Source organism: Coregonus clupeaformis, unplaced genomic scaffold, assembly GCF_020615455.1.
Source record: "Coregonus clupeaformis isolate EN_2021a unplaced genomic scaffold, ASM2061545v1 scaf0330, whole genome shotgun sequence".
Classification (NCBI taxonomy): domain Eukaryota; kingdom Metazoa; phylum Chordata; class Actinopteri; order Salmoniformes; family Salmonidae; genus Coregonus; species Coregonus clupeaformis.
Genome location: NW_025533785.1, coordinates 19,598 through 91,686, shown reverse-complemented (window position 1 = coordinate 91,686; position 72,089 = coordinate 19,598). Strand labels below are relative to the sequence as shown.

The following is a 72,089-nucleotide window of genomic DNA, read 5'->3' as shown; positions in this document are numbered from 1 at the left end:
ATGAATTCAAATGAGAAGATGACAGATGGGTTAGGGAAAAAATTGAGAATTCACTTGGGAATTGGGGATTCCTATACCACCACCCCTCTGACCCAACTGCTCTCGGTTATACAAACACATGAGTCAGATGAGGAGGAGCAGTAAGGGAGTAGCAGTGTTTTCAGTGGTAATCCATGTTTCCCGTCAGCGCCAGGAAGTCGAGGACTGGAGATTAGCATAGGCTGGGATAGAAGTCAGCTTGTTGGCAGCAGACGCAGTTCCAGAGGAGCTGCCTGAACCTGGAACTCCAGGTGTGGGGTTGCGTGCAGGGACCACAGGTTAAGAGAGGCAGCAGCCACGCGGTGTGGGCGTTTGTAGCAGCCTGTGCGGGGGGGGGGGGGGGCGGGGATAGGCAGGCATAGTTGACAGGCTGCAACAGATGGCTGAATATTACAGAGGATTCGGGATAGAATGAACTGAAGCATCAGGAAAGGAGGGCAGGCCTCCCTCACCACCAAAAATAAATAAATATATAACTCTCCCCAACTTCCCACCTCAGAAACTATAGTTGTTTCACTGAACACCCAATAAAACTCTCCCTTTTTTAATTAAATTATTGTATGCTACAGCAGACTGTTATCAATGGCTGCAATTAAAGTACATGATGCTTCTAACCACCTAACATTAATGCCTAGGATGAGGGTTAGAAACAGCTGAATGGTAGCAGCTACCCAAACCAATCACAGGTACTCTCAGGCGCGAATAACATTTGAGCAGGCTAACCACAGTTGCTGAAAGTTACCCACAGTTGCTAAAAGTTTTTGTAGCTACCCTCTATTTAACTATTTTGTTGGAGTCAAGTGTGGTGAGTAAGCTAGCCTGGAAATGCTTCGCCTGGCTCCATAATAAATCTTACTACAATTTACCTACAGTAATAACCTACAACTACCGGTAACCTAATCAAACTACAATACTTTTACAATCTAAATACATGGTTAAACTCAGCACCCCTTATAACAAGCCAAGCTTACCTTTCATAGCATGGCAGCCAGTTTAAGCGTTGGGTAAGCTATCTTTTTTAAAAACATTGTATTCGTTACCCTGCTGGTAGTGTTGACTAGCTAGCAATGGCTGCTATGTTGACTTTGTTTTGGCAGGCGTCGCTGTGGCCAGATGTGGCTGGCTAAAGGATATTGTTTTGGTTGCTACCGTTGCTGTGTTTACTCGCCAGCTAATCCAGGAGGTAGGTTAGCTAAGCTAGCTTCGTGCTACATCCGGCACCGCCCAATTGTAACCTACAATAATTACACACAAGCAGCTACCATAACAGCCCACGATGCCTACCCTACTTAATAGCCACCACGCCCGTGCCTACCTAGTACCTAACTACAATCTAAATACATAGTTTAAATAACCAATTAAATAACCCAAGCTATGTATAAAAGCCAAACTGCCAGACTGCAATCAGTAGCCAGAAATTAAATTGCAACAGCAGCCCCCAAGCACTGCCGTTAATGTCCATGGGGTTTGAAAAGACAGCTGAAGGTGGCAGCTAGTTGGCTCAATTACAGGTACTCATAGCGTGAAATAACATTTGGAAACAGCTAACCACAGTTGTAAATTGCCCACAGTTTCTAAAGTTGCAGTTGGCTACCCTCCTAGCTAGCTAGCTTTGTTGGGTCCAGGTAGTGGTTAGAACTACGTGCTTCGCCTGGGCTCCCGCCCCGGGACCAAATCACTTACCTCCCAATATACCTACAGTAATCCTACAATAACTACGGAATGACTACCTATAATACCCAAACTACAATACCTACCTACAAACTAAATGCCGTTTAACCCTCAGCACCGCCAGCCAAAACCTCTGCTGGAAAAGCACAACCTCTCTCCCCGTCAGGAATCAGGAACTCTACCAACTAGCTATATCCATCCCTCCCCTACCTGGCCTGGGCCATTATGCCCCCTCTTATTACAGTTGATCTTTACATACCTGAGGTTGAATCATTCTTGTTTTTTCACCTCTTTCTTGTTAACACTATAGTTTTGCAATTTACCCAATATTTCACATTGTTTCCAACAATTATTTCACTTATATTCCTTATCATTCATTACACTTCACTAAGATACTGTGCCTTTAAACAAGTTGAAATCCAAAAAATTCCTTTACAAGCTTCTGATAGGCTAATTGACATCATTTGAGTCAATTGGAAGTTCCTGTGAATTAGTAGGCCTACCTTCAAACTCAATACCTCTTTGCTTCACTCATAAAAAATCAAAAAATCAGCCAACTCAGAAAAAGATTTGTAACCTCCACAAGTCTAGTTCACCCGCCAGGACCAATTTCCAAATGAACAACATAAAATAAGCAATATAAACACCGCTTGGGACCCATGGCCGTCCTTCCGTCGGGGCGCTTTTTCTCCTAGAGATGGGCGTGCTTTAGTGCGAAAGGTTCAATCCCAGAACCACCCCCCAACCTTTAATTAGATATCTTATCCACATGTCCTATCCACCTGAAAGACTCCGTCAAGCCACTGCTCCAACTCCATAAAAAAGCCAAATTCTCGGTTTACCAACTTCACATGACAAAATCATACTTTTTGGAGAAAATGTCCTCTGGTCTGATAAAACAAATATAGAACTGTTTGGCCATCATGATCATGTTATGTTTGGAGGAAAAGGGTTGCTCCTGCAAGCTAAACACCATCCAATTACGCACGGGGTCACATCATGCTGAGGGGTGCTTTGCTGCAGGAGGATTAACTTCCAAATAATGCATCATAGAAATTAACTGTGATATATTGAACAACATAATAATCCAATAATATCCATTTATAGTCTCTTTTATCCAAAGCAACTTACAGTCATGCATGCATACATTTTGTGTATGGGTGGTCCCAGGATCAACCCACTACTCCGGCGTTACAAGCGCCGTGCTCTCACCAGCTGAGCTACAGAGGACCACATCTCCAGCATCAGTCATTAAATTATATGGTCTTCCAAATGTCATGCAAAATGGCTTAAGGACAACAAAATCAAGGTATTGGTGCCATACCCCAAAGCCCTAACCTCAATCCTATAGAAAATATTCAAACTGAAAAATTGTCCGGGAGCAGGGAGGCCTACAAATGCTCAGTTACACCATAAAATTTCAGGGGGAATGGGCCAAAATTCCCCAACTTATTGTGGGGACGCTTGTGGAAGGCTACCCAAAAGCGTTTGACCCAAGTTAAACAATTTAAGAGGCAATGCTACCAAATACTAATTGAGTGTATGTAAACTTCAAAGCCCACTGGGAATCTGATGAAAGAAATAAAACTAAATAAATCACTCTACTACTATTATTCTACATGTCACATTCTTAAAATGATTTATCCTAACTACTAAGATACATTTTTACAAGGATTAAAGTGTCAGGAATTGTGAAAAACTAGTTTAAATGTATTTGGCTAGTGTATATAAACTTCCGACTTCAACTGTATGTAGTTTTATGTAGCCATTTGTAATATGCATAATCTCAGCAAAGTGAATGTTGCTCTTTTCACCTGATCTATTTTTACACAGTATCTACATTAACATTCCATATATATTTATTTATTAATGCAAAAATTAGATGGTTTAAAATATAACGTCCACATCTCCAATATCTCAATCTCTGCATTACATCCTATATTTCTCGTTTTGAATAAAAAAAACAAAATCTTTTTTTTATTATATATATATATTTTTTTTAAATAGTTTGCCCTTTTTTCTTACAAGTGCGAAAAAATCACATTTTAAAAACCTGTACATGAAGTCGACTGTTCTCTTGAGACAGACATACACTGCGGGAGCGTTCGTCATAAACCAGTTGCGTGGTTGTGGATTGCATGTGGGTCAATCGGTCTATTACATTCTATGGGGGTGAATTAACATACATGTCCAGTTGATCCTACACTGGGGAAGAGCTCATCTCCACCTCCCCAAATATCCCTTGCATATCACTGATCACGTTTACATGCACGCCAATTCCATTATTTTCAATCTCGTATTCTGTTTTTGGGGTTATATAAACACATACATCATATCCGTTTACAATATCCCAAAAATGCTTGAATCACTTTAAAACCTGGATAGATGCCTGGGATATCTGATTTTAGACAGATACGTGGCATGTAAACATCTTATCCCGTTTAGTTTTTTCTCTCCAGCTGTTTCACATATCATGGGTGTTGTGTGATGTTTTCATCTGATTGTCCAAAAAAATCACTTCAGAAAGTAGGCTACCTCCAGTTCTATCCACCATATAATTTATTTTGCTATACTCTTACTTACTTGTCCTACTGTTAGGCTACTTTCACCCCTAATTTAATACATTTCTGATTATAATTTCCGAGCATTTGGTAGGCCATATTATAATTTCTATTTGGTAAGCCATTTATTTGTCAACTATATTATATACTTCAGGTTCTCTTCTGTCATAACTTGTTGCCCTAAATACTAATCAACAGTGCTCACCAAACAATCTCTTCACATCATTAATGAATGCATTAGTAATCTATTTAACACTATTATTTATTTGTTTAGGAGGAAAAATGCAATATCTCCAAAAACAGTGGAAAGATCAGTTTACGGTTTTAAGAAATAGAAGCTGAGAAAATGTACACTTTCTTAAACTTCAATTATCTTGGTCATTTCATGTGTTTAAATACTGTCTGCATCATAACAGTTCAAAATAACATTTACCTCCTTATTTTCTTAAGGGATGCTAAAGAAAAAATCATATTTCTCCACTTCCTGAGACAAAATTAAATTTGTTCATTTTACTGCAACCATAGTTCTGCGGAGTTAATATTATATTGGCTACATTTAGAGGTTATGGCCTACATCTTCCAATTTCTCTTACTATTCCATTTAACCATATACTTATTAATGTTCTGTTTATTCATGGTTACAGGGATGTCTAGTGATATCAAGGTACATGTAACCAGCTTATCCCGAATAAACCTTAACAATATAAGCTACTATCCAGAATACGTGCGCATGTAATGTGTCACTGTCATTGAGTCCCACCCACATCTCACCATCCATTGAGTTATAGGTTGGTGGGAGAGTAAACTGATGATCAACGAGGGGTACAAAGAACCTGCAAGATACCCCCTTGGTAGAACAAACCATTAAAGTGCACATGATTTCTCAAAAACAATGGAGATTAAGAATGCTTCACCAATCACTCAGCTATGCTAAACCACACAGCGTTCAAAGCGTTCTTTGGGAGGTGAGATGTCGTTCGGGAGGGTCGGTCCCTCCTCTGCTTCGGCTTATGCTAACTCTCTTCGTACTCCCGTTTGTTTTCCTGGTACAGCTGTGCCTTGGTGTTTGCTGGTCTATTGGGATTTAGTTCGTCCCAGCAAAGACTGAAAGACAGGGAAGAGGTTCCATACCAGCAACAATGAAACATGATGCAGGTAAATTTAAAACTGTGTTTGGATCATAGACATTATGGATGGATTACACTATTGCAGGGTTCTCAACTCTAGTGAGCTACTAGCTGTGCAGGCTTTTGTTCCAGCCTTGCAGTAGCACACCTGACCCAGCTACTTATGTCCTACAGAGACATGATTAGTTAATATTTCAGCAGGTGTTTACTGCAGCTTCACAACCGTGGTCTCTAGACAAGATTATAATCCTGCGCTGTGTCATTGTCCACTGTACATGAGTTATGCATTCACTTCCTTGACTACGCAAACACACTGTCTACCTACTGTGCATATGTGGTCAGTTAACTTTGATAATGGGTTGTCCATACAACATACCTGGATAGAGGTGGGAGTTGATGAGTACATCATAGGTTGGACTCCAGCGATTCTAAAATATCAACATTCTGCCACCAGCATACACTGGGGGGATATAGGACCACAAACAATCAAACACAATATAACAAATTAGATTCCTAAAAGAAACAAACATGGCATACCATTTGATGACATCTTGAGACAATCTATGTTGGTTTGTTTGGATACTCTTCGTAACTCCACTGTAAGTTTAAATCTGCCTGTCTCAATGGATGGGAGAGTTGTACAGAGCTGCAGCCAGTAACAACACCAATGTATTTGCCATGACTGTATGGCTTCAGATGTCAGAATGCAGGCTGGCCCTACTTACCATCCTCAAACGTGTTCCCTCTGGCCTGCAATGAAAATAATGCATTCAATTACTTCTCTCAAAAACTCGATATCGTGAGGAGTTCCTGGTTGAGGTTGTCGGAGAGGGGGAGGTTGTCGGGTGAGGTCGTCGGGTGCGCTTGGCTTTATACATAGTTTGGGCTTTGTCGATAAAGCTTAAACTTAAAGCTTAAATATTATTTATTGTAGTTGGTTTTAGGTTTATTGGGTTGTTGTATTAATTATTGTAGAGTTAGTATTGTATTCAATGAGCACGGTGAAGCACACCTACTGCTACCCACTACTACTGCTGGCGGGTAGCTGCTGCACTTTAGCAACGGTATAGTTGTTTCAGGCCTGGAGTCCTGTAATTGCCCACTCTTTACAATAATTATAATTGCTACCATTCTTTTTCTCCTCATTGTCTTTTTTTTTACTTTTATTTCTACTTTTTACCTGATCTACTATAAACATAGCTGAGCCCCTAGGGCCCTAACTGGCTGTCAATTCAGTGGCTTGCTTTCACTTGGCTGCTGTAGTGCTGGGGTAATTTCTACATTTGTGTTTTGTTTTTTCATATTGTAGCCAGAAGTCGTTCGGGGATTCGGGACATGGGTGACTGTTACGTTGCTTCGCTCTCTCTTTGTTGTGTTGGTTTTTTTTAAGCTATGGCTAGCTAGTATCTAACTATTCTACTAACTAACTGGCTGAATAATTACACTCGCTCAAGTGTGCCCCCTTAGCCAACGAATCTGCTTGGCTGTTACACACTGTGGTTTGTTGTGGCCGAGTATTGGTACTAAACCGTGTTTTGAGTCCGGCATATACTGGCTGTTGCGTCTTATTAGGTCCCTGGACGAGTTTTCACGGAAGAATACTGTACCAAGTTAGCTAGCTAATAAACTAAGTTAGTCTATTCCTAGAAACATTAACCTGTAGTTTACAACAATTTATTTCTGAGGTGGAAGTTGGGAGAGTTATATTTGGGTGTTGTGGTGAGGCCCCCTCTCTCCTTTACCGATGTTTAGTTCATTTCATTCCATCTCCTTTGCATTATTTAGCCATTTTCTGTACCTTCACTATGCCTCTGCTCTATCGTTCCTCCTCTCCCACAGGCTAACAACGCCTCACACCCGTGGCTGCTGCCTCTCTATGTGGTCCATCACCACCTAGTTCGTCTCGCACCTCTCTTTCTCAACAAGCAGAGTTCATCTCCCTATCTTCCCTCCATCCCTCGACTTCTTGGCGCTGACGAACAGTGATTACCACTGAAAACACTGCTACTCCTACTGCTCTCTCCTCGTCTGACCATGTGTTCTCGCTCCGCATCTGGTCAGCGGTGTCACAGGAATCCTCATCTCTCCCACGTGACATTCTCTATTTTTCCCCTGACCCATCTGTCTATCTCCTCATTTAATTCCATGCTGTCACAGTCACTCCCATTTAAGCTTAACATCCTTGTCATTTATCGCCCTCCACTTCCCTTGGAGGTTCATCAATAGTTGACCCTTATTTTTCCTATGGCTCACTCCTCACATTCTGGGGACTTCAACCTCCCTACGTCTACCCTTTACTCTTTCTCTCTCCTCCTTCTTTCCACTCCTCTCCTCTTTTGCAGCCTCTCCCTCTCACCGTCCCCCTACTCTCAAGGCAGGCAATCCGCTTGAGCCTCATCTTTACAAGATGCTGTTCTTCTTCTACCTCACTCAACTCCCCTCCATGTCTCCGACCACTCTTTTATCCTTTTTTCTCCTCTCCTCCAACACTACTCACTACTCAGATTCCTTGCAACCTTGGCTCTCTCTCTCTCCCCCTACTCTCTCCTCTTCCATCTATCATCTCTTCCCTCTGCTCAATCCTTCTCCCTCCAATCTCCTGATTCCTCCTCCCTCCACCCTCCTCTCCTCCCTTTCTGCATCCTTTTACTCTCTTTCCCCTATCCCGTGCTCACCTCCTCCAGCTCCGTGCCTTTACTCATTGCGAGCTCACAGAACAGGGCTCCGGGCAGCCGAGGCGGAAATGGAGGGAAAACTAGAGGCTCCCTGCGACCTGGCATCTTTTCACTCCCTCCTCTCTCCATTTTCTTCATCTGTTTCTGCTGCTCCACTTTCTACCACTCTAAATTCCAAGCATCTGCCTCTAACCCTAAAGCTCTTTCCACCTTCTCCTCCCTGCTGAATCCTCCTCCCCCCTCCCCCTCCCTCCTCCCTCTCTGTGATGACTTCGTCAGCCATTTTGAAAAGAAGGTTGCACATCCGATCCTCGTTTGTTAAGTCAAATGACACTGCTGTCCTGCTCACACTCCCTACCCTATGTTTACTTCTTTCTCCCCTCTCTCTCCAAATAATCTTCCGAATTGTGCGGCCCCGCCCAGCACCTGCCCGCTTTCCCTATCCCCCTCCTCTCTCCCTCCTCCAGACCATCTCCGGTACCCTTCTCCCTTACCTCACCTCTCTGATCAACTCATCTTACTCTATTCCCTTCCGTCTTCAAAGCGAGAGTTGCACCCCTTCTCAAAACCCAACACTCGATCCCTCTATTCCACAACTACAACCATATCCCTTCTTTCTTTTCTCTCTCCAAAACTATTGTGTCTTTACCAACTCTCTTCTATCTCTCTCAGAATACCTTCTTATCCAAAGTCAGGTTTCCTGGTCATTCTGCTTTCTTCTCTGTATCACGGACTCTCTGCACCTCTAAACTAACTCTCTCTCCTCTGCTCTTGTCCTTCTGACCTGTCTGCCTGCTTTGATACTGTAACCATCAATCCTCCTCTCCCACCCTCTCCGAGCTGGGCATCTCCGGGCGGCTCACTCTTAGATTGCGTCCTACCTGACCGGTCGCTCCTACCAAGTGGCGTGGGAAGCTGTCTCCGCACCACGTGCTCTCACCACTGGTGTCCCCGGGGGCTCAGTTCTAGGCCCTCTCCTATTTCCTATACACCAAGTCCTTGGCTCTGTCATATCCTCACATGGCCTCTCCTATCATTGCTCGCAGACACCACACTATCTTCCCTTTCCTATAACCAGGTGCGAATCGATCTCTGCACTGTCTGGCAGACATATCAGTATTTCATCCCCACCTCAACTAACCTTGGCGCGCCGGCTGCTCTTCCTCCCGGAAACTCCCTTCCATGATCTCGCCATCCGGTTACATCCGTTGTGTCCTCCTCCCAGAGTCAAGGCTTGGCTACCCTGGACACACTGTTTCTCCCTAACATCAGGCGGTACCCATCCTGTAGTTCATGCTCTAAACATTCGGAGACACACTGCCTTACACGGAGGGCACAGGTCCTAATCCAGCACTTGTCATCTCCCGTCTGATTACTGCAACTCTGTTGGCTGCTCCCTGCCTGTGCCATTAAACCCCTAACTCATCCAATACGTCTTGTTCAACCTTCCCAAGTTCTCTCTCACCCCGCTCCCTCCGCACACTCCACTGGCTTCCAGGTTGAGGCTACGCATCTGCTACAAGACCATGGTGCACTTCCCTACGGAGCTGTGAGAGGAACGCACCTCCTACCTTCAGGCTCTGATCAGTCCCTACACCAAAGCGGGGGCATTGCGTTTCCTCCACCTCCTGCCTCTGCTCCCCTACTCTCCACCAGTTCCCTCTCAGCCCATCAAAACTGTTCCTGCTCTGGCACCCCAGTGGTGGAACAAGCTCCCTCCACCCGCGCCAACAGAGTCACTCACCACCTTCCCGGAGACATTTAAACCACACCTCTTTAAATACCTGGGATAGGATAAAAGTAATCCTTCTACCCCTTACCTTTTTGGTAAGGGCTTGTAAATAAGCATTTCACTGTAACCTGTTGTATTCGGCGCATGAATATTAAAATACAATTTGATTTGATTTGATTTAAACAAACTTCCGAGTTGAATCCGAGTGTCGTCTTACCACCTCGATCACTATCATAATACTTGTAAAAATGTCCATTCTTTATTCTTTCCTTATACCTATGTTTCCCTTGTAACTCAAGCTTTCTTTTAGTGCTAAATCCATGTTTTTTAATAATAGCATTTTACCGACCTCTGCCAAGGAAGCCATTGTTTGTTAAAGAGGAGAAGGAGCAGGCCGTCTTTGCCACGCAGATTTCTTATGTTTGGGCAGGGGATCATAACAATATACAGTATTTAAAAATATGGATTCCAAATCCAACCTACAACTCTTAACAATTAGGACAACACAGTGCACAGTAAAGATTCAAAATATATTTATAAAGGTATCGAGTGGTAGTGCCGCGTTTGAAGTCACTTTCTACTCCATTGAAAACAGTGGATTCGGGCAGGTTACATTACAATTTCAGCACCCAAAAAACTGTTACACAGACAAACTATCACAAGGAAGCATTATAATTGACTTTCCTTTACAAACATCAACTTGACATGTGGTGTACACTCTACTAGAAGCAGCATCATGCCTAACCTGTATGAAATATCCATATTGGGGAACTAGAATAACTTTGGGCTAGGTTACAACTGCCAACTTTGAGTGAGTCATGTAGGCCCAATATTAGTAGTTTACTGGTACATCTAATTTCAGGTCTCTCTTGAAAAAATAATTTTTTATCTCATGGAAAAACCTGTATAAACAATGGTTAAATAAAGAATATAAAAATATTTTTCCATTTACATCGGTTACTTAAACTGTGCATAATGGATTAAGCACGTAGCTGGTAGAAGAAACTATGCTTCTATAAAACTCCAGTTTTCACCCTGTTGTTTAGATAACTACCATTTTTGTTGGGCTACATCACCCCATGTACAGCAGCTGCTCACGCCCCTCAACCCTGCTCTGGTGGTGAGATACCATCACTCCCCCTCGCATTTCAGAGCAAATCATTTCGGCCCCTACGGTCCTGAGGGGTTAAAGGGGGGGTTAGCCCCCTCAGTTCAAGCCCCTCAGTTTTATTTAATTCCCTATATAAAAATTGAAAATGTTTAAAATATGCAGTTGCTCAAAAATATCTATCCCCACTTCTCTTCTTGTCAACAATCCCCTTGTGTGTGTAAAGGGGGTTATGAAAGCCACTGGGTATTTCTACTCCTTGAGTTTCCTACTGAAAAAGCTTCTCATCTCTGTGATGTATAGTATCATATATCTCCCCTCTGATTTTTTTATAAGGCGGGCCTGCTGGGTCAATTACTGTTGACTGCTTCACTCAACTCTCCCTCCCTTCCCCATTTTACAGAGTTTAGTTCAGCTTCTTACTAGCTGTAAAAGGGTTAAGTGTTATTAGCCTTAGCCTCTTTAGCTAAGCGCAAAATACAGCTAATCTGCCACGATGATATCAAAATTGGCTTCGCCAAAATACAAACAAAGTCATGACAGCAGCACAGCACTCACCCGGTTGCCGCCAACCCAGAGCGATGATGCTGCCGAGTTCCAACTAGCTCCGTGTGCCAGCCTCCCCACCCTTTCTCAGAGTGGCGCCACATAATCGGCTCCATAGCTGCCTGATGATCTTGAACGTGAGCTCCTTAGCCTAAATCCTACCCTAGCCACAGGTTCTGTACGTTAATTCATAGCAACTGGTTCATAGGAAGAGAGTGGCTGAATACTTGGATTACTGCAATGCTGCATTTTGTTTCCCATGTCGAATGTTCTTTGTTGGGTCCAATCTAACTATAGACTTCCTCAAGCTGGTTATTCTAACTGTAAGAATGAGATACCAAAAGGATTTGCTAGGCACACATCAAGCAATATTACTAAATGATTTGCTAGGCCGCGCATCAAGCATTTCGGTCTGTTCTTGGATCTGTCATTGTATTCAAGCGATTCAGCTAAACACAACCCAAACTGGTGGAGCCTGTATGCCCTTACACAGAGAGGCCATGACTTTCTAGATGTGAAAAGGTGAAACCACTGCTGATCTAACAAAAACAGATTTTGTGGAAGTGAGTTTAGTGTTGCTTGCCTGTTTTTGCAGACTAAATCGCCTGCTCTGGTTCTAATGAGGACAAATGACCCCACTTATATCCTGAATTTCTCTGGCCTCTCTCCTCTCCCATTTACTCACTAAACTGGATACTTTTCGTCCACACTACATCAGAACTCATTTTCCACTTTGACAAAACATGTTCAGTCAGCACAGAAGATGCATGCAACACCGAAACTAATATAATCCAACTGGCATTTGATGGATCTTAATTTATTGAAAATGATTGATTACTAGGAGAGTTCCACAGCATCAAGGAGGCTGCAACACTTTTGAAAATAAATTAACATTTAGCTGTGGTTTTTACAAATCTTGCTTTAGTGTGTAGGGCCTGTCCATGACTGATAGAGTGCTGGAGATTGCTGTCCATTATTCACTTCTTGGTCAAAAGCATTTGAACTTTCATGTTTATTGTGGTATAGCATATAAGCGGTATTCAATATAATTCCAATGCCTAACCCAAATGATGCCCCTGGTATAGCTACATGTTGGTATGTTTCATCATAAATATCATTCTATTATGGTTTACTTGTCCTATTATTTTTCTTGCTTATTAACGTTATTGGAAAAGTGTTTGTTAACTCTTAGCTAGGGGCATGATTTTCCATGTTTGAAGCGGTCCTGTATAGGCCTACACTACCGATCAAAAAGTTTTAGAACCTACTCATTCGGGTTTTTCTTTATTTGTGTGCAAAGCTACATCAAGCAAAGGTGCTTTTAATTCTATTATATTTTATTTTTTAACACTTTTTTTGTTACTACATGATTCCTTGTGTTATTTCATAGTTTTATTCTTCACTATTATTCTAAATGTATTTAAAAATAAAAAAAAACCTTGAATGAGTGTGTTCTACTTTATATGTTTTTATTTGGGAAACAGCTGCTGCATGGCTGCATCTCACTGTGTAGCTTTAGGCTGTGTTTTGGTTATTTGGATCTCTATTCCCTTTAGTTTACTTATTTTTTTCTTTTAACTAATTTATCATCTATATTTTTACTAGCCTACTACTTGTACCATTGTTTTGTTCTGTTCACATTCCAGTTGTTCGTATTCACAATTGCTATTCTGTTTTTTGTTTCATGCATAATAACTACTACTACTTTCAACATTTAGTTTGCATTATTTTGTAGACAGCTGTGTGTATGGCTGCATTCACATTCGGCAATTCACCTATACAACACCAATCTATCTTGTAGTATATATTCATTACCAAAACGGCCTTGCTGTTGCGTGCTGTTCATTGTGCTGATACAGCGCAGCAGAGATAGGCTACAATTTCAAAAGCACTCAATGATCTCGGAGTCTCGGCATTTAACTTTGTTTATTGTGGTATAGCATGATTATATAAGCAGATTCAATATAATTAAATCTGCAAAACTCCAAATCTAACCCCTTCGATTTCAACTCCCCCTTTGTCCTTTTCTTTCTAGGACCTCAGTCGCCCGAATTCCTTTTATTACCTACATCTCATCAAAGCCCATAAAAAGCTTCTATTACCAGGCCAACTGATAACAGCCATCACTAGCCATCTACCGGGTGATCACTCTCCACAACTAATCACATACACACACACATCTACTCACCCTACTCCCTCCCACTCCTACACCACTCACACGATGCTGTTCCATTTATAAACATTAACCACTGCCATTCCCGTTTCACACTATGTGTTTAAATGTTGTATCCCCACATGCTTATTCTAATATTTCTACTACTGTAAATTTATTTTAGTTACACTGTTTATCCCCCATATTTATTTATATACTTTATTCTCTGTAATATATCTACTGCTTACACTATCTTCTTAGTTTATTTTAAATTCCACCCGGTGTACATATGTATAGATTGCATTTTATACTCTACGGTACTATTTCTGTTCATTGATTCGTCCCACCGTTCCTGATTTCTTGACTTTTTTTTGAGCTACATTTTAAATTGTTTTACATTTACTGCATTTCTGTTGTAAGCATTTCGCTGCACCACTACAAACCCTATAAACTGCTACTACCAATTTTGATTTATTAATTACAACTTTCATACCCAAATCTAACGGCATTCTCACACCATGTGTTGTTCTCAGAGGGAGCGCACACTGATTCCAGTGGGGATCTTCTCAATCCTGTCAGATGCATGAGAAGAGATAAATCAGCTACCAAGTGACTAGGGACGGAGTGTTACATTATCAACATATTTGTAAGCAGCGCTGTATCCAGATCACTATGTAGGTTTGTCAAACAGTAAACAAGCTCAATGCCTTGACACCCCCCGCAACAAATCACCTTTTGAAATCCCTCATGAGTCGCCTTCTCGCTGGAGTGGACATCACTGAAGATTATGCACGTATCCTTTCGGGTCTATAATGTTTACATGCACTATCAACGCATATACAGTAAAGTTATGTTTTGACATGAATTTCACCCCTTCTTCCTGACAACAAAACACCTTTTCTTTGTATACCCCATTAGAGAATTAGCGGCGATACCACATTCTCAAAATAGGTAGCAGGAGTTTTCTGTGGTCGTTCACAAAGGCGCACACAAACGCACAAAAAATACATTATTGGAATGTATTTTCAAAATAAAGCATTGACAAAATCTACAATAATGTCCATCAGCGTGGCTAATATTACATGCCTAGAGATACTTCTAATGCACACCCCTATTTCTAGGTGTAAAATGGAACGGACTCCGCTGGACGCGTGGCTTTGGACGTAAGGGTTGTACAAAAGGGTTGACCGCAGAGGCGACAAGGTGACGCGCACGAGTGCATAGACATTCAAGATTGCTCTCAAGGGATGGCATGTACTTTTAGGACTACACTTAGTATGCATGGGCAGAACAACTTGAAATAGATTTCAAGTCACACCTTGGAGGATGGCCTGGTGTCAAGAAGGGCACCGAGAGCCACTTCTCTCCAGGAAAAACATCTGGGACAGACTGATATTCTGCAAAAGGTACAGGGATTGGACTGCTGAGGACTAGGGTAAAGTCATTTTCTCTGATTAATCCCCTTTCCGATTGTTTGGGGCATCCGGAAAAAAAGCTTGTCCGGAGAAGACAAGGTGAGCGCTACCATCAGTCCTGTGTCCTGCCAACAGTAAAGCATCCTGAGACCATTCATGTGTGGGGTTGCTTCTCAGCCAAGGGAGTGGGCTCACTCACAATTTTGCCTAAGAACACAGCCATTAATAAAGAATGGTACCAACACATCCTCTGAGAGCAACTTCTCCCAACCATCCAAGAACAGTTTGAGTGACCGAACAATGCCTTTTCCAGCATGATGGAGCACCTTGCCATAATGCAAAAGTGATAACTAAGTGGCTTGGGGAACAAAACATCGACATTTTGGGTCCATGGCCAGAAACTCCCCAGACCTTAATCCCATTGAGAACTTGTGGTCAATCCTCGCAAGAGGCGGGTGGACAAACAAAAACTCACAAATTCTGACAAACTCCAAGCATTGATTATGCAAGAATAGGCTGCCATCAGTCAGGATGTGGCCCAGTGAAGTTAATTGACAGCATGCCAGAGCGGATTGCAGAGGTCTTGAAAAAGAAGGGGTCAACACTGCAAATATTGACTCTTTGCATAAACTTAATGTAATTGTCAATAAAAGCCTTTGACACTTATGGAATGCTTGTAATTATACTTCAGTATACCATAGTAACATCTGACAAAAATATCTAAAAACACTGAAGCAGCAAACTTTGTGAAGACCAATACTTGTGTCATTCTCAAAACTTTTGACCACGACTGTACATCTGCACATTGATCTGCTACTCCCTGCTACTCCCATTCTTGTGTATGTTATTTTATTCCTCATGTGTTAGTTACTATTTTATTTTCTAAACACTACATCATGGGGAAAGGTTCAGTAAGCAAGCATTTCACTGTAAAGTGTACACCAGTTGTTTTCGGTGCATGTGATCAAATTTGATTTGATTACAGTAGTATCTCATGAAAGCACATGATTGTACATCTTCAGACATGATTGACTTTGTGTTATTAAGTCCAACACAGCACTATAATTCCCATTTGAAAGAAATGCTAGTTGCACAAGCAAGATAAGACAAGATAATTCAAAAAAATAATTCTCATATTTCAGCAATGTCATAGAAGCAAAAGGGAAGACATGGTCAAGCATGCAATTTGATCTCATTTTTATTTCAGTAGAACCCCAAAAATGAGAAATACTTGTTTGTAGTGCTCCGAGTAGACAAAGTCAGTAAAAAAATACTTTTTTTGTGCCATAATAGATTTAACATAAGTGTTGGCGCACAGAACCTACATGCCAAACACAAGTCATTTAGCCTTTTGGTCTAACACAAAAATCAGGCATCGCCGTCTTATCATAACTCATAATTCTAATAACCAGCACCTTTGAGAAACAAACAAACAAATGCATTGAATGCAATACCATCACCAGAAAAACTAGGATCAGCTTACCACAATCACATCTTGCGCTACAACACAAACAGAGACAGTAATAATATAAGGATTTCAAATATCAAATACAAAAACAACAATGCTATTTGTTCCCTTTGGTAGATGGGCCAATGTGTCTCTTCTCTCCATCCCCAGTGCAACAACGATATTATGGTAACCATTGGGTTTTAAGGCAGACTAAGCGGCTGTAGGCACAGTTGTGCCTCCGCCGGGGCAGGTAGCTAGGACGGACTACTTATTTGGGAAGGGCCACCTCCCCCTATTTAGGATCCGTGGATAGAAGTGCATGGTACTGAGCACCCTGGTCGTAACGCTGCTCCACGCGCACCGAGCTGCTGTGCTCCTCAGCCAGGTCCTCTGCTGTGTCCCCGAAGCCATGGTAGTGTCCGTAGTGCAGGGTGTCCCCGGGTCGCTGGACCATGGACTCCCAGGAGGCCGGTAGGACACACAGCTGCTGGGGCTTCCCGTCAGTGTAGCGAGCCACACATCTCGTGGGCTGAACGCCGCCGGGTCTCCTCCGCCTCCTGATTCGCTACGGCGATGACGCCTAGTCGTTTTCGTGGAAGGAGCCAAGGCCGGCAATCCCCCATCGCGAGAAGCCGGTTGACATGCACGGCAGCGTTGGCCCCATTGAGGTGTGTTGGCATGCTACATTGGTGGAGATGGCACCGTTCTGTGGCCCACGTTGCGTTCATCTGACCCATGGTGGCTTTGGGGTCATCTGCCGTTGAAAACAAGACATGACTAGTCATATTCAATGTTGGATGACATAGAAGGAACACACTTGGCAGGTTCATGAACAGGATTTGAAGCAACTCTCCAAACACATGAATGTGGTAAACATCTTGATTTTGTTTTGCAAACACGTCCTTGTCAGATTCTCATGATACGTTTACCATTGTGGCTCTGCTCTGCTTGCAAAAGTGCACACTTTTCGTTCAATATTGATTTTCCTCCAACAGCTGAATTTGTTGTATTTTGGAGTTTATAGAATGATTTAGGCAATATTGATTATATGCGCAGAATAGATTAAGTTTGAAAATGTGCATATGCTGCAGAAGCAGTGATCATGTCAGTCTTTCCTATGGCCACTAGAGGGGATCACACAACAATAATAGACCTTTGAATATGACCCAGACAATTACTTTACCCCATTTCAATGTAATTAAATGCCTATGATATTTCATCACATCAAGGTAATCAAATAGGTTAATTAAAATATATTACTTTGAGTATACATTCTCTCTCGATGTGCCTTTCAAACACACATGACAATGTACCATAAATACCTACCCCTGGCCAAACTATATATGTACTACACCGATTAATAATTTTATGGACACACTGTAACAAAACATTAATAGAATTGTCAGAATCAGAAAAAAAAATCTAGGCGCACTATAAACATGGGTAATTATTTCTACAATGTACAGTTGAAAGATACTGTGTCAGATTAATCACTACCATACTGTGCATATAAAATTGAGAATGTATTATTGGCTATGGTTTGTCAAATACAGCTGCACAGTACAAATGCTTAATTAGCCCATTATATAACGCAATCCATATTGCTGTATGTTTCATTGAACTGATTAAACTTAATTCAAATCTCAACTGGCCAACTTTACAGTACAAACAAGTTCATTTGTCTCGCTTCCCTTTGGAATTTTGAATCAGTCAGAGAGTAAGAAGTCTCTTAAAACCCAGAATTTACAAGGAGTTAAACCAAAGCATCAGCTAGTATCTCATTATTAATTTGCTTTAGATCAAACAGGGTATGGGACAAGCTTATTATAGTTGTGTGATTTTCTATTTTTTCAATTTTTATTTGAAATTCAGTTGTTTCAGTTAGTTTTCAGACTTAATTTGACTAGTTTTTATTTAGTTACGAGCTTTATAAAATCATATCTATTTTGTTTCAGTTTGAGTTTTACAGACAGAAAGTAGCTCATGTGTGGGAGGCTAGGGAGCCATTTATGTGTTTTGTTTTGGGGATGTCACATCTTGCCACTGTGGGCAAAGGTAATACATAAGGTGATGGGTCAGGTCATAGGTTTGACTATGTTTGAAGGATCTTAATGTGACTTGGATTTAAAAGGATAATCGTCGGTGTCTGACTCAGATTCAGACATTTCTGCGCGCCCGTTCAGTCACGGCCAGCTGTGGTTGTTGGTGGTCCCACGGTCATTCTATTGCCTGTTTGGAAAGCTTGATAGCTATGTTCGCCCCAGTTGTCAGATACAAGTAGGCTCTTCTGCTATGTCCTATGCGTTCAATGTGCAGTCAATTACCACTCCGGTGTGTGGATGTTAAATCCAATGGAGGCTGAGAAACATGTGGTGTCTTGTTGGAGGGTAATAGAAGCAGGCTGATATGCACATAAACAAAGCAGTCAGTCCTTTCTTGCTTCAGCCATCTACACACAGGGTTATTTTTCATGCCTCTTTCAGAATCTCCTTAACTTTATGGATTGCTGTATCCATTTGCAAAGCAATCAACACATTTACTCTAGCAGCGGCATGAGTTTTACATTTGCGATTAAGTCCCACTGGGCACAGAAGTCATTTCAGCGTCTATTCCACACTGGTTCAACGTCATTTCATTGAAATGACATGAAAACAACATTGATTCAACCAGTGTGTGCACAGTGGGGTGTTTGGTTGAATTGTCTGAAGGCTGGTTCATCGCACTGTCTTGTGGACTTGCCAGACTGGATGAATAAATTAACCAGATCTTCTTTTATTTATATTTTTACTCATTTGAATGAGGTTGTCATGTTTCTGCTCTGTTCATTCAAAGTGCTAAAGTTCATTCAAAGTGCTACTAATAGCTTCTGGCTGTCTCACCTTGTCTTTAGCCTGAAATCGTTTGTATGATTCTTTGTGGGCACTGTTCAGATTAACTTTGAGGTTGGTTGGGTTTTCCCTTTTATCTCTGTTCAATACACGCTGCTGACACTACAATACATTGTCCTTTCCAGCAATGTACTCAAAACAATCCCATACAGGGCTTTACCCTTTGCTGCCACCATTGTTCACGCTCACCCTCAGATTTCTTCCCCGTTAGCTTGTGATAGTGTTGCACAAGCTAGGCCTATTTGAAACATCGCCATCTACTGTCAGCATTTATCCACCAGATTCAGAAAACTAAAACTGTTTTTTTTCCCTACCCATTTTCAAACTTGTCTCATCGCTGCAACTCCCCAACGGCCTCGGGAGGCGACGGTCGGGTTATGCGTCCTCGAAACATGACCCGCCAAACGCGCTTCTTAACACCCACCCGCTTAACCCAGAAGCCAGCTGCACCAATGTGTCAGAGGAAACACCGTTCAACTGCGACCGAAGTCAGCCTGCAGGCGCCTCAAGCACTGCGATGCAGTGCCTTTAGACTTGCGCCACTCGGGAGGGGCCGATGGTTTTTATTTTAATTCTTTATGCAGTCAAAGATAGTTTCAGTATTTTTCTAAATGTTCTTAATTATTTTATTTTAACTAAAATTGGAAAAACTATTTAGTTTTGTTTACTATAATAACCTTGGTATGGGAGGAAGGGAATATGTAGGGGGCGAACTTGGAAGAAATAACATTACACCACGTAATTTGTTCATTCTAAGGCTGGAATGTCACGCAATGGCACTTATACCATGCAATCAGTCAAAATTGACTTTCATAAACACCCTCTTTCACGAAAACCTTAATCTACAGGATACATTCATTAAAGCCTTACAGTTTTAGTCCAGGTAGGGATTCTGCCATTGGGTTGTTGCCAAAGCATAAATGACACACAGGGATGTGGATATAGCCATATTTTCTACACAGGTTTCGACTAGGGCATAACCAAATTGTGGATGACAAAGTCGGTTGTGCAAAACAAATGTCAAATTTTTGAGGTTCATTCACACAACTACCAAATAGTCGAGGCTTATCAAAAACAAGGGAAATCATTCAAACTGAACAGTAAGGAAAGAAATGCTCATCTTGAGCATTTAGGTACACATGCAATGGGAAAATGCATAAATGGATTCCATTCATAAAATATGCATGTCTGGATTTGAGTGCATTCCTACATCTTGAACATGAACGTGCCAGAAATGCAGAAGGTGTAGAATGAGCTTCTCAGAGATAGTGACAGAGAAATAACATTGACATTACTAGAAGCTTAATACATTTCTGAACCATTGAACATTTTCAGATGCCTTGATCTTGACAAGATATTAAAGTCAAGACCATAAAAACCTAGCTTATACATACACAAGAAACTGGCTTTTTAAGAAAGGCCCACAAATAGGCGCAGTAGTTAGTGCAGCGGCAGTAGGATCTGCATGGAGGCCACAGTAGAGATATCCAGCTCTTTGGGGGCTGTGGAGGGCCAATCCCACCTGAGACGGGTCCGGGGGCTGCAGACTCCATATACATGGTCTCCAGCTCCTCCCGCAGCCATGCTGCATCCACGTGGGCAAGTCCACACCTGAGGGATGACGGACAGACAGAGAGCTGCATTAGACATTGTTAAGGACCTACTTTAAGAATGTCTACAGATAAAATTGTTCTCATATGGTATCTAGACGGGTTTGCCGTTTGGACTTTAATGCCCACTGACATGCCAGGCAATTACGATGTTGTAATAGCTAGAAAGATAGACCAACTGATTCATACTCGAATCAGCACATTAGTAAAGATAAATACACACATTTGAACATTTCGCAGGCCCTGCGACAGACTAGATAGGCCCCTACCGTCTGTTCTGGCCTTCTTGATGTGATTGGGCTCCATGCCGTCCAGAAGCCTCTTTCTATTGGCCAGCCCTTTGAGGAGACCCCGGCTTTGGCCGAGGGAGCAGTGGCCGTTTAGCGCCCCGTTGGCATGGAAACCATTGAGCTGGTTGAGGTGGTTTTGAGCGTTGGAGAGCAGCTGGGCGCACTCCCAGAAGCCCTGGCGTGGGCCAGGTCTGCGCCGTCAGGTCATTAGCGTTCCTTAAGCTGCACGGTGAGAGGGGACCAAAGTTAGCAACGTCCGCAAGCTAAGGCAAGCATGTACAAGACAAGTCACACAACCCGCTCTATGTCCAACCCTGTCTGCTCTACTTCTGCTATCATCCTACAGATCGTTACACTGAAACTGACCCAATTATTTTCCTGAAATAACAAAACAAAAATAGAGGAAGGACGGTAGAAACCAACACTGCAGTAAGAGATGATTAACGTCCATCTATGGGTAGCATTAAAGGTGACAATCCAGGAAATATAATTTGTATAATAGTAGTTCATTAGATAAGAATAGTTCTAGCTAGACAGAAGAGGACCAGAGCTTCAACTGCAAAGTCATCCAAAGTGAGGTTTTAGAGAATGCAGTCCCAAAAGGTAAAATTGTCAAAAAAAACCAACTGGTAGAAAAAGTGTTCTGTTTCCATATTTTCTGGATAGCAAGGTAGACTGCATAGAATGTCACACAATGTAGACAGAGCATCTTAGTTGTTCATAAGGGATTCAAAGATTTTGCATTTCTCTGCTTTGAAACTCACTAGAATACTCAAACAGTTGATTGTTGTAATTAATAATTCATTGACTCCATGGTAAGACGAGTTAACACACGTAAGAAAACTATCATTTTAAAGCACAGGCTTGAGAATGTAGGCTACTGCAACAACCTATTGGTGCTGGGTGACTGAACTACCAGTTAAAATAGAAGTCAACATTTATCTGGGCCCTACCAACAACTTATGTTCAAATCGTCTTGCCAAGAGGATGTCATGTCAACAAGCTCCACAAAGTACAGCTCTTCATGATGTGGTTGATGACGGAAAAATATGATAATTTGCAGAGTAAATAAGAGTGGGATCCATCGAGAAAGTGAAGACACGGTGTGGTGTCCCTTCAATATAGGCATCACAGAGAAGCACAGATCTTCAAGCTTTCTGGATATGGACAGGAGAATGTTCAAGTGAAAGGCCCTGCTGGAATGTAGATCTCGTCAGCCATGATCCCAGATGGTATTTCAGGCATTGAATAGGCCTAGAAGTTCAGTCCATATTCATAGCTAACAAGGTGGTTAGATATTCCAAAGGTCTAAGCAGGAACAGAGAAGACCAAAATAGAGTTTAATTGAAGTTAAGGAACTGTATTCCTTCCCCCTAAATGGATAATGTGAAGTAGGCTGTGTTTACACAAGCAGCCCAATACTAATCTTTGCCCATAGTTGGGCTGCCTGTAAACACAGCCTGAGTCAAAGGAAGGCATGTTGGCCAAGTGACTGTTTGGAATGGACACAGCATCAACATGGATTGTAGCATGCTCACTTTGGACTTGACCATCTCCCACTGCAGTGTGAGCTAATCCTGGTCCGAATTCATGAATGAACAAAACCCTTTAATTAGTCACTCACTTGTATGAGGCAAGGCCTCCCAATACTATTCATTGAAGAAACCATGTAATAAAGTGCATGTCATTAGTATGGGTTGTCTGTGCCACAATACATCAAGATGTTCAGAAATATAATGAAATATATTTGTATATTTTTAATATGACTGGTTGGAAATGTAGAAGATATAACTTTTTGTTTTTTATCTTGTAATTTAAGAAAATATGTTCTGAGAAGAAACTAACTAAAATAACCTTGGTTTTCATGATGGGAAGAAAGTAAAAATCGATATAGTGACATATCGGGGTATTATTATTTTTGACGATATATCGTATGGTATCAATTTGACAATATTGCAATATTATTTGTGCGCTAGTTGGCTGTACTTGCACCAAAACTCTGCATAGCTTGTTCTCCATCTTATAAAAAAAAAAAAAAAAAACTTGAGGCTGTAATCGCTGCCAAAGGTGCTTCAACAAAGTACTGAGTAAAGGGGTCTGAATACTTATGTAAATGATATTTTCTTTTTTTCATTTGCAAAAATGTCTAAAAACCTGTTTTTGCTTTGTCATTATGGTTATTGTGTGTAGATTGATGAGGGAAAAAAAACAAATGTAATCAATTTTAGAATAAGGCTGTAACGTAACAAAATGTGGGAAAAGTCAAGGAGTCTGAATACTTTCAGAATGCACTGTATTTTCCACAGGTGGTAAATGTCAAACTTCTTTGGCATCACTGGGGTTGGCACTCAGTGGGCTGTGGGCAGAACATTGTTTCTGGCAGGGAAATTCTGCTGCTGGCGATAAGCTTCTGTAATTATATTGAGAGTAGGGAATGTTAAGACACTGGTGTCTACCAAAACTACATCAACAGTCAATTCTACAGGATTACTCATTATAGCAGCCTATATCAATGTCGAACATCATTTTGGGTGGATTGTAACAAAGACAAGGAACTTCACATTGAGCCCCGTGTTAGCGCTGGTTAAAAATAAACTATACTACCAGACGATTACAAGCACATGCATACTAAAATAAGCTTGATTGCAACGAATAAACTTGGGATTTAGCTGATCTTACGTTGATACCAGACAGCTGTAACTTATGTTGTCTAGGTTCTCTATTCCTGCCCCCAATGAAATAATAACCTATCAGGACATCGGAAACTGTAAGCCTGATGAATGTAAAATACTTATTATAAGAATATAGGAGTAGTAGTATACTTAAAATAATATAGGAGTAGTAGTAGTAGTAGTAGTAGTAGTAGTGGTAGTAGTAGTAGTATACTTCATTCAAACGTTTCATCTTAAATTGCAAAATAATGTGTGCCATTTGAAATAACTGTATTAGACTATTTTCATTTGATAAATTATAGATATGTAACTTATCATGACTGACTTGATTTAGTTACACATTTCAAATATGGACAGTGCAGGGATATTTCCCCCGGTTTTGATAATTTAAAAGTATAATAATTTAAGCGAGTATACCAAAATGTAGGGTAAATTACCATAGTAGATTTTTCCGTGGTAATTTAGGAAATACTTTATTTCAGTTGTACGGCATGATTGTGAAATTGATAAATCGCTTTTAGGATTAATTTGTTTCCGATGATAAAACCAGAGGGTGAAAGTCTTGAAATGTTGGCAGCAATCAGGACTAAAAGATAACCTTGGCATCTGCTTTAGGGAGCGGTAAATCGGTGGCCAATGATAGTTGTAATTGAGATCAGCTGTGCGGGGAGATAACCTTGTGTTAGTACGCTGGCCAATGTTTGTTGCAATAGGCCCTACAGGTCTTATGTGACATTTGGTCATTACTACTACTTATGGAGATTGATCATTTATGAATTCAGACAAATGCGACATATAGGCCTAGCTCTACCTTATTCCTCATCACTTTTATAACAAGCTCAAATAATGTAGTAAAATAAACAGCAAAATGCAATTCGTTGTAAGTTACAGAATTTCAAGCGCACAATCCTAACACATTACAAATTAAATGAACAGATTATTTGCATTCAGCTATTTCCCCAGTATCCACTAGCTATCCACTACTTAAAATTAAAATGTTTCCAAACATGATCAGATTTTTTTGTTTAACTGTCTCATAACAGACAATAGTATTGGGAGTCTCCGAAGGACAGTCTCTCTCAATGCCAGGCAACCTGCAAGGACTGACCCCTAACCCAACACTTTTGAATGGTTTGCTCATCTATTTTCCAATCAGTTCACCTATTTGTGATCAGTTGGAGGTTGGTTGTAACCAAATCTGTAGATCCTAATAAATCACAGTTAGGAAAGCACCATTTAGGCTCTGTCCAAAATAACTTGGGCTTTCTTTCAGCGTGGAAAGAATAGGCCTACTGTTTTTGCCCTTGCACCGCTAACATCTGGATACCAGGGGGTCCATGAAAACAGACCAATATAGCAACAGTCTTTGCTATTAATAGAGATGTCTGTGTATGCAATATCCTATGATGGACTTGGGCCTGGTGCACATTGTTTCAGATTGTATGTATGCCAGTGGCTACTGTTGTCATTTAGTCTGATTATAAAATAATGAACAAGATGCTTATCAGGCTTCTTGTAAACAAGGATTGATCTTTTTCTAATGACATTGATTGGGTCTATGGGATTTATACCATGTATTAAATTAGGCCTACTTCTCTTGTCTGGCATTGAGAGTAAGACCTGTAACAAAAGTTGGAAATGTGATGACAAAATCAGTTCAATAGAGTTTCAAGAACATTCCCAGATAGCAATAAATAATTAAAGATCGTGTTTGAGGAAACAATTCATTTTTGAAAAATCCTGAAATGCTTTGCTTCTACTGTCAGAACACACCTGTCACAATTTAACCCTGGCTTGCTACTTCCACTAAGATATGTCAAAATGCATACTAATGACTCAATTGGACTGCATTCTGCACTATTTCTGATTTGTACATCCTGAGCTTGACCAATAATCCTATGGTTAGTTAGCAAGTATCTGAATAAGATTAGATTAACAAGTAGGTATAAACTAAACATGCAGGTCTAGACATGACTATGATGACTACTCTCCTAGCATTAAAACCAATCACTCCAAGAAATACCTCGACAGTTTGCCAGTGTGTAGAAACCAAGCGATAGTGAGAACACTCAATGCCACAACTGTAAGATGTTCGCTGTAGCACTTGTGGCAGATTCTGCAGTGCCTATTTGGAATGCTCCCCCTTTCTGGGATTACTTGAGAAATTCAAGTTCAAATTCAATAGCTGCAAAACATCGAAACGTGTAGGGGATTTGTTTTTGTGACAGTACAATTTTTTTGCAATCAATTCTTACAGATGGCCATTTAGCAAATGATTTCAAACATATTTAAACATTCAAAACAGTTAAACAATCCTACATAAACATGGAGACATTAATGAATCATTGTTATGCTGTAATAAGTAAGCAACCTAAAAACTCACTCATGAACTGCTGTCCTAACATATCTATCTCTATTTTCATCCCTTCACTGACTGTCCCACTAAATTCAGGAACCTGAAAGCTCATGATGTAGAAAAATATATTAATATAGCAGTCACTTAAATGTATATGTATACATTTCGAAACTATGCATTTGGTTTCTCTTGAAAATGTATCTTTAAATTAATGAGTAATTCTTGCAAAGACATGGAAGTTAAAAAGTCTAGTCAAAATCTGGTAATTATGGCACTTGGAGGATTGTTAATAAGTTGATAAGAAATGACAAAAAAAAGAACTGCTCCATGTCCGGGTGAATCTGGCAGTATAAATAATGGAAAGAAAGACGCCAAAGTGGAAAATGGAAGCAGAATAGGAACGTAGGGGGTAGTTAATAAAATAAACATTTGATTGGTGCTTATATTTGTCCTGTTTCACACATGTACAAGTGTGTATTATAGGCATGGAATGGAAATGTGTTTTTTTGCATATCCCAACTCCACGAGACACCTTTGGAGAATGAGGTCACGGCCAGGGTCAGCCATTATCAAATGCAACCCTGGAGCAATTGGACTAAGTGTCTTGCTCAAGGGCACGTCGACTTGTTTCACCTTGTTGGCTCGGGAATCGAAATGGCAACCTTTCGGTTACTGGCCCAACGCTATAACCGCTAGGCTACCTACAGCCCGGTGATCAAGGCATTGGCACATAGACAACTTGATTTCGGAAAAGTATATGCAAGAATTTGGAACAATGGGCCTAACAATTGCTAACATTTAGCTCCATCAGAGTTAGTGCCTTGCAAAAGTATTCATCCCCCTTGGCGTTTTTCCTATTTTGTTGCATTACAACCTGTAATTGCAATGGATTTTTATTTGGATTTCATGTAATGGACATACACAAAATAGTCAATTGGTGAAGTGAAATGAAAAAAAAATAACTTGGTTCAAAGAATTCTACAAAATAAATAACGGAAAAGTGATGCGTGCATATGTATTCGCCCCTTGCTATGAAGCAAAGCGCCACAGCGGAGATTGGAGTATCTGTCCATAGGACCACTTTAAGCCATACACTACACAGAGCTGGGCTTTACGGAAGAGTGGCCAGAAAAAAGCCATTGCTTAACGAAAAGAATAAGCAAACACGTGTTTTTTGGTGTTCGCCAAAAGGCATGTGGGGGACTCCCCAAACATATGGAAGAAGGTACTCTGGTCAGATGAGACTAAAATTGAGCTTTTTGGCCATCAAGGAAAACGCTGTGTCTGGCGCAAACCCAACACCTCTCATCACCCCGAGAACACCATCCACACAGTGAAGCATGGTGGTGGCAGCATCATGCTGTGGGGATGTTTTTCCATCGGCAGGGACTGGGAAACTGGTCAGAATTGAAGGAATGATGGATGGTGCTAAATACAGGGAAATTCTTGACAGAGATTTGAGACTGGGACGGAGGTTCACCTTCCAGCAACATTTAAATGGTCTTGGAATGGCCTAGTCAAAGCCCAGACCTCAATCCAATTGAGAATCTGTGGTATGACTTAAAGATTGCTGTACACCAGCGGAACCCATCCAACTCAAAGGAGCAGTTTTGCCTTGAAGAATGGGAAAAAAATCCCAGTGGCTAGATGTGCCAAGCTTATAGAGACATACTCCAAGAGACTTGCAGCTGTAATTGCTGCAAAAGGTGGCTCTACAAAGTATTGACCTTAGGGGGGTGAATAGTTATGCACGCTCAAGTTCTGTGTGTCTTATTTCTTGTTTGTTTCACAATAACAAATATTTTGCATCATCAAAGTGGTAGGCATGTTGTGTAAATCAAATGACACAAACCCCCCAAAAATCCATTTTAATTCCAGGTTGTAAGGCAACAAAATAGGAAAAATGCCAAGGGGGGTGAATACTTTCACAAGCCTCTGTATACAGCAAGTAACTGCATGCTTTTCATGATCAGTAAACAATTGATGATGTATTTTCAGATACGCGAGGGTAGCCTATCCATTTGGCATACGGCATGTAGCTAGCTATCTAAGCAACGTGTCATTTAGCTTGCTTTATCAGAGATTAGGCTTTGGAAAGAGCTTGACATTGGCAAATCCTCGTCCTGGTAAAGTTGTCAGTCGGACTACTGTCATCACCACTATAGATTCCAAGCAAATCAAACAACATTTGGATATAGCCATCTAGTTTATCCCCTGATGTTAGCTTGTTAACTAGCCATATTGACCTGATCTGTTATTAGTTAGCTAGCCAATTTGATGTGGTCCATCAATAAATTAAACCTATGATGTCTGTCAGCAGCAATCATTATTAACACTCTTAAAAACTATGTTGAAAAGGGGATAATGTTAGCTAACATATCCAATTAATGGTGGCCAATATTGAGAGATCTCGTGAGGCTACCCTCATGTATCTGAAATTACATGATCAATTGATGTTTACTGATCTGAAAAGCATGCAGTTACTTGCTGTATAACTCTGATGGAGCTAAATGTGAGCAATTGTTTTGCATGGAATAATCTGAAATGTGTAGTTCTGACTATGCTCTTCAAGAGATGATGATATTACAACCAAATAGTTCAATAATGTTAACAATCCCTTGAAAACGTCATGCAGTTGTCAATGGTTTTAGCAGAGCTTGGGTCTCCTTGTGCCCCAGCAGGCAAATCTAATGCTCTGCACCTTATTGAGATGTTTTATTGATAACGACATATTCAAGATGGATAAGTTGTTCAAGCTGTTTTCAGGTATGAGGAGGGTGTTATAATTTTTTGATGGCGTAATTTGGGTAAGGAATGTTAAGGTTTGTTCTGCTCAGAATGTTCTATTTGGAGTTAAGATTTCTTTCAAGAGAAAAGCTGAGTAATCATGTGGTCTAGGACGGAGTCATCCTCACACAAAAAAAGCTCCAAGTTAAACCCATGACTTTGAGAGATGTCCAATAAGATCAATCCGAAAAGGTCTCTCCATGGACCCAATGTGGAATGAATTATGAACAAGTAAAAATCTGCCTCCAGCTAATCTCCAAGCTTTGAACGAGAATGAATATGGTGTAACAAGGACATAACATTTAATAATTGTTCAATGGTGGCTTCAGGTGGTACGTGTTATTTTTGGAGTCATGATAATAAGGGATTCAAGAGAAATCAAAAGTTTCCATCTTTTGTAACACACTACAGTCCTGATTGAGTGTGGTGAGGAAGGATACACTTTTGAGAGACATTATTTAAAACCTCAGCTCTTATTGTGCCAAAGTTGGAGACAATATCAATCCTTGAGGTATAAACAGTTGAATAGTCTCAGTTTTTCATGGAGCAGCTAATCCAGTATTTTTGGCTCAATTGGCTTGGGAAGTCAGTACAGAGGCATTGACCATTACAATTCACACCGATCCCTGCTACAGAAATGAAGGTAGGTTTGCCAGGCTTTTGAAAGCCATAGAAATGTTGAGTTCTTATTGTTCTTATCTTATAGCCATATTCTAAATTGGTGGATGTGGAATAAATATTGGATTTAAGGTTAACTTAAATTGGCACATACGAGCAATTTCAAGGAATTACCGTGCATCTTTCCTTTTCAAGATAGTTCAAAATAGCTCAAACACTAATGTTGAGAGGATATTGTGAGTGTCATCTTCTTGAGTGACTGCGAATTAAAATATAGTCTACAAAACATGAGCTTCCCTCACTTTACTACATTCACTATACATTTTACCTCAAATTTTCACTAACATAAGGACTAAAATACTAGATCTTAGTAGCTGTTAAAGGCATGAAAAAGCATGGGCAATACATAATGCTATAAATATACACAGATGCAGACAACTAAGACCACATTTCTTACAATTCATTTTCATTGATAGTTTTGGAAGGAAACATGGACCAAATGCACATTTCCTCATTTTAAATCTTAACATGATTCAATAATCCTAGTGGAGATTTGTGAAATTGTGACAAAAACATGACAACGAAGTGAAATCTTCATTGTGACTAATGGGCTTGACTGTGAAACCTTGGACAGTAAATGCTGTCAAATCAATTGGAGAAGTGTCCAGGGACGATGCTTGTTATCAAGCTGACAGAATACTCAACACTTGAGGAATGTAGTGTTGAGACGGGCATACACGACTTACTACCAGCAAACATACTAAGTTAGTACAGGGCCTAACTGTTTGTGCCATCTACAGGTTCATACGTTTACACTAATGAGAAAAGCATCCGATAAGATGCAGTTAAGCAGTTTAAAGCAGATAAAAAATTCACCTACATGACAACTGAATAAATTCAAAAGACGCCAAAGTAAACACTTACGCTTTGATCACACCGATAGCATCATTGCGCAAAATGTTCACGCAGCATCATCTGGATATGTGTGCAACAAACGTTCAACATTCATCTTCTGCTACGATTTCTGTCAAGCCGTCTCGCGATACAGTTTGACGGATACATTCGATAAATCCAACGTATCGCCACACAGAACGCACTGCAACTGCCTCTGCAACGCAATGTTGCAAGGCAAACACAGCGCTCCATTGTAAATTAATGTACTTCTGGTGTGCCAAAATGCAATGACGCCATCGGTGTGATCGGGCGTTAGGTTAAGTTAAGTTATAGCGCTGTAGTTCCGTAACATAGGTTAAGTTAAGTTATAGCGCTGTAGTTCCGTAACACTATATATAGGCTATAGTTTGGTTGTCACATCCCTCACATGGTGAGATAATTATATGGCACTAGCAAGGAGGAGAAATCCACACTGTATAAGCCAGGAGGAAATGTGCATTTGCCCTATGCCCTGCTAAGAGAAGTACACTCTAATAGTATAGCCTAATCATCACAGACATATTTTAAACTATTTCAGTTAGCGTAACATTACATTAATTAACATTATTGGGCTATAATAAAAGACAATGAAACGTAAACAGAAACATTGAAATAACCAACACAGCAGCAGATTTACTGAAGAGGACGCCACCAACAAACATTCTCCAAAAAGCCATGTGTATCGCACAAACACCAGTAGACAACTGGGACAAAAGTCACCTAAAACAAGTACGAGAGAGTGGTTGTGGTGGCAGTTTTTAATTCAAGGCCATAATTTGGAGAGGTTCAAGTGGATGGCACATGGTAATGATAGGTTGGGAACTGACTAATTGGCACTGCCATAGCCAACCAAGCTGTTTTTTAATAAATCACACAGAGAAACAAATGACTTCCTCATCAACCCCTCCGGGAAAGGGGCTTTATCATGAGTCACCTTATGGACACAGAGGATTTGGATGTCCCCCCACCCCGAAATGCAAATGCGCTTATGGCCCAGCCTAACAGCCAAATCCTTACAAAGCTCCATTTGGTGACGAAGCACCCCGTCCGAATCGTCAGCCAGTTCAGGCCTTTCATTACAGAGCCATCTGGCTCCCTGTGCTGTGACAATTATGTGTGTCAATTAGTGATTTAATTCAAAAGAAAACTAGGTCCTTTGTGTCACTCAGAAATGATCAAATTGATCATTAGTTTGTGTCATGTTTGTACTAATTTGGTTCATAAAATAATTTGTTTGAGCAAGCATGCTTGTAAAGACATTTGTAAACATTTTCTACAACACAACCCAGCAGAAGTGGCACAAAGACAATTATTGAGCAATACGGGGTGCCAAATTCACGCAGTTAAATTGCCTTGACTTCAAGGGGGGGCAGAATGCAGAGCGGAAGCCACCTGGTGGAGTTCCACTTTTCAACAATAATGTTGTTGCCATGGTAACAAAGTATTGTGTGGTACAGTTAGGTGTAAATGGGCACAGTGCAGTGGGGGACTTACTCTGGTTTAGCACTCTGTATCAAGAGGGCGTTGACACACTCCATACTACCAGCCCGGGCTGCCTTGTGGAGGGGGTCTCACCTACATAGTCCTGGAACAAGACACAAGGCAAAAACACATCACTATACAAAATGATAGAGAACACTGTGTAGATGGATTAACCATGCTCTCAACCAGTACAAATGGGGAGAATGGAAAAACATTATGGCTTGCAATATATACATTTTACCAAGGCATTGTTATTACATTTTAGTCATTTAGCAGACACTCTTATCCAGAGCGACTTACAGGAGCAATTAGGGTTAAGTACCTTGCTCAAAGGCACCAACAGATTTTTTCACCTAGTCGGCTCAGTGATTCAAACCAGCAACCTTTCAGTTACTGGCCCAACGCTCTTAACCGCTAGGCTACCTGTCGCTTATGTTGATATTGGCCACTCATAAGTAAGGCCCCCAGTGTCTGCTGAAAGGTGACATTATCGGTGCAGCATGCCCAGGCAGTTCAGCACAGCTGCAGACAGCAGCAACAGTCCTCCAGAGGGACTAATCACAGAGAGAGGCTGTGAAAAGGTGTCTGCTGGCAACAGAGACAGTGGGCACTGGAGACAGCCGCTGAACTCCTCACCCCGCTAACTCCTCACCCAGTTCTCCGGCACCCCCTCAAGCCAAGGAGAACTGACACATTGCACTCTAGCTAGCAAATCCGCCCTCGGGCTACCATCCCATTCTGCTCCATGCAGCCGGAATGTAGGTCAGGCTGCACAATTTCACTGCCAGTGAACAGTTTCAAGGGTGGTGAAGGGAGGAGGGGCTCTGTGTGTATGTATTAGGGAGGTAACATTCACTGATATGCATCGGTCCCAGATTCAAATGTTTAAGATACTAATTTTAAGATACGACTGTGTCGGTCCTCGGACCCCAAACTTATCCGAATTAAGCTTGTGTCGGTCCGAAAATCAATTCAAGCGTTACGAAATCGATGACTGTTGCTCATATCACTTTTTCTACCTTCTGAAAATACCTAATATTTTGTGACAACTGATGCGTTTTCTCCTCCAGTGTTGAACTAAGCATGTAACTGTGTTGACAGTTGACAGTGTTTTAGCGTAATAAAAAGTAAGCTACCGGAGACAACTCTCAGCTGGCTATACCTGCTGAATGGGGCTTACAATAGTTTATTTATTTATTGTTTTATAGGTTCACCATCAGCAATAGTTTTGTTCGTTTTGCTTTAAACAAAATCAGGGTATATGGTCATTTTTAGATACACAGGGTAAAGTTGATAATTTCATAACGAGGACAGGAATCCCTCATATGTATGTATGTTTGTTTTAGGGCAGTGTAGCGATGCTCCCCCATAGCTCTGCGGCGTCACAATCCTCTCCTACTCGCCCCATTACAATGGATCAGCCAGCTGAACTTGACCCATAAAACCTCTAAATGTCACAGCGCGAGAGCCAGGGGAAAGGATGGAGGATGGAGCAGTAGAGTGTTACGCAATCTTGACCTCCTAATCTGATTTCCTGAGCAGAACTTCCCTAGCTGCTTCCTCTAGGTGCATTTAGAACAGTAGTCATAGACAAACAAACACCGGCAGGCCGGGGCAGACCCTATTTGAGATGTGGTCATGACACGGCTGCCTGCCTGTTGGCTCTATGATCTGACTCAGAGGCCACACATACTCTCTAGTCAGTCTGGTGTGAGTTAAAGAGACGTAGTCTCAGACAAACCCACACACAGCATGAACTATAGCTCTGTCTCCCAGTCAGCCTGATCCCTCCCTAGTAGGATAATTCTGGCCTACGTGGGCCGCATGGAAAAGATTGACATATAGAAGGTGAGACCCACTTTTGCAAACAGGGAAAGAGACATCAAATCATGTAGCTCTTGTAGTCTGTCTTTACTTTTTGTCTATCCAGTCATGAGTGCCATTGTCATGTAACCTGTGAGAAGGTAATGTCTGAGACCCCATAGTAATAGAATGACATAATGCATTTCTATGTAAGACTGAGACCCACCTGTCTGTTGATGTCAGCCCCCGGCCTGCAACAGCCACAGCACACACTCTGGGTGGCCTCAAAAGCCGCGATGTGGGCGGGCGTCTGGGCAAACCTCGTCGTCATGGCGTTCACCTCACAGCCCACCTGCACCAGGCGCATGACACACTCCAACTGTAAAGAAAGTGAGAGTGAGTCAACATACTGTAGATTCAAAATGACCAATCACAAAGCCTTGCTGTTGAGAGCAGCGTTAATGATTGACAAGACACAGTCATTACGCAAATCACAGTGAGAGTCAGTATCACTACACAGACTGTTGTATTCAGAGCTCTATGTCATTACAGACACCAAACCACAGCAAAGGAAGTGTATTTGTTTGGGATAAACCAAGGCCACACTAACCAACCAGTGGCATCTTTATTGGGGCCAGGACGATACCAGTATCGCAATATTGTTTTCATGCCAAAAATGAAAACACGAAGCAGACCAAACTCTTCCGTCCTTTAAAAACCTGCTGTATGTAAAATATTGTGTGCTATAGCTTGGAAAATGAGACTCTGGATGACAACATAATGATGTTTGTTTCCAACATTAGGGCTGTTTTCCTAAAGCAGTTCAATCCACTTCGTGTTTTGTTTCCTTGCCACCATACTAACGAGTATCGCGATACCGGCATTGTCCCGACCCTAATCTTGATGGTCTCCTACTTTTTTTCCTGTAATGAACTCCTTGTCCCTAAGCCCATATATGTCACAGTATAGAGGTTTCAACTGCAGTCACTCCCACTAACTGTGCTCATGTTCAGGCCAGCCTCTGTGTGGGCAGAGTGGGCACACCCAGCCTAAGCACATTTGGCGGTACATATAGTTTAAAAACAAGATCCAAGCAGCTGTTCAAAATGTGTATGCTTGACTGACTTAACTAAAGATTGAGAAGTGCAGATATGATAAAGATGAGATGAAGATATGAAAGTCCGGATGGCCATGTTATGGACACAGATGGCAGAGAACGCAGCTGTTTCATTGTTTCGCCTTTGGGCACAATAGTAACTAATAACTGCCTCATTCCTTTCCTCTTCTGCCCTGTTCCATCTCCAACATCTGTGGAACTTTCTCCAGACCAACAGGGGAACCTTGCCAGTGACATACACAGGGCTCTAAAGTGTGACCAATTTGGTCGCATATGCGACAAAATATGCTTACAGTGCATTCGGAAAGTATTCAGACCCCTTGACTTTTTCCACATTGTTATGTTTCAGCCTAATTCTAAAATTGATTTCAATTGTTCATTTCAATTTACACACACACACACACACACACACACACACACACACACACACACACACCCCATAATGACAAAGCAAAAGAGGATTTTAGACATTTTTGCTAAATTGAAGGGGGAAAAAATATGGAAATATCACATTTACATAAGTATTCAGACCCTTTACTCAGTACTTTGTTGAAGCACCTTCGGCAGCGATTACAGCCTTGAGTCTTCTTGGGTATGACAAGCTGCACACCTGTATTTGGGGAGTTTCTCCCATTCCTCTCTGCAGATCCTCTCAAGCTCTGTCAGGTTGGATGGGAGATCGCTGCACAGTTATTTTCAGGTCTCTCCAGAGATGTTCGATCGGGTTCAAGTCCGGGCTCTGGCTGGGCCACTCAAGGACATTCAGAGACTTGTCCCGAAGCCACTCCTGCGTTGTCTTGGCTGTGTGCTTAGGGTCGTTGTACTGTTGGAAGGTGAACCTTTGCCCCAGTCTGAGGTCCTGAGCAGATTTTCATCAAGGATCGCTCTGTACTTTGCTCCGTTCATCTTTCCCTCGATCCTGACTAGTCTCCCAGTTCCTGCCGCTGAAAACATCCCCACAGCATGATGCTGCCACATCCATGCTTCACCGTAGGGATGGTGCCAGGTTTCCTCCAGACGTGACGCTTGGCATTCAGGGCAAAAAGAGTTCAAACCTGGTTTCAGCAGACCAGAGAATCTTGTTTCTCATGGTCTGAGAGTCTTTATGTGCCTTTTGGCAAACTCCAAGGCCCTTCTCCCCCGATTGCTCAGTTTGGCCGGGCGGCCAGCTCTAGGAAGAGTCTTGGTGTTTCCAAACTTTTTCCATTTAAGAATGATGTAGGCCACTGTGTGCTTAGGGACCTTCAATGCTGCATAAATGTTTTGGTACACTTCCCCAGATCTGTGCCTCGACACAATCCTGTCTCGGAGCGCTATGGACAATTCCTTCGACCTCATGGCTTGGTTTTTGCTCCGATGAACTTGTGGATACCATTTTTATGTCTCTGTGTCCAGTATGAAGGAAGTTAGAGGTAGTTTCGCATGCTAGCAGATACCCATGGACTTCCAGTCATTGCACTAGCCAATGCTAACAATGCTTTCTCCAGACCACCTCACTCAGGGGAACCTTGCCATTGACATACACAGGGCTCTAAAGTGTGACCAATTTGGCCTCATTGCCAAAATCCCAAACCATCCCTTTAAAAAGATCTGACCCATACTACCAGCGCAAAGTTTTTTTCCCCTTCCTATCAAGGATTGGGGTCATGCATTTTACATTGAGGGAGCTCTATTACGCTGGCCCAGGTTGAACCGAGCAATGGCCCGTCACGTCATTGAGCAAAAGCAGGGAGGGAGGAGCGCCCTTCTCAAATCAAACCGTAATCTGCACTGCTCGGTCATGTTGTCAACAAGGCAGCATGGTGCATCTTCCAGAAACATACAACATAGTAACTAATAACTGCCTCATTCATTTCCTCTTCTGCCCTGTTCCTTCTCCAACGTCTATGGAACTTTCTCCAGACCACCTCACTCAGGGGAACCTTGCCATTGACATACACAGGGCTCTAAAGTGTGACCAATTTGGCCGCATATGCGACGAAATATACATACAGTGCATTCGGAAAGTATTCAGACCCCTTGACTTTTTCCACTTTTTGTTACATTACAGCCTTATTCTAAAATTGATTACATTATTACATTTATTATCTACACAATACCACATAATGACAAAGCAAAAATAGGTTTTAGAAATTTGAAACTTCAAACTAGTTTTCATTGGGAAGGCAGATAAAGCGTTTTTCTCTAAATCAATCACTTTTGCATATGAAAACACAGAATCCTACTCATCACTTAATTATGCAGTGGTGGAAAAAGTACCCAATTGTCATACTTGAGTAAAAGTAAAGATAACTTAAATAGAAAATAACTCAAGTAAAAGTCACCCAGTAAAATACTACTTGAGTAAGTTTAAAAGTATTTGTTTTTATAATAAACTTAAGTATCAAAAGTAAATGTAATTGCTAAAATATACTTAAGTATCAGAAGTATAAATAATTTCAAATTCCTTATATTAAGCAAACCAGACGGCACCATTTTCTTTTTTGTAAATTTACAGATAGCCAGGGGCACACTCCAACATAATTTACAAACTAAGCATGTGTGTTTAGTGTGTCCGCCAGATCAGAGGCAGTAGGTTAGACCAGGGATGATCTATTGATAAGTGCACAAATTTGAGCATTTTCATGTCCTGCTAAGCATTCCAAATGTAATGAGTACTTTTGGGTGTCAGGGAAAATGTATGGAGTAAAAAATACATTATTTTCTTTAGGAATGTAGTGAAGTAAAAGTAGTCAAAAATATAAATAGTAAAGTAAAGTACAGATACCCAAAGAAACACTTTAAAGTATTTTACGCCACTGTAATTATGTCTCTTTTGTTTTGAGCAGACTTCGCCATCGGCCAGAGCGGGGCACCTGGCTCACGCCCGGGAGGCAGCAAGGCTCTAAAAAGAATGCAATCACATTTCACCCGGCTCAAACTGCTCCCACCGGGGTAACCCATGCCAGAAAACGAACCCCCTCATTCATTAACCATGTCATTCATAAACCATGTCACAGGTCATTCTAAAACTATTCGCGGGCAGTTTAACCATTTGTTTTAAACCTTGTTCAGTCATGTTTATTACCTCATTAGCTAGCTAGCTAACAACCTGGTAACATTACCAGTATATCCAAACTTTTGGGGGCACAGAAATAAAATAAAAGCTTCTTCAGGAGATCTATGATCATAGCAATATATATGAATGACAGATCTCTTGCATGTTGTCGTTGACGTTCTTAAAGAGACAGTGTAAATGTTCTATGTAATGTATCGCAATAGGAACATTTTGATTTTACATGTAGAAACCTCATATTACACAAAATACAATTACACAGTTAAATATTAGTTTATAGGGCACAGCATGTGCTTCAGAAGTAGCTATTATTACTATATATGCTATATCTCAATTTATAATTTAGTTTTTTAAAATTTAATATTGTGTTCTTAAATTCTTAAAGTTGTGAGTACCAGTGATCCCAGTTGGGAGCCTGTCAGTCCATTTCAATTAAAGAAATCAAGAGTTTGAAAGATATGTAAAAAATGTAAGTTTATATTTTTTTATGGGATATACTTTTAAAACAAAATTTGAATAAATCAATTCCACAGTCATGCAATACTTTTCTTTAGAGTTTGGTTTACTCCATGAGCACAGCACAGACTATACATGTATACATGGCAGGTACGTGCAAGTTTTGTTTCAACTGTTGATATTGTTAGCGGGTTGTTTGTTATTGGCCCATGCACAGCCAATAGAAAACGATGCAGTACTTTATAGAATATTGGACATTTCCTGAAATAAACTGACAGTAAGGGAAGGCTAGCTACTTTCTCGAGAAGACTGACGTTAGCTCTTTGGCCCAACTGAAATACTGACAACAAGGCTTCAACAGCAGCCAGCCGGTATTACATGCACTATTAGGCCAATCAATGTCGATATTACATAGCTGTACATTCACACAATATTTGCTTTCAGGTGTGAACGCAAGCATGTACGCGACATTAGGTGATAACATGTGATTTCACATTGTGGAGAAAAAAACATCTGACAATTAGAAAATATTCTTATGCGTGTTGTGACAGAGATGACGTAAGTCGCTGTTCAGATAAAGATAGATAGTTAGCTACATTGTAACGTTTTAGATCGATACATTGATAGAAAGATAATTTATTTAAGTATGTATCGGATTAGCATCACAAATCGGAAAAATGTATCTAGCTATCTTGCTAAGGAGTGAACATGTCCGTTTTTTTTTAGCATTATTCACAGCATTTCTAGCTAGATTTACGACTGCTAACAATGTGAAAGGATGAATCATCTCTCCCTATTGGTTTAAGACTGTTAGCTAGTTTGCTACCTTTCCAACATGTGCTGCCCAATGAATGGGAGTCCAGCCATAGAAGGAGTCTTCCGTGATGAGGTCCGCTAGGTTTGTTGTGCACTGAAGAAGCGAACACAAAGCACCAACGTCTCCATCCCTGCACGCCCGGTGGAGAGGGTAACGAATATTCAGCACCTCGTCGTTTGAAAATCCACACTCTACGCGGACGGACATGGTTGCGGTACGATGTGTACGGTACGATGTGTACAGCTGTTTGGGTTGCCGTATCAAGTTGCTATGACCGCAAATAACGCAACTCACTTCGAACTCCTTTTGCACGCCCGTCCAGGAACGTGCACAAGTCGTACACAAAGAAAAGGAAGAGACGAGAGCTCGGCCTTTCAATTTGGCGCGAAACGCAAAACCCAGACTGGAGTTTTCTTGGCTGCTTGGTTCTATTAAAACCCGTCATGGAGCCCTTTGTTAAATCTTCTTCTTCTTCGATTAGGTTTAACGGCGGTTGGCATCCAATAAATATTGCATTACTGCCACCTACTAGACTGGAGTAGGCCTATAACTCCCTTATACTTCGCTTGAGAAAAATACATAATAATAAACAAACAATAAATAAACAAATACCCTACCATCTAACCCTACAGTAACTAAAAACCCACCACCCTACTCCACTATTTAAATCTATTTAGTCCTACCTCAGGCCAACAGCCTGAAAGGATGGTACACCACCACTTAACACACTCTGTAACTCTTCTGACGTCAAGTCTCAGCTCACCCAAATACCTCTCTGCAGCTGCCACCACAACCTCAATTTTCTGCAACTTGTTCCATCCCTGCAGTACAGTTGATAACCTAATGCTATAAATGCAAAAAATCAAATCTTACTGAAACATATACAGTGCCCTCCACTATTATTGGCACCCCTGTTTAAGATGTAGTGAGGACTTCCAAAAATTCTCATTTTTTTTTAAACAACATAGAACCCAAATGCAAAAAGAAATCCAACCTTTTATTTAAGTACATTACTTTGGTGGTAAAAAAAAAATCACACATTTAGAAAAAGAAAAACTTGAAATCATGTGTCCCACAATTATTGGCACCCCTAACAATTCAGCTGAAATTTTTAATTGATTTTTAAAAAAATATATTTTTCTGTAGTTGCTAAAGTTGGTCAGGGTATCTAGGAACTTTTAATATGTAATTCATGACTTCCTGTTCCCCTGGGGTATAAATATGACGTGACACAGAGGCCTAATTCTCTTACCCATTTGTCAACATGGCAAAGACAAGAGAACACACCATTCAAGTAAGGCAGATTTGTGTCGACCTTCATAAGTCAGGCAATGGCTACAAGAAAATAGCCACTCGCCTTAACTTGCCCGTATCTACAGTCAGAGGAATCATTAAGAAGTTTAAAACAACTGGAACAGTGACAAACAAGGCTGGAAGAGGTCCCAAGTTTATCTTGCCACAACGCACAGTGAGGAGGATGGTAAGAGAAGTAAAAAAAAGTCCTAAGCTCACTGTCACAGAATTGCATCAAAGAGTGGCATCTTGGGGTCACAAAGTCTCCAAAACAACCATCAGACACTCTCTACATGCCAACAAGCTGTTTGGGAGGCATGCAAGGAAAAAGCCTTTTCTCACTAACACTCACAACGTAAACGTCTGGAGTTTGCTAAGTGGCACTGGGACTTCAACTGGGATCGTGTGCTTTGGTCAGATGAGACTAAGATTGAGCTTTTTGGCAACAAACACTCTAAGTGGGTCTGGCGTAAAACAAAAGATGAGTATGCCGGAAAGCACCTCATGCCCACCGTGAAGTATGGTGGAGGATCTGTGATGCTGTGGGCCTGTTTCTCTTCCAAAGGCCCTGGGAACCTTGTTAGGGTGCATGGCATTATGAACGCTTTGAACTACCAGGACATTTTAAATAAAAACCTGATGGCCTCTGCCAGAAAGCTGAAGATGGGTCGTCATTGGGTCTTTCAGCAGGATAATGATCCAAAACATGTGGCAAAATCTACACAAAAATGGTTCAGCAGTCACAAACTCAAGGTCCTCCCATGGCCATCTCAGTCCCCAGACCTCAACCCAATCGAAAACCTGTGGGGCGAGCTAAAGAGGAGAGTGCATAAGAGAGGACCCAGGACACTGGATGATCTAGAAAGATTGTGCAAAGAAGAATGGTCAAAGATCCCTCTCTCTGTGTTCTCCAATCTTGTGAAATGTTATAAGAGGAGATGAAGTGCTGTCTTGTTGGCAAAAGGGGGGTTGTACAAAGTATTAACATCAGGGGTGCCAATAATTGTGGGACACATGATTTCAAGTTTATTTTTTTCTAAATGTGTGATTTTTTTTACACCAAAGTAATGTACTTAAATAAAAGGTTGGATTTTTTCTCTTTTTTTTGCATTTGGGTTCTATGTTGTTTAAAAAAGGAGAATTTTTGGAAGTCCTCGACCACATCTTAAACAGGGGTGCCAATAAGTGGAGGGCACTGTATGACTTGTTGGCCTATCCTTCTTGTGGTACAGCTCTACTACTCACACCACTCCTCTCAGGATCCTTGACCCATCTTCCTCTACTTTCTTCACTGCCTCAGCATACAACAACTTCTGCACTACTCTAACCCTGGAAACCTCAATCTGCCTCTCTCTACACGGACGTTTCTGATTCCCAGCCCCATGGGCACCCCTACAATTAACACATACCACTACTTTCCCCAATGCTACACATTCCTTTGTCTCATGCCCTTCTGCACATTTCACACACCTAGGAACCTCCCTCCTACACACTGCTGCCACATGCCCATAAGCTTGACACCTGTAACATCGTAATGTATTCGGCACAAAAGCTTGTACTGGATAACTTATATATCCTAACATCACTTTGCCGGGCAAAGACTCAACATCAAAACTCAAAAGGACAGACAACGACTCTTCTGTTTCACCACTCATGCCACCCTGTTTGCATCGCACCAAAGGGACGAGCATCACAAACACCATGACTCTTCCACTTCAGTTGGCCAACTTTCACATTTACCGCTACCCCCAGTAATCACTCCTCTCAATGGCGCCCTTTCCTTGAGAGCAAAACAATTCACATCTCTTGTCCCCATTTGTTTACGCGGAGCACCTGCTTCCTCTGACAATCAGAAACTCAAACAATTATCACAAGACCACTTCTGGTTACCTTCACCAATTCCACAGCACCCAACTCTGTTTTCACCCACCCTGAAACCACAAATGGATCAGCCAAAAGGCAAGGGTCCACTTTTCACTCCTACTGTCACACTCATCTTTATCCTGGGCTCCGAGAACTTCACCACACCTACCACCTCTGATACTTTGCCCTCATTCACTTACATTTCTCCTCCTGTCTTCGATCCGGCGTACAGCTCACTCTGCTTACACTTTCTACTATTCTTCTTTAACAAATCATCTCCCTTTTTCTCGCCATTTTTAACCTACTCAAGCTCACCCTCTTCCTCCCTCTCTTCAACCTCCTCTGCCTCTCTTTTTCTCTCCATTCCGCATCCGTATTCCAAGTATATGTATCCTTATGATAATACTGCACTTCTCCTGACATACATCTTGTTCTTGCCCTCTCAAGGGACGCCATTTAACCGGCTGTCACAATCTCTGTACAATCAGCACAAACCCCTCGGGATGTAGCGCTCAACAGTGCATCCCACTTGTAAAGCAGCTGCTTCATCTTGATGTTCTTCTTTGTCAATAGCAACCGAGAAGCTTTTCCATTTCAAACCAGAGCGCTCTTCCAACCACCATTCACAGACACTTCCTGCGGTACGACCAGTCCGCAAGCCTCCTCCTTCGTTTGCTCCTTCATTGCTACTGCTTCTTCTGTCCCTTTGTTGAATCAGGCTATACAGTGTCTTTAGAAAGTATTCACACCCCTTGACTTTCTCCACATTTTGTTGTGTTGCAGCCTGAATTTAAAATTGATCAAATTGAGATTTTGGTTAGATTTTGGGTTACACAATACCCCATAATATCAAAGTGGATTTATGTTTTTAGAATTTTTACAAGTTAATAACAAATGAGAAGTTGAAATGTCTTGAGTCAATAAGTATTCAACCCATTCTTATGGCAAGCCTAAATAACTTCAGGAGTAAAAATATGCTTAACAAGTCATATAATAAGTTGCATGGACTCACTTTGTGTGCAATAATGTGTTTAACATGATTTTGGAATGACTACCTCGTCTCTGTATCCCACACATCTGTAAGGTCCCTCAGTCGAGCAGTGAATTTCAAACACAGATTGAACCACAAAGACCAGGGAGGTTTTCCAATGCCTCGCAAAGAAGGGCACCTATTGGTAGATGGGTAAAAATGAAATAAAACCAGACATTGAATATCCCTTTTTGCACTGTGGAATTATTAATTACACTTTGGATGGTGTATCAATACACCCAGTCACTACAAAGATACAAGCGTCCTTCCTAACTCAGTTGCCGGAGAGGAAGGAAACCGTTCAGGGATTTCACCATGTGGCCAATGGTGACTTTAAAACAGTTACAGAGTTCAATGGCTGTGATGGGAGAAAACTGAGAATGGATCAACAACATTGTAGTCCCTCCACAATACTAACCTAAATGACAGAGTGAAAAGAGGAAGCCTGTACAGAATAAAAAATATTCCAAAATATGCATCCTGTTTAAAGTAAGGCACTAAAGTTCAACTGGGAAAAAAAGTGCCATTTTTTTCTTTTTATTTATGTCCTGAATATGTTTGGGCAAATTAAACACAACACATAACTGAGTACCACTCTTCATATTTTCAAGCATGGAGGTGGCTGCATCATGTTATGTTAAGGTAAAACCAAAGTGCAACCAAAGGAAAAAAACTCTAGACCACCTTTACTCCACTCACAGAGACGCGTACAAAGCTCTCCCTCGTCCTCAATTGGAAAATCTGACCAAGATTATATCCTCCTGATTCCAGTTTACAAGCAACAACTAAAGCAGGAAGTACCAGTGACTCGCTCAATACGGAAATGGTCAGATGACGCAGATGCTACGCTACAGGAATGTTTTGCTAGCACAGACTGGAATATGTTCCGGGATTCATCCAATGGCATTGAGGAGTATACCACCTCAGTCGCTGGCTTAATCAATAAGTGCATCGACGACGTCGTCCCCACAGTGACCATACGTACATATCCCAACCAGAAGCCATGTATTACAGGCAACATCCGCACCGAGCTAAAGGCTGGAGCTGCCGCTTTCAATGAGTGGGACACTAATCCGGACGCTTATAAGAAATCCCGCTATGCCCTCAGACGAACCATCAAACAGGCAAAGCGTCAATACAGGACTAAGATTGAATCCTACTACACCAGCTCCGACACTCGGATGTGGCAGGGCTTGAAAACTATTACGGACTACAAAGGGAAACCCTGCCGCAAGCTGCCCAGTGACGAGATCCTACCAGACGTGCTAAATGCCTTTTATGCTCATTTCGAGGCAAGCAACACTGAAGCATGCATGAGAACACCAGCTATTCTGGATGACTGTGTGATCACGCTCTCCGTAACCCGACATGAGCAAGACCTTTAAACAGGTCAACATTCAAAAGGCTGCAGGCCAGATGGATTACCAGGACGTGTACTCAGAGCATGCGGGGACCAACTGGCAAGTGTCTTCGCTGATATTTTCAACCTCTCCCTGACCGAGTCTGTAATAACTACAAGCTTCAAGCAGACCACCATAGTCCCTGTGCCCAAGAAAGCGAAGGTAACCTGCCTAAATTACTACCACCCGTAGCACTCACGTCGGTAGCCATGAAGTGCTTTGAGAGGCTGGTCATTGCTCACATCATTATCATCATCCCAATTCGCATACCGCCCCAACAGATCCACAGATGACGCAATCTCAATCACACTTCCTTTTCCTACCTGGACAAAAGGAACACCTATGTGAGAATGCTGTTCATTGACTACAGCTCAGCGTTCAACACCATAGTGCCCACAAAGCTCATCACTAAGCTAAAGACCCTGGGACTAAACACTTCCCTCTGCAACTGGATCCTGGACTTCCTGACGGGCCGCCCCCAGGTGGTAAGGGTAGGCAACAACACATCTGCCACGCTGATCCTCAACACGGGGGCCCCTCAGGGGTGCATGCTTAGTCCCCTCCTGTACTCCCTGTTCACCCACGACTGTGTGGCCAAGCACGACTCCAACACCATCATTAAGTTTGCTGATGACACAACGGTGGTAGGCCTGATCAACGACAACGATGAGACAGCCTAAAGGGAGGAGGTCAGAGACCTGGCAGTGTGGTGCCAGGACAACAACCTCCCCTCACCGTGAGAAAGACAAAGGAGATGATCGTGGACTACAGGAAAAGGAGGGCCGGACACGCCCTCATTCACATCGACGGGGCTGTAGTTGAGCGGGTCGAGAGTTTCAAGTTCCTTGGTATCCACATCACCAACAAACTATCATGGTCCAAACACACCAAGAAAGTCATGAAGAGGGCATGACAATGCCTTTTCCCCCTCAGGAGACTGAAAAGATTTGGCATGGGGCCCCCAGATCCACAAAAAGTTATACAGCTGCACCATCAAGAGCATCCTGACCGGTTGCATCACTGCCTGATATGGCAACTGCTCTGCCTCCGACCGTAAGGCTAGATGTGCCAAGCCAATGAGACATTCCTCAAGAGACTTGCAGCTGTAATTGCTACAAAAGGTGGCTCTACAAAGTATTGACTTTGTCAAAGACTCCAGTCACCCAAGTCATAGACTGTTTTCTCTGCTACTGCACAGCTTCCCCAAACTTTCTTCATCAATTTGAAGGATTCTGTATAAATTTGGAATTCATGTTGGAAAACAAAGTTGGGGGAAGTCTTCATAAATGTCACTTTGTGAATGAAACATTTGGCAAGATGTATTGGTCAGAAATTCCATATTCGAAAATTTTTGAATAGCACCAAATACAGTATATTATATAATTTCTCGAAAACGCTATCTCTGGTAGTACAAGCCAGTCTTGAAGAGCAGTCCTGGATGTTTGGTTGAAGGTACAGAAGGTTGAAACGAAGCGTTAGAAATTAACTGGATAGATAAATATTATTGGGAATTTTAAAATGCACTTTAGTTTACAGGGGAAGCTAAGGTAAATAGTTTTTATTGCAATGTACTGGCCGCCTACTCGTCTTTCTTGGATGACCTGCCAGTTACAGGCCTACCTTCCCACTTCCCTCATCTCACCAAAAGTAGGGGGTATGAAATCACAGCGATTATAGAGCTCGCCAGTTTGTAGTCCTAAAACCCTATGGGAAAAATTAATGGGGAAAGAATAGGGTTTTTGGAATAAATGCCGAAAATAAGGTCTGAGGTTAACACAGGTTTAGGAGATCTTATACGTTTTGTTGTATGAGATAATACGCGGTTCGTTTTCCACATAGTCTTTGTCCAACGAACCATGGCGTAGTGCAGACAAAAAAGACGCAATTACTATTTCTGTCTATTCCATGTAGGATAATTATTGAGTGTAAAGTTGTGTTAGTAAAGAGCATCTAAATCAAACGAGAGCTTGTATTTTGAAGGCTCAAAATGGAAGTGACGCGATTTTGTGCCGCCAGCAGTCTAGCAAGCAACATTTGTTTACAAATGTAGCTAGCTAGGTAGAAAGCAATCAGCTGGCAATCGGCTATTCAACGCTAGTTCAATAACAAAATGAACGGAATTCACCCTGTGTTGTTGTCTGACGCATAGTCATTCACATGGCATTATCTACTGTGAGATTAACATATATCTTTAGTTTGGTTTTAGCTAGCTTGCATCATGAAGTTGGCAAGCTAAATGGCTTGCTAGCTTTGGTATCAGTATTAGGTAGCGACGAGATTTTGGGGGACAAGTGGGTCGTGTGGTATTTCTGCAAGCACATTATGGAAGGAGTTCTCTATAAGTGGACAAATTATATGACAGGTAACGTTATGCATTGAATGTGTTTGGTCTATAGTTTATCTAGCTAGCTTGACTCTCGTTAGCATAGCTGTCATACTGGCATTAAATGTAGCTTCAGCAAGCTAACGTTAGCTCAAATACACAGCCTACATCTGATTGTCTGCCCTTCATAGCCCTTTCTGTGTAATTTGATATGTCTAAGGTAGCTAATTTATAAGATGCAACCTACACTTATGTAAGCTGGCTAACTCTGCCCTAACCGACAAAACTCAACTCCACGATTTACGATGGAGTTGAGCTGTGACTAGCGTTGTGGGCGGACTGGAGCGCAACTGTCACATTCAATTACCAATGTCGTGTGTAATTGCGGACTATTCTTTGGGTGCTGAAATCAGTAGTTTTTAAATAAAAACTTCATTTTATGTTACATTGGAGTGCCAGTCTGCCCACACTAGTCAATTGTGTGTGATTGCGGCCCGCAATTCGGGGTGTTCCTGCATGTGGGCGTGCCTGCATTTGCAGAAACTACCCATCCCCGAGCGTCCCATTGGTTCCTGCATGAACAGCCCGTCTCGAGCACGCTATCTTCATGCTTCTGTGACTCTTTTGATATTTTGGATTTTCCCTGATTGTCTATGTGATTAAAATGTGGTCAAAAGGGAAATAAAAGTATTATCTGAGTTTTTCGGGGTGAAGAATACCGGTGGCCTAGCTATCTACTGGTGTTGCCCCGCCTGCTGTGTACTGGAGTCCTCCTAGCTGGGTCATTCCTACATGGCGGTAGCTTTTGAACCTCATAACTTTAGGGAAAAATATATTTTTCATTTGTTAGATCCATTTTAAGTGCATAATCCCATACAGTTATTGCATAATAATAACAGGGTGGATCCTAGCCTGAAGACCCGACGTTGAATTGCATTGAATTCTATGTCGGGCAGAAATTAGCGTTCGGATCAGGAAAGTTTCCTCTGACCGACCTCTACAAGCCAGAATGCTGAATATAATCATACTTTACCAGTTGTCCGTGTGGTTGGTCCTTTTGTAGATAGGGAATGTGAGACAAAATATCCACAGTGTAGTGTTATCCAGCCGACCTTAAGTAGGCCAATGCTGGTCTGTTTATCGTTTTTATTTTCAATACTGATGCTTTTCGCATGTGACAAACACTTACCGATTTGGCGAACCTAACGAGCGGCAAACACTTCCAGCTGATTGCGAAGAAATGTGCTTGGTCGACTACATTCGGTTATGTTCGGCTATTGTTTACACATTGAGCATCACGTGCAATGCATCAACAGATTGAAAATACAAGCGACAGAACCCACCGACGCCACAAAAAGTGGGGTAAACAACGCTTTCCTGTGGATATCTCCACCTCCTACCACCAAAAGGACCAACAGCATGTACAACTGGTAAAGTAAGTGTAAATATCAGTTTATTCAAACTCCAATTTCTTGTTAACAAACTATAGTTTTGCAAGTCGGTTATGACATCTACTTTATGCATGACACAAGTAAGTTTTCCAACAATTGTTTACAGACAAATTATTTCACTTATATTTCACTGTATCACAATTCCAGTGGGTCAGAAGTTTACATACACTAAGTTGACTGTGCCTTTAAACGCTTGGAAAAATTCCAGAAAATGTTATCATGGCTTTAGAAGCTTCTGATAGGCTAATTGACATCATTTGATTCAATTGGAGGTATACCTGTGGATGTATTTCAAGTCTACCTTCAAACTCAGTGCCTCTTTGCTTGACATCATGGGAAAATCAAAAGAAATCAGCCAAGACCTCAGGAAAAAAATGGTAGACCTCCATAAGTCTGGTTCATCCTTGGGAGCAATTTCCAAACGCCTGAATGTAACACGTTCATCTGTACAAACAATAGTACGCAAGTATAAACACCATGGGACCACGCAGCCGTCCTACCATTGTGGTCCTCTGTACTCACTGGTAGAGCACGGCGCTTGTAACGCTAAGGTAGTGGGTTCGATCCCCGGGACCACCCATACACAAAAAAATAAAAAAATAATGTATGCACGCATGACTGTAAGTCGCTTTGGATAAAAGCGTCTGCTAAATGACATATTATATTATATTATATTATTATTTTATACCGCTCAGGAAGGAGGGTTCTGTCTCCTAGAGATGAACGTACTTTTGGTGCGAAAAGTGCAAATCAATCCCAGAACAACAGCAAAGGACCTTGTGAAGATACTGGAGGAAACCGGTACAAAAGTATCTATATCCACAGTAAAATACGTATTATATCGACATAACCTGAAAGGCCCTCAGCAAGGAAGAAGCCACTGCTCCAAAACCACCATATAAAAGCCAGACTACGGTTTGCAACTGCACATGGAGACAAAGCGTACGTTTTGGAGAAATGTACTCTGGTCTGATTAAACAAAAATAGAACTGTTTGGCCATAATGACCATCGTTATGTTTGGAGGAAAAAGGGGCTGCTTGCGGTCGAAGAACACCATCCCAACCGTGAAGCATGGGGGGTGGCAGCATCATGCTGTGGGGGTGCTTTGCTGCAGGAGAGACTGGTGCACTTCACAAAATAGATGGCATCATGAGGGAAGGAAAATTATGTGGATATATTGAAGCAACATCTTAAGACATCAGTCAGGAAGTTAAAGCTTGGTTGCAAATGGGTCTTCCAAATGTACAATGACCCCAAGCATACTTCCAAAGTTGTGGCAAAATGGCTTAAGGACAACATAGTCAAGGTACTGGAGTGGCCATCACAAAGCCCTGACCTCAATCCTATAGAAAATGTGTGGGCAAAACTGAAAAAGCGTATGCGAGCAAGGAGGCCTACAAACCTAACTCAGTTACACCAGCTCTGTTAGGAGGAATGGGCCAAAAATCACCCAACTTATTGTGGGAAGCTTGTGGAAGGCTACCCGAAACGTTTGACCCAAGTTAAACAATTTAAAGGCAATGCTACCAAATACTAATTGAGTGTATGTAAACTTCTGACCCACTGGGAATGTGATGAAAGAAATAAAAGCTGAAAGAAATCATTCTCTCTACTATTATTCTGACATTTCACATTCTTAAAATAAAGTGGTGATCCTAACTGACCTAAGACAGGGAATTTTTACTAGGATTAAATGTCAAGAATTGTGAAAAACTGAGTTTAAATGTATTTGGCTAAGGTGTATGTAAACTTCAGACTTCAACTGTATATTTGGAATCACATTTTAAAATAAGAACAAATATTTCCTGGCAACAGAACAGGCACCACATTGTAGGATTGACCCAGTTAACTAGCTAGCACACGGTGTCCTTTGATCCGGCTTGCCAAACACCTGGCCTCGCCATCGTTAACAGAACTGCGTCAAAGCAGTGCCTGCCAGGTAGGGTCGAGGGATACTGTCTACCGGTGTGCTAGCTAGCCACCTATCCCACTAGCTAGCTAGTGTATAGTGTCCTTTGCTCCGCTTGCTGAACACCTGCCCTCGCCGTCATTAACAGAACTGCTGGAAAACACTATCCCAACAGGCGGGGCGAAGGACACTGTCAACTGGTGTGCTAGCTAGCTACCTATCCCGCCTCCTGTTTGCTGTGTACCGGAGTCCTAGCTTGCTAACTAGCTACAGTGAGGGAAAAAAGTATTTGATCCCCTGCTGATTTTGTTTGTTTGCCCACTGACAAAGAAATGATCAGTCTATAATTTTAATGGTAGGTTTATTTGAACAGTGAGAGACAGAATAACAACAAAAAAATCCAGAAAAACGCATGTTAAAAATGTTATATTGATTTGCATTTTAATTAGGGAAATAAGTATTTGACCCCCTCTCAATCAGCTGAGATTAGGGAGCACACTCTTAAAGGGAGTGCTCCTAATCTCAGCTTGTTACCTGTATAATAGACACCTGTCCACAGAAGCAATCAATCAATCAGATTCCAAACTCTCCCACCATGGTCAAGACCAAAGAGCTCTCCAAGGATGTCAGGGACAATATTGTAGACCTACACAAGGCTGGACTGGGCTACAAGACCATCGCCAAGCAGCTTGGTGAGAAGGTGACAACAGTTGGTGCGATTATTCGCAAATGGAAGAAACACAAAATAATTGTCAATCTCCCTCGGCCTGGGGCTCCATGCAAGATCTCACCTTGTGGAGTTGCAAATGATCATGAGAACGGTGAGAATCAGCCCAGAACTACACGGGAGGATCTTGTCAATGATCTCAAGGCAGCTGGGACCATAGTCACCAAGAAAACAATTGGTAACACACTACGCCGTGAAGGACTGAAATCCTGCAGCGTCTGCAAGGTCCCCCTGCTCAAGAAAGCACATATATAGGCCCGTCTGAAGTTTGCCAATGAACATCTGAATGATTCAGAGGGAGAACTGGGTGAAAGTGTTGTGGTTAGATGAGACTAAAATGGAGCTCTTTGGCATCAACTCAACTTCGCCTTGTTTGGAGGAGGAGGAATGCTGCCTATGACCCCAAAACACCATCCCCACCGTCAAACATGGAGGTGGAAACATTATGCTTTGGGGATGTTTTTTCTGCTAAGGGGACAGGACAACTTCACCGCATCAAAGGGGACGATGGGCGGGGCCATGTACAGTCAAATCTTGGGTGAGAACCTCCTTCCCTCAGCCAGGGCATTGAAAATGGGTCGTGGATGGGTATTCCAGCATGACACAAAACACACGGCCAAGGCAACAAAGGAGTGGCTCAAGAAGAAGCACATTAAGGTCCTGGAGTGGCCAAGCCAGTCTCCAGACCTTAATCCCATAGAAAATCTGTGGAGGGAGCTGAAGGTTCGAGTTGCCAAACGTCAGCCTCAAAACCTTAATGACTTGGAGAAGATCTGCAAAGAGGAGTGGAACAAAATCCCTCCTGAGATGTGTGCAAACCTGGTGGCCAACTACAAGAAACATCTGACATCTGTGATTGCCAACAAGGGTTTTGCTAAGGGGTCAAATACTTATTTCCCTCATTAAAATGCAAATCAATTTATAATTTTTTTTTGTTGTTGTTGTTATTCTGTCTCTCACTGTTCAAATAAACATACCATTAAAATTATAGACTGATCATGTCTTTGTCAGTGGGCAAACGTATAAAATCAGCAGGGGATCAAATACTTTTTTCCCTCACTGTATCTAGCACCTATCTGCCCCCGCCCTCGTTAACAGAACTGCAGGAAAACATTGTCCGACAGGCGGGGGCGAAGGACACAGTTTACCATGGCCAGCTACCGTTGTTGCCCCCGCCTCTTCTTCTGTGGGGTTTATCGGCAGTTGCATCCATCGTAATGGTGCATTATTGCTACCTACTGTGCTGGAGCCCCCCTGCCTCCCGCCTGTGTACCGGAGTCCTTGCTTAAAAATGGACCAATAGAAGTATAAAGAGGGTTTCCTGCAAATGCAAGAATGCACACATGCATAAATGCCCCAAATTGCAGGTCGCAATTGCACCCTTCTCACACTAGTCGCCGCTCAACTCCATCGTAAATCGTGGAGTTGAGTTTAAACTACCTGGAAGAGAGTGTTTGACTAGGTGTTCTTGGTAATAATGGTTGGTTGTATTGATATCTAGCTAGGCTGATTCATCAGTTGTCTGCACAGGGAAGATAGCTAGCTAGCTACCCTGTAAAACAGAAGTTGTCAGCGCAAGAAGAACTAACCAGGCTAATCTGAAATGATTGCAGGGTGGCAGCCGCGCTGGTTTGTTTTAGACGATGGGATCATTTCCTACTATGATTCTCAAGATGATGTCTGCAAAGGAAGCAAAGGAAGTATTAAGATGTCCGTCTGTGAAATCAAAGGTATGATTTGTTTCTGAAAGGCCTATATTGTGCCACTCACCCTATGAATTTGATAGTGGTTACATTTCTCCACTCCCATCCCTCAGCTGTTTACCAAAACATTGGTGGGGTTTCTGCTTTATTGTTGTTTAAATCCCAGATTGCCCAGTTAAACCCCTCTAATCTCAGTACAGGTAGTATTTGCTATTGCATCTTGATTTATGGTTGATTCTTGTACTGTAGTGCTGAAGGGTTGTGTTGACATCTTTTTCATTAGTTCACCCCACTGACAATACCAGACTGGAACTGATCATACCAGGAGAGCAGCATTTTTACGTCAAAGCTGTCAATGCTGCCGAACGTCAGAAGTGGCTTGTGGCACTTGGAAGTTCCAAAGCTGGCCTTGCTGACACGGGGCAAAGAAAAAAAGGTACTGACCCAGCAGTGATTTCTTATTCATCATTACCTCCCCTGTGCTTGTCTCCCTCTCACATTAACATGCGTTGTCATTCAGTGCCCTAATCGAACATGTACTGTATAGGCCTATCCTTTAGGGTGTTTTCACATATTGTCCTCTTTAAAATAACTGATCTCAGTCCTCTTTAAAAGTGAACTTTGGCGTAAAAAAAAGCTACATAACTCAGTTCTCTTTGTATTCACACTGCCCTTGCCTTTGAATGAGGACTCAACTCCAGTTCACTTCACCTACACTACCAGTCAAAAGTTTGGACACACCTACTCATTCAAGGGTTTTTCTTTATTTGTACTAATTTTTACATTGTAGAATAGTAGTGAAGACATCAAAACTATGAAATAACACATATGGAATCATGTAATAACCAAGAAAGTGTTAAACAAATCAAAATATATTTTATATTTGAGATTCTTCAAATAGCCACCCTTTGCCTTGATGACGCTTTGCACACTCTTGGCATTCTCTCAACCAGCTTCATGAGGTAGTCACCTGGAATGCATTCTGAAAAGTTAATTTGTGGAATTTCTTTCCTTCTTAATGCGTTTGAGCTGACCAGTTGTGTTGTGACAAGGTAGGGGAGTATACAGAAGATAGTATTTGGTAAAATACCAAGTCCATATTATGGCAAGAACGCTCTAATAAGCAAACGGAAACGACAGTCCATCATTACTTTAAGACATGAAGGTCAGTCAATATGAACAATTTCAAGAACTTTGAAAGTTTCTTCAAGTGCAGTCACAGAAACCATCAAAGCGCTTATGATGAAACTGGCTCTCATGAAGACCGCCACAGGAATGGAAGACCCAGAGTTACCTCTGCTGCAGAGGATAAGTTCATTAGAGTTACCAGCCTCAGAAATTGCAGCCCAAATAAATGTTTCACGGAGTTCAAGTCACAGACACATCTCAACATCAACTGTTCAGAGGGGACTGTGTGAATCAGGCCTTCATGGTCAAATTCCTGCAAAGAAACCACTACTAAAGGACACCAATAATTAGAAGAGACCTTTGAGCCAAGAAACACGAGCAATGAACATTAGACAGGTGGAAATTTGTCCAAATTTGAGATTTTTGGTTCCAACCGCTGTGTCTTTGTGAGACGCGGTATGGGTGAACGGATGATCTCCGCATGTGTAGTTCCCAGCGTAAAGCATGGAGGAGGAGGTGTGGGGGTGCTTTGCTGGTGACAATGTCTCTGATTTATTTAGAATTAAAGGCACACTTAACCAGCATGGGTACCACAACATTCTGCAGTGATACAGCCATCCCATCTGGTTTTGGGCTTAGTGGGACTATCATTTGTTTTTCAACAGGACAATGACCCAACACACCTCCAGGCTGTGTAAGGGCTATTTTACCAAGAAGGATAGTGATGGAGTGCTGCATCAGATGACCTGGCCTTCACAATCCCCCGACCTCAACCCAATTGGTTTGGGATGAGTCGGACTGCAGAGTTAAGAAAACCAGCTAACAAGTGCTCAGCATATGTGGGAACTCCTTCAAGTCTGTTGGAAAAGCATTCCAGGTGAAGCTGGTTGTGCAAAGCTGTCATCAAAGCAAATGGGGGCTATTTGAAGAATCTCAAATATACAATATATTTTGATTTGTTTAACACTTTTTTACTACATGATTCCATATGTGTTATTTACCATAGTTTTGATGTCTTCACTATTATTCTAAAAAGTAGAAAACAGTAAAAATAAAGAAAAACCCTTGAATGAGTAGGTGTGTCCAAACTGTTGACTGGTACTGTATTTTGTGGTCCGAGTCCTCTTTGCATTCACATTGCTATGTTAAGAAAGGGACCAGGATCTTTTTCAAACATTCACTCAGTGCATTTTGAGTTTTTACAGTGCAGGACATGCAATTCCATCAGATCGTGTTATCGGACAGCTAGATATATGTACTTACAGGTACGAGGGACGCAAAAAGACAATAGACTCAAACATTAATTCATGTTCGACAACTCAGACTCGCAACGCATGTGGCAAGCACTACAGACTATCACAGACTACTACAGCAAATCCAGCTGTGCAGTGCCCACTGACGCCTCCCCTCCCAGGCAGAGGTGTACAAATTCTGTGCTCGCTTCGAGACAGACAATATCGAGCCATCTAGGAAGACTCGCTGCTCCGGACGACCATGTGCTTTTGCTCTCCGAGGCTGACGTGAGGAAAACTCTCAAAATACTCACAAAGCCGTCGCGCAGATGGCATCTCTGGTCGTGGTCCTCTGAGTGTGTGCTGACCAGCAGGCGGGCGTCTTGTCTGACATCTTCAACATGTCCCAGACTGTAGTCCCCAACTGATTTAAGCCCACCATGGTCCCAGTGCCCCAAAAAAACAAGGTGACATGCCCAAATGACTATCGTCCCGTCACGCTCACCTCTGTCATCATGAAGTGCTTCGAGAGGCTGGTCATGGCTCACATCAAGGCCAGCATGCCAGACACACTGGACCCTCTCCAATGTTCCTACCACTCCAACAGATCCACGGAAGATGCCATTTTCATCACTGTTCACCGGCCGTAACACATCTGGACAAGAGAAACACCTATGTGAGAATGCTGTTCATTGACTACAGTTCAGCATTCAACACTATTGTTCCCCTCCAAGCTCGACACCAAACTCAGAGCCCTGGGTCTGAACACCACCCTCTGCAACTGGATCATGGACTTTCTGACGGCCAGACCACAGGCTGTGAGGATTGGCAACAACACCTCCTTGAAACTTACACTTTGGAAGCTGATAGATTGCATTTAGTTAAAAGATTAGACATAATAATTATAATTAGAAGATAATATTAGCATGTAAATATTATTGGTAACAGAATAAATAGCAGAAGAATACTGCAGATAAAATAATGCTGTAATGGCAAAGGTGCATAATGATGGAGGAATTCAGATATGATGTCTTTGTTTGGGCGCTATCCAAATACTTTTTAAACTACGGCGCGACATGGTTCATTCAATGTGCCTATAAATCAGCACAATCTACTTTTCCATTTTTTTCTAATTACCGCTGTCTTGGAACTAGAATTGGGATCATGTACAGTGCCTTCAGAAAGTATTCACACCCCTTGACCTTTTCCACATTTTTGTTGTGTTACTGCCTGAATTTGTAGGCTATAAAAATAGATAAAGAGAGCCGCACACTCAAGCTCCCAGTAATTTATTGGGTAAACCTGAATTTAAAAAGGATAGAATTTAGATTTTTTGACATTGGCCTACAAACAATACCCCATAATGTCAAAGTGGAATTATGTTTTTTTAAATTTTTTACAAATTGGCTTGAGTCAATAAGTATTCAACCCCTTTGATATGGCAAGCCTAAATAAGTTCAGGAGTAGAATAATTGTTAAAAAGTCACATAAGTTGCATGAACTCACTCTGTGTGCAATAAGTGTTTAACATTATTTTTAATGACTACCTCATCTTTGTCCCCCACACATACAATTATCTGTAAGGTCCCTCAGTTGAGCAGTGAATTTCAAACAAAGATTCAACCACAAAGACCAGGGAGGTTTCCAATGCCTTGCAAAGAAGGGCACTGATTGGTAGATGATTACAAAATAAAAAACAGACATTGAATATCCCTTTGAGCATGGTGAAGTTATTAATTACACTTCGGATGGTGTATCAATACACCCAGTCACTACAAACATACAGGCATCCTTCCTAACTTAGTTAGGTCCTCTATAGCTCAATTGGTAGAGCATGGCGCTTGTAACGCCAGGGTAGTGTGTTCGATCCCCGGGACCACCCATACGTAAAAATTTATGCACACATGACTGTAAGTCGCTTTGGATAAATGCGTCTGCTAAATGGCATATTAATTTTAATTAATTTTACCGGAGAGGAAGGAAACCGTGCAGGGATTTATTTCACCATGAGGCCAATGGTGACTTTAAAACAGAGTTTAATGGCTGTCATAAGAGAAAACTGAGGATGGATTAACAACATTGTAAGTTACTACACAATACTAACCTAATTGACAGAGTGAAAAGAAGGAAGCCTGTACATATTTATTTTTTTCTTCTCCAAAACATGCATCCTGTTTGCAACAAGGCACTAAAGTAATAATGCAAAGTGTTATGTTTGAGGCAAATCCAATACAACACATTACTGAGTACCACTCTCCATATTTTCAAGCATAATGGTGGCTGCATCATGTTTGTGTATGCTTATAATCGTTTATGACTGGGGAGTTTTTCAGGATAAAAAATAAACAGAATGGAGCAAAATCCTAGAGGAAAACCTGGTTCAGTCTCCTTTCCACCAGACACTGGGAGATGAATTCACCTTTCAGGAGGACAATAACTTAAAACACATGGCCAAATCTACATTGGAGTTGTTTACCAAGAAGACAGTGAATGTGGCTGAGTTACAGTTTGACTTAAATCTTCTTGAAAATCTATGGCAAGACCTGAAAATGGTTTGTCTAACAATGATCAACAACCAATTTGACAGAGCTTGAAGAAATTTGAAAGAATAATGTTGCACAATCCAGGTGTGGAAAGCGCTTAGAGACTTACCCAGAAAGATTCACAGCTGTAATCGCTGCCAAAGGTGTTTCTACAAAGTATTAACTCAGGGGTGTGAATACTGATGTAAATGAGTTTTTCTGTGTTTAATTTTCAATAAATGTGCATACATAAAAAACAAACATGTTTTCACTTAGTCATTATGGGGTATGGTGTGTAGATGGGTGAGGAAAAACAGTCAATTTAATCCATTTTGAATTCAGGCTGTAACACAACAAAATGTGTAATAAGTCAAGGCCTATGAATACTTTCTGAAGGCACTAATTCCAATACAAAAAAATAGTAACGGAGAGCACTTTACATTACGGCGAACTCAGCAAATGAGGAGTTTGTTGTAAGTACATGGGGGCCATCTTTGGTAAGTACATGGGGGCCCATATTTATGCACCTTCACCATTGAACATTTTACACCCAATGTAGGCTACTGCCCCTTTAACAGCTAGCATTGATTTTGAGGTTAGTGGTATCTGTGATCCTTGGGAGGTCCCTACCCTAAATCCTACCCTTAACCTTAACCATTTTAAATGTCAACTTCAATGGGGTAATGTCAGAGTTGGGACATCCCAAGGTTCCCAGGTAGCGAGGACCTTCATTTTTGTACCCTATGTTGTGAATCTCACTAGCCCAAAGGCTGGCAGATGGCGATATTGAGTCTTTGGATATTGAGTCGTTTTCAACAACTCAATATCGCCATCTGCTGGCATTTGGGCTAGAATATTGACCAAATAGGTTGTCTTCTCACACAATTCAAACCCCAGAATCAAATAAACAGCGTAGGAAGCTCTCTTAACCTAGAAATCACATATTGCAAACAAATAATCTGAACATCGTGTCAGTACAAATCTCAACACATATTTGGGAATTTCTCTCCATCCTTGACAATCGCTAATCAATATCCAAAACGGCACCGTTTTTTTCCACGAACCTTCACATCATCATCTCTCTTTTGTGGCACCAATGTGAGGGGGTATGGCAGGGGAAACAGTGTTGCAGTAGTCTAGTGTGTGGTGCGGGAATAATGACAAAGCGAACCTGGGGGAGCTTTGTGTTCACATTGCCCTAAAAAAGGGAACCGGACTAAAAACAACCTTAAATGAGTGATCATGTGTTACCTTAGCCTGGATGCCAGTCTGTTTATGCTCTCTTGCTGAGTACTCCTTATGGAATTGTGATGCCAAATTACAGCAATGAAGTTGGCAAGAGCAGTGTTTCCCCTTTATGGATATCGCAATCGTGGCCGCAACTGTAAAAAAAATGTATGGAGATGTATAGATGTATGTCCCAGAAAGACCCCATCTCCCCCGCAGGAAGACCCCCCACCGCTAACTATGCCACTGCTGCTGAAAAAAATCCTAGAGGGAAGAGGACCAACAGATCTAGGACCACTGACCAGGTTAGAGTTACAGTACCTTACCTTAAACGGCCTATCACTAAAATAACAGTGTTCTATTTTTTTGATTGGAAGAAATAACAGAGACGACAGAATCTCTGAAAACGAAGATGTCTGAGCTGCGTCTCTACTGTGACTTGCTAATGCAGCAGGTCCACACAATAAAGGAGTCTGTGGACCAGGAGGACCAGGAAGGAGACCACTTCAATTCCAGCTCGGAGGTAACTATACCTGCATTGTTTCAGCTAGGCTGTGTCCCAAATGGCACCCTATTCCCTACATACTGCACTTCTTTTGACCAGAGACCTATGGGCCCTGGTCAAAAGTAGTGCACTGTGTGGAATAGGGTGCCATTGAATGCAGCCCAGTGTTGGCTGTCAGAAATCACCAGAGTGGGTGTGTTTGTTATTTTACTCTTCATCTACCCCAAATTAAATGGTGGTAGTGCCACTGTACCTTCGAGATCAGAGCGACAGGCCAAGATCTGGAGGGTTGCCGGTGCAAATCCCTGGGCTGGCGAGAAAATATCTGGTGCAAGCTGGTACTGCAGTTGTGCCCTTGAGCAAGGCACTCATCGTGTTTGGTGTGTCTGGGGTTGGGAAATAAAAACAGACAACAAAAATATGTATACATTTTGTTTTGATGGATACAGAAATTAAGTTAATTATGTTAAATCAGGGCTCCAGACTAACATTTCCACATGGTGGCACTGGTGCCAGTGACTTTTCAGTTTTCAGCCCACGATTTGGTCGCACCCCAACATTTGTTTTTTGAGGGTCACGCAATAGAAAAATTATCTTAGAAAGTAATTTCAATGTACAATGCTTTATTAAAAGTGTAATAGACTGATATAGTGTTCAATATATAAGTTGTTACATATAACATGTCAAGCAGATATTTTTGATATGCAACATAATCCAGTGATTGTCATGAATTTGGGGTTGATAATTAGGCTATTATTGTTATGTTTTACTGTCAAAATAGGACTCCAGAATAAAAATGTTTTGCCTTCATGTTTATGTTCACTAATATGACATACAGGCCTAATTCAATTGGTACTAATTCACAAAATTTCAAACACATTAGCTAGATTGCTAACTCAAAATATAACACCTACTGCTAGTTGCCATGTATTAATCTAACAGTAAATTAAATGTCCTAAAAAAACGTACCCAATGAGACCTAGTGCACTCGCGATGGACGATGTGCATTTCGGCAGCTCCGTATTTCAAAGTCATATCAGATATCTTGATTGTAAAAAAGTGTGTTTTGAGCTAAATATTGAGAGTTGAGAAATAAAAAGTATACCTACAGAAAGCAGAGACCCTCCTCTCTTTTGCATGGACAACAGCTTGCTTCCAATGTTGTGTTTTACATGTTTTAATGCTTTTTCGGGGTGCACGAGGGGGAGAAGAGGGTGTGAGAGACTCACTCATTTCATCAGCCGGCCCCAGCGAAACAGGCACAGTGGCAGGGCACTTTCATTACAGGAACCATGAGGATAATGCACTTTACTGTTTGACAAAAGCATGGTTTTATCCACCCAAAACAGTTGAAGTGTTGATTGAGGTGACCAGGTAGAATGTGCAACTTGCACTGGTATGTCCAATTAAAAATATAACCTGCACAGCCAAGTCAAAGGGTCGGTCACCAAATGTGTCGCCAATTTAAACAGAGCAGTTTCTTCACACCACCTAGGAAGGTCTGAGACGCGTCAGTGTAGTATCAAGCTAATATATTAGGCTTAATATTGTGTATATTTAGGTCTTTATTTTTGTCTGTGCCCAATCTCCAATTGTAGTTGACTGATTCGCCTCTCCTTGTGTTTTCTTTGTTGCTCCAGACTCTGAATGAAGCCTCCTCTTTACTGAGTGCCACGTGTAACACCTTCATCAAAACACTGGAAGAATGTATGAAGATGGCCAACTCCAAGTTCAAGACAGACATGGTGCTGTTGAACCCTCCAGATGACATGATGATGTCCCCTGTTTCTCCGTCCCCAGTACAGATGGCCCGGGTAGGATGGTATTCAACGTACTGTCTAGCTCCGGGGTGAAGTTTCCCCTAGGTACAGATCTAGGATCCAATTCCCCTCCCCCAATCCTATTAGTTGGGAAAATGCTAAACTGACCCGTGATCAACGTCTAGGGGCAACTTCACCATGCTCCGTACAGCTTCATTACAAGGGTGTGTTCATTAGGGCATGCAACAGACAGTGTTTTAAAAGCGGATTGCAAAATGAGCATTTCATATTGGAGAATTCCAGGTTGTCACTCCCTGTTTCAAACCGTTTTCTCCCATTTGATACCTAATGAACACTACCCAGATGTCTTATCTCTTTTTCAATGTGCTGCATCCTTGCTTGACTTAATCCATAGCATATGCCATACATACCCCTATGTATGCTAAACCAAAATATGAATGCAACATGCAACAATTTCCAAAGATTTTACTGAGTTACAGTTCATAACCCTATGTTAGGAATAACTTTACCCGCTCTGAGAAACAAGCCCTTAAATCTCCAGAATGACACATCTATAGTCATCCACCCAGTGGACAAGGGAGGTGCTGTTACTGTACAAGAATATGCTGTCTATAAAACTGAAGTACTCAGGCAACTGAATTATCAAACATTCTATAAGAGACTCACTACAAACCAGCTTTTTGCCTGTAATCGAACACACATGTCACCAAGGGCATGCACAATTGTGATATCACCAAAAGAGAACATAGATTATTGCGTAAAAACAGCTCCACCATGGTAATCTGCAGTCGCTAAAATACTGTTTAATTACATTGCCTTCAGAAAGTATTTACACCCCTTGACTTTTTCCACATTTTGTTGTGTTACAAAAGTGGGATTAAAATGGAAACGATCTACACTAAATACTTTGTAATGTCAAAATGGAAGAAAAATTATAGCATTTGTAAAAATGATTGGTAAATAAAACACTAATTTATCTTGATTAGATAAGTATTCAACCCCCTGAGTCAATACATGTTAGAATCAACTTTGGGAGCAATTACAGATGTGAGTCTTTCTGGGTAAGTCTCTAAGAGCTTTCCACACCTGGATTGTGCAGTATTTGCTCATTATTATTTTCTAAATTCTTCAAGCTCTGTCAAATTGGTTGTTGATCATTGCTAGACAACCATTTTGAGGTCTTGCCATAGATTCTCAAGCAGATTTAAGTCAAAACTGTAACTCGGCCACTCATGAACATAAACTGCCTTCTTGGTAAACAACTCCAGTGTAGATTTGGCCTTGTGTTTTAGGTTATTGTCCTGCTGAAAGTTGGATTAATCTCCCAGTGTCTGGTGGAAAGGAGACTGAACCAGGTTTTCCTCTAGGATTTTGCCTGTGCTTAGCTCCATTCCATTTCTTTTTTATCCTGAAAAACTCCCCAGTGCTTAATGATTACAAGCATACCCATAACATGATGCAGCCACCAGTATGCTTGCAAATATGGAGAGAGTGGTACTCAATAATGTGTTGTATTGGATTTGCCCCAAACATAACACTTTGTATTCAGGAAAAAGTTAATTGCTTTGCCACATTTTTTGCATTATTACTTTAGTGCCTTGTAGGCCGTCATTGTAAATAATAATTTGTTCTTAACTGACTTGCCTAGTTAAATAAAGGTAAAATAAAAATAAAATAAAAAAACAGGATGCATGTTTTGGAGAAAAAAAAATCTGTACAGGCTTCCTTATTTTCACTCTGTCAATTAGGTTAGTATTGTGGAGTAACTACAATGTTGTGGGTCCATCCTCAGTTTTCTCCTATCACCAGCCATTAAACTCTGTAACTGTTTTAAAGTCACCATTGGCCTTATGGTGAAATCCCTGGCAACTAAGTTAGGAAGGACGCCTTTATGTTTGTAGTGACTGGGTGTATTGATATACCATCCAAAGTGTAATTAATAACTTCACCATGCTCAAAGGGATATTCAATGTCTGTTTTTATTTTATATTTATCCATCTACCAATAGGTGCCCTTCTTTGCGAGGCATTGTAAAACCTCCCTGGTCTTTGTGGTTGAGCCTGTGTTTGAAATTCACTGTTCGACTGAGGGACCTTACAGATAATTGTATGTGTGGGGTACATAGATGAGGTAGTCATTCAAAAATCAAGTGGATCCCTGCAATGCGAGGATTTATTTTGCAACACTTCCGCCAAATCCATCCATTACGCATGGTTCTCCCTCTCAAGCGCTCCTTCTCAAGGATGCTTTCAAATCAATATTTTATGCTTTGCCTTATCATCAAGTTAATAGGTTATTGTCATCGGTGCTATTGAAAATCGGATAGCCTCCTTGTTTCAGTAAACCATTAGCCAACACTTTAAAGATTAAACGAAATGTCATGAAAGTTGACTATTTCTTCATTTTATTTCAGTGATTAAATGTATTTTTTCCTCTTATTGTAAACTGTAGGCTATAACAATTAAATTCAATTAAAGGCCTATATCACAAACCTATGTTTGTAGGTGATTCTGGTAGGCTAATAAAAGCATGTTGTTCGCAGCATAAACCAGCCTATTATCTCTAAAGTTGGTGATGGATACTTTACTTTAGGCTACTGTTAAATCACTTACAGGCTATTTCTCTGCCAGATCACATAAGATAACTAGTCCTACCGGTAAATGCGGTCTAAGCAATTTCCTTATGATATCACGTTACCTCCCTACATTGATGGAAAACTGTTGTTTACCTGTTGTGTCGCACACATTTAATTCAACATTTAATTTTAGCTCACAATCAAGGACGGCTGTGTATTCCCTCCAGAAGTGTAGCCCTACGACTATGTAGCCTTGTGACACTGTCCTGCTGCCGGTCCCGACTTAAATGTAATAGATTTTTTTGGAAATAGCATCCACATACGGTGGCGGCTTCATCTCAATGTATTTTTCCATTTTAGACTTTTCAAATATATTCCATTCTTCTTTCTCTTGTCTATATTATGGCTATATTCTCACTAATATTCCTTTATGTAATTAAGCTTTTACATGTGGATTTTTCTGTCTTTATAATAATTATAAGACATTTGTAGAGCACATTTCCCATGCTCAGTGCACATGTGATGCTTGTTCATGCTTGTTGCTGTGCGCAAATCATTTGACCACGGCAGTTTGAGATTATTACCTTTTATTTATGAAAAGAAGCTCATAGTGGCTTTTATTATTTACAATTTATTTCTGATATTTTAGCTTAATTAAATTGATTTATATTATGGTGTTTCTATTCCAGGAAAAAAAATTACTACCTAAAACATCTGTTAATACATTTGAAGTCCTTCAAAATTGGAAACTGACATTTCCTATAGTTAGAAAGTAGAATATAAACTAGATATAGGCTACTGTGGGTGAGGTAGGCTAAATAATAAACGAAAAATGCTAGGCAGAGCATGCCCAGAGTTTGGCTGAGCAGTACCATAGTGACATTGGAGCGGGAGAGAAGCCCGACACAATTTTTTTTATCTGCTCAAATTAAGCTCTGCTCCACGGCCTACATATATGCTCTGGCATTCAAAAGCAGCCCTGCTTTAGGCTATAAAATAACTGTCAATTAATAATCATATCAATGGTTGAAATGGCTGCAGCAACCATTACACGGTCTGAAAAGCTGCATAAGAAATTAGACCTAATTAGACAAAATTAATTAATGACAAACGAGATACTAAGTAATTCGAACGAGATACTAAGTCGTTCTAATGAGAGAATTCCAAGAGTCTATGTTTTTTAAACTTGTTTGCCTCAGGCTTCAGGGCTTCTGTAGACTTGAACAGAGACAGTGTTTTAGTTACCTATGTTACTTACTTTTTAGACACCGGTTTTGGAATGTACCACAATTGTGGATGTTGTTAGCTTTTATGCTGCTGTGAATAGGCTCAATGTAGGAATCATATTTTGTCATTTTAAAGTCCTTGATATTCAGTGATAGGCACAGGTACTAACGGTGTCCATTTCCTTTTTTCATTTGCAGATGAAGTGGTCCATAAATCACCCCGGGCACGTACAATTTCGACAGGTATTCTTGCGTGCAGAAAACATTCCACTGTTTCTACTACAAACAAAGGTCCTTGTCATTACCCGTGTGCTTCTAGGTGTAGGGGGTGAATTTGCCCTTAGACGCTGATCTTGGGACAGTTTGATATTTCCCCCACTAACGGTTAGGGTTGGGGAAGCTGATCCTAGATCTGTATCTAGGGGAAACTTCATCCCGGAGCTGTGTTTCTAAGTGAAGCCTTTGTCATTTCCAGGTCTGGCCTCCCGCCAAAGGAGGGTGTGTTATCAGGTCAAAGGTCAACCCAGAGGAGGACACGGACTTGTTCGGACACAGAGGCTCACAGTGACAGCTGTGTTTATGAGATGGACCGTAAGGGATATGAACAAACACACACACACACACACACACTGCTCCCCTCAACCATTACAGTAATTACCAAATTATGTCACTCCTCAGACTCAAAGTTTGTGAATTCAAATACCAGACACCTTCCATATGTTTTCATTTATTTATTCATAAACCAGAGTGTATTTCTTTAGCATTTTGTTATTTATGTTAGTTCAAGTATTTTTATTGCACACATACATTCCCTTTTTATAAGATGTTAGTCATGGGTGGTATCTAGTAGGCCAGACAACGTACAAAAACACTTTGGGTTCTAATTGGTCAAGTTCATGTATGATATGGCACCTCCGTTTCAAAATACTTTATCCTGTTATCTCCTGCTGAAAATGAGCATGGTCTCCATTTTGTCTCATCCATACAGGCGCTGCTGTGCTGTGTCTCAATGCCAGTGTGAACAGGGACTCCTCCCACAGTATCCCTGAGGAGAGTGGTGCCATCAGTCCTACCAGTCCCAGAGCCATGTCAGACACAGACACTCCAGAGACTGACCTGTCTATCTGACCTGTCCTGTCACTCACCAAATACATTACAGTGGCTTCAGATAAAGAGAGACTGGGCCCGAATTCACAAACTTTCATAAGAATATATTTGAGAGGTTCTAAGAAAATCATGAATTCTTACGAATATTTTTGAGGAATTGCACTTATGAACAATATTATGGACTTTTTTTTAAAATTTTCTTAAGAAGCTTATTTTTTCTTTAGAAGTGTTTTGTGAATCCAGGCCTTGGAGTTGAGATTGGTAGTCTACTGTCAAGTAACTGGTCCGTCTGGTCAATAGGCCTGTGCAAACTTGTAGGCATAGTACTGTATATATTTTATGAAGAATTAATAATGACTTGGCTAAAGCGTAAATAGTTGTGAATTCTGCAGAGCTGTATGTAATCAGATACTTCCAGTTACTCCACTGAAGTTAGACTGATATGAGGCTACTGTAATGTGAGGTGTTACCAGGGTCGTGTTCATTAGGGCACGCAATGGAAAAAAGTTTTAAAACTGAAAAAGAAAATGAGCGTTTCTTATTGAACGACTCATTTGTCGTTTTCTTCCCTTCAGTGCCTAATGAACACGCCCCAACTTTTATTGCTCACATACTGCTATGCAGTCACTGCTTGGCATTGCATTAATGATATTTTCAAAACGTATTATATTATTTCCTGTGGAAGCATTGCTTTGCACTTTAAGAATTATGGATAAAAACAAAGTCCTTTTTGAATGTTTGTACTATTCCAGGAAGTTTTATGTTATTATTGTAGAATAATATGTTTGGTTTGTTTAATATGCAAAGTTACTGTTCATTCACTATGGAGTAAAAAATTGCGCTTGAAACACATTAGCCTTTAACTGAAACCCTTAAATGTCAGGTTTGCTAACTGTTCCAAGGACCAATTCAAAATGTGTGTATGTGGTGACATTTTCATCAATGGGCCGAGTTCGCTTGCATCGCCTGGGACCCCGGGTGGGCAGAGTTTGTCTATTTTAGACCCTTCCATTGGTCCTAAAGTGAAATCTCCACCCAACCAAGTCACCGGGGGATGCAAAACAAACTCGCCCAATGTTTTAAACTTGGCATGCCCCCAGTGATCACTATATTGCTGTGAAAGGCACTTTCTATTGTTCTTTTTTCAAGTGATCATGTTTGCCCAATGACGTCCACCAAAAAAATAGTTAATGCCTTAACAGAGATTCTGGGCATGGAAGGAGTTCTGTGACTGTATGATATGATGTTGATGTTTGAAATTTTAAAGATAGGTCTTAAAAATGAAGTGAAATCACTTGTTTGTATATCATTTCCACAAATTGATTGTATCATAATACTGTGTTTAGTCTGACAGAAGACAAAGGGAAACGTTTTCAGTAGTGCAAAAGAATTGTGCAAAGTGCAAAAATACTGTAAACCTCATACTCTTGCAGGTGTTAAATTTTTTTTTTAACTGAACAATGCATAAATAATCGCCTCTTTATAACACACATTGTTGAATAAAAGTTCCTAATTAAACTATGCTGCCAGATTATATCTTGAGGGTTATGGCAATTTTGGCACTTTCCACAATTCTTTAGCACTACGTAAATGTCCTTAGGAAATCTGTTGCAATGAGAAGCAGGGCTCATCTTCATAATGTTTCAGAGTAGAAGTGCTGATCTAGGATCAGTTTTGCCTTTTAGATCATAAAGAATACAATTATATGGGTAGGAGGGTGCCGACTTTAGATCAGTACTACTAGTCTAATATGTTTTATGAATATCGGCCCCTTGGTGTATCTGACAGAAACCTGTCATATTGGACAGTTGTCCCTCTATTCTGAAAGGCTGTCACAAATAGCCTAACCCATTTTAATCTTAAGAAATACGATGAATTATGCAATGTATTCATTATCTCTGAAAGAATTTCAGATGCCAACAGTTTCAGACTGAAAGCTTCTCAGAATGAACTGACAATGAAGTGACACAGCCACATATCTATGCCAGCAGGTGGTGCTGCTGACATATTGATGACCCATTTCAAGCACCTGACCCCCAGGGTTGCAAGCACCTGCCACCGTGAAAGGAGACCAATTTACTAAATGTCACTATATGAGAATTTCAATTGCATTTACTTGATTCCTTGCATTCTCTCTCCTTGCCTCCTTTTCAAACCCAACTGGATGAGAAGGTCAGAGGTCCCTCCCTTCTGATATTCTCATCCAATGGGTTTTGAAAGGAGGCAAGGAAAGAGGATGCAATGAATCAAGGAAATGCAATTGAGATTCTCCCTATGTCAGTGTAGTGACTGTAAGGATCCCACACTGAGGATGACCTCTGTGGCCCATTCTTCCATTGACAATAATATGGTGGTCCTCTGTAGCTCAATGGTAGAGCATGGCGCTTGTAACGCCAGGGTAGTGGGTTCGATCCCTGGGACCACCCATATGTAAAAATGTATGCACACATGACTGTAAATCGCTTTGGATAAAAGTGTCTGCTAAATGGCATATTATATGTAGCATCATCACCACTTTTGCTTTTTTACAGAAAATGGTCTATCATAAAAACTTTACTGCTGACATGCTCAATTTTTTGGGACCATATCAACAGTGGACAAATATTATTTTTTTTGTAAAGTGATCCTTTTAAGAGTGGAGCAAGCAGGTCAAAGCATCACCTTTGACATGGAACTAGGCCTACTTTTAATGCAATGAATGATAGTTTAGGGAATTGTACAGTAGGTTGTGTTAGGACAGTGACAAAAAAATCGCAATTTAATCATTTTTAAATTCAGGCTGTAGCACAACAAAATGTGGTGTGAATACTTTCTGAAGGCACTGTTGAGTGACTGTCAGTGACTGACAAAACAAGAGAAAAACTGCTAATGCACAACCAAATTTCTAACTTACCGCTTCTGTCGCTTATGCCTGGAGCCGGCCCAGAAAGCCATTCTAAAATGTCTAAAAGAGTTCTCACAGCCTTTCAAGTTTAAGATGTCAGTTTATTTAGAAGTAGTGTAAATTCAACTAGGCCTAGTTTGTAATCTCCAAATACTCTCCCCACTTTTCAGGAATCTATAGGAATAGTCTCTTGTGACAGAAAATACATTTTCTTGGATCTGGGTTCTGAGGTTACCACAGGATGCAACTCTGAGGAGAACCCCAGTCTCTAGTAACAGTAGCCTACCGCTCAAGTCTCCAATGGTAACAACCCGGCTACAGCTCCATCTCTTGGTTCCAAAGTCAAAGTCTCTTACCGTGCTGGAACTGCTGACCGATGCAAGGCTAAATTCCTCTGGGAGTCCATCCTGTGTGTCAACCCTAGAAACCCCGCTGATGATTCTGAGGGAGGTTGACCGTCCAGGCTCATCTCAGAAGGTTGTGTCGGATCCCGAGCTGAACCAGCAGGCCTTGCAGCATCCCGGCCTGACCCAGAGTGCTGTGCATCATGTGCAGGCCAGAGCCAATGCCAGTCAGGTGTCTGGGTTCCTTTTCTGCCCCCCTGACAGGGGAGTGGTTGAAGGATAATCCTCCTGTCAATCAGGAGGTGAGCAAGCTCAAGAGGCCTGAACTGTCTCTTGAGGATTGCAACGTCATATAATTTTTGTTGAAAAATAAATAGCTATTTTTATTAGCAAACAGTCAGTCAGCCATGTGTTTTTATTCACCTTTATATTTGAGTTACACCAATGTTAACATCTGTCATGAGAGACTAGTCTTTAGGGCACATAGATGACAACAGTTGATTTTATTTCCAAGAAATGTGAGTCAAACACCCACAAAGGCCAATTAAGTGAACTGAACATGCTGTTACCCTCAAGATGTAGTGCAGAGGAAAAAAGCGATTGCTGTCAATTCAATTAATTTCCTTATTGATTTTCCATTTTATTTTATTACCAACAGGTCCTTATTGTTTTACCGTCACTTACTGGAATGTCTTTCCTTCAAAAAAGGCTGGTCGTTTTTGTGGTGATACATGCTCTATTTGCATTCTAAATCAGATCTTTCACCTGAAGTTTGTACAGAAAGCCAGTCAAATTAAAAGTCAAACTTTAAAGCGCATTTAAAATAATTTAAAATTGCAGTACATTTAAAATCGCAGCACACGTTACAGTAAAACAATCAAACAAAAAGAAGTAAACACAAACAAGAAGCATTAAAAGGGAATAATAAAATAACATAAAACACAAGTACAAGGCTCAGTTCCAAAATCATTCTCTTTCGCAGTTGAGATGTCCTGTAATTCTGGTGTGACAAGATCATTTGAACTGGTGTTGTCATTATCCTATCATACACCTCACCCTCACTGCTTACTGTCGCTGTGGAGCAATTGAGTGTAGAGAATGTGAAATGGAAATAGTTTGACTGGAGTATGTTAATGAGAAATGAGCCTGCAAAGCTTTTCACTCTGAATTGCATTATACTGATTGGCTGTAAATTGCTCTAAATCAGGAGCCATCATCGAACAAATGTGGAACACAAAGTGATGTAATTAAATGCATGAGTTACACCATAAAATGATCAGCCACACATTCATCTGAGAGCTGTAATAAACTGTCATAGATCTTTGAGACTGCAGCTAATGGTGGTCTCCTAATATGCATTTTAAAATTGGATTTGCAGAACCTCAGTAGCAATTTTTCTAGAAACAAACCACAGCTGGGTTTACATTTAAACTTGAAGTGATTTACCAAGCTAGTTTACACTTGCAACAAGTCGTGCCTCTCTTTAGGCTTTTAGAATAAAGGTCTGTAGGCCCTATCCAGAAACAACTCCTTGCCCGCCACACCTGTGTGAAGCTAGCCACAATAAGGATTAGCCACAATGGTGGAATTTGAGGTTCGCCTGCAAAATAAAAGTCTCCCATTGAAAATGATTCAAACGAATAGAAATAGTGGAATCATATTTGGACTAGATAATGATAAACAAGGTCAGAATGTTGTTATATAAATTCAACAAAGACAATAATTAGTTAATTTGACACAAAACATTTTAAAAATCACACTGTGGATTTAGAATTGCATTGGGGGCATACTTATATAAACGGTACAGCATAACCTATGGATTGTGCACCCATGAAGTGGGTATCAGCTTACTCAGTGACACCATTGTACAGCACCTCTGGAGCAATTAGGGCCTTGCTCAAAGGTGACAGATTTTTAATTTTTTTTACCTTGTCGGGTCTGGTATTTGAAAAAGCAACACTTTCAGTTACTGGTCCAACGCTACCTGCCGCCTCCCTGTGTCTATTGAACTATACAACTGTACAGCTAGAGATTGTGAAACCATGAAATGGGGTATCAGACTGCTCAGTGACACTCACAGAACACAACTGTGTAGCCTTTACACAAATATTAGCTTCTTAGCTCTTATTGGTTGCTGGTCCTGCTCACACTGCCCTATCCTATGCTTTGACTTCTTTCTCCCCTCTCTCTCCAGATGAAATCTTGCGACTTGTGACGACCGGCCGCCCAACAACCTGCCCGCTTGACCCTATCCCCTCCTCTCTTCTCCAGACCATTTCCAGAGACCTTCTCCCTTACCTCACCTCGCTCATCAACTCATCCTTGTCCGCTGGCTATGTCCCTTCCATCTTCAAGAAAGCGAGAGTTGCACCCCTCCTCAAAAACCTACATTCGATCCCTCCGATGTCAACAACTACACACCAGTATCCCTTCTTTCTTTTCTCTCCAAATCTCTTGAGCGTGCTGTCTATAGCCAACTCTCTTGCTATGTCTCTCAG

The 72,089-nt window shown here is 41.3% G+C and overlaps 2 protein-coding genes across 2 annotated transcripts; one reads left to right on the top strand and one right to left on the bottom strand.

Annotated features, from left to right (window-relative positions):
• Positions 1 to 16,768: 16,768 nt before the first annotated feature.
• Positions 16,769 to 39,817, bottom strand: LOC121558899 (ankyrin repeat domain-containing protein 10). Its single transcript, XM_045214874.1, is given in 10 exon segments — positions 16,769 to 17,041; positions 20,887 to 20,975; positions 21,244 to 21,452; positions 21,454 to 21,486; positions 32,125 to 32,194; positions 32,197 to 32,215; positions 34,142 to 34,162; positions 34,164 to 34,201; positions 34,204 to 34,294; positions 39,370 to 39,817. Coding segments are annotated over 10 exon segments (1,041 nt in total). The 5' UTR covers positions 39,568 to 39,817.
• Positions 39,818 to 46,972: 7,155 nt separating this feature from the next.
• Positions 46,973 to 66,772, top strand: LOC121558845 (pleckstrin homology domain-containing family A member 3-like). The gene is given in 9 exon segments (XM_045214877.1): positions 46,973 to 47,308; positions 52,971 to 53,087; positions 53,344 to 53,496; positions 59,547 to 59,692; positions 61,315 to 61,488; positions 65,455 to 65,475; positions 65,477 to 65,499; positions 65,732 to 65,847; positions 66,245 to 66,772. Coding segments are annotated over 9 exon segments (1,095 nt in total). The 5' UTR covers positions 46,973 to 47,103; the 3' UTR covers positions 66,385 to 66,772.
• Positions 66,773 to 72,089: the final 5,317 nt, after the last annotated feature.